This window comes from Cornus florida, unplaced genomic scaffold (genome assembly GCF_030987335.1).
Source record: "Cornus florida cultivar Cherokee Brave unplaced genomic scaffold, ASM3098733v1 CherokeeBrave_3.0.0_Hap2_Chr02, whole genome shotgun sequence".
In the NCBI taxonomy this organism is placed as follows: domain Eukaryota; kingdom Viridiplantae; phylum Streptophyta; class Magnoliopsida; order Cornales; family Cornaceae; genus Cornus; species Cornus florida.
Window position 1 is genome coordinate 90,497,889 of NW_026775572.1, and position 72,089 is coordinate 90,569,977.

Here is a 72,089-nt window from a genome sequence, read left to right on the forward strand (position 1 = left end):
ACTATAATGATGCATGTCCAGGTCCAATAGATTTGCTAGAATTATGTATATCAACCAAATCCTATAACCAGATACTCACAATCCAAGCGTAAGTAGCGTTATTACTCCATGTTATTAAAAATAATAGTTGGCTGATCATATACTTGTGTCCCCAACTAAACCATATTCCCAAACCTGAAAAAAATGAAAATAAAACACGTATAATACACACAATTAAACAAAATATAATCCTACTTAAGACATCGTTCTTTTTAGAAAAGAAAGTCTCCTTTAGAATCAACCTTACCAGATTGATGCACAATTTCCCTTTTTTGTAGTTTCGTAGGTGACCATCCAACCTCAAAACATAATCTTTAAAAATAGCTTAATAGCAACATCCGTTTGCCTAAGCAAGTACCAAAGGCTTAACCCTTATCCTCCTTATACGTAAACTGTCTAACGTGACTTTATAAAGCAACTTAAAATGTCACAACCTAATCCCCATACTTTCCGGAACGTGATATAAAATTATTGCTTTGTTCTGATAAGAACTCCATCTGATTCCTAAACTCCTGAAGAGTACTTTTTATCTACCTCTTTTAAAGATAATATGAAAGTTTAACTATATGTAGATTGATCCACACAAACTCTACTAGTATCATTCACTATACTACTAGCGAATAAGATCACCCACGTGCAATCATCCATCTCAAAGATTTAGTACCCTCTTTCTTGGATACGTGGAAACCTCCTTCATGAGAATCCTCTTCGGACTCCTACTCCTCGCTTGTCTCCTTTTTGAGAACAATTGAAGTCATGTTGGCCCCTATATGCGGTGTCCTAACACATAAGCCTAAATCCTTCCTTAGCTTATACTTTTAAAAGTAGTACCAACCGGAACTAAACCTTCGATTCCTAATTCTGCCTTCTGACAAAGAAATCGATAACGTACTCCTTTACTCCTTTGGATCTTTATCGTTTTTACCTTAGACCCCCATCCTCCTCCTAGTGTTAACCATTATGTGACTATAGAATATAATTGACATTAGCTCCTCCTAACAAACCGTAAATAGAGTACAACGAATCCTAATATGACTCTAAGTTTTAAGAGACGCAACGCGGAAGTCATATGACGAAAGACACTCCTAAGGACACTAGAACCTGGAGTGCTCTAATACTAACTTTGATATCCCCGGATTTCCAGATGCGGGTTGGCCAAGCCCACACCCGAATACCCGAGGATATCAAAACAAATGGCAATAAACGAACACAGAATACAAATATGATAAAAAAATAAATAAATAAACTTGCTGAAAGAAAACTAAAACGATAATCCAATAATGAAATCCTCAGAATAAATTTTTATAAGTAAGAAAATATTCTGGTACATCTAATCCTCCATTACTAATACAACTCAGGAATCCATACTATGTGGACCCCTAGACAATCCCAACTGCGCAAGTGTCTACATCAGAATACCTAGAACATAAAGAAAACTTCTATGCAACCAATCCGGAAGAGTGAAGTAGACGATCCCTGCTCAGCCGGAACAATCCCTACTCCTGACGGAAACCTGAAAAATGAGGGTGGGTCAGGCCCACATGCAAGTTCTACTCTACTACAGTCCAAGCAGAGACCCGATACGCAGATACATCCTAGATAACTCAACAATAGCTAAATAGTCCACATATGTATAAATACACACTATAGGAAGCTCGCTAGTCCATAGGTCTATCTCAACTTGAATAGAAGGTAACATGTAAAGCGCACTTTACAGTGCCCATGTATACCTAGACCTACCAGGGAACATAAACTATGTCTAGTTACTCATCCTAGGCAATATATGTACCCTAACCATAGACTCTGAGACTCAAGCTCATATCGCGGTACCATAATCATATATATATAAAATCCTTCCTAATACAGAATATAAGACAAACATCCAATATGTCGTTCAACTGTTTTAATTGACAAGACATGAATCCATGTAGGATTTAATTGTTTTAGTTAATCCATTCCGTATGTATGAATAGGTAGGAATTAGTGATTTGATCTAATCCATCCTTAATATGCCACCGTCCCATACTAGTGCATATAATGCACATGATCCATAAATGATGCAACACTTAATATAGTATATCAAATTAAATCCACAAAATCCATATAATTGATAGAAATAGAATTTAATGGTTAATCAATTTAAAATCCGGAATACCATCCCTATAATTGGTATAACAGAATTTAATGGTTCATCAATTAAAATCTAGAATCACATCCATGTAATTGAAAGAACAAAACTTAATGGTTCATCAATTAAAAATTCAGAATAACCATAATAAAATCTAATAAGTATATGACCCTATTATGCATCCACATCAAGGTTTAAAATCATGTCACAGTCCGTTAAATTGCTAAAATAAAATTAAGCAATTAAATCCCTTATATTCGTTAACAGCATGCAAAATTATTTAAACTTTCATACTGTTAGATCGATTAGCATATAGACATTAATTATGTAATATTGGTTTTAATATAACATAAAATAATGTTTAGAATCCTCCACAATAATCCAGAATAGTCCAAGAACCTCAAAAATACCAAAACAGTGCTTTAAAAACATTCCAGTAAGTCACTATGCGCGAGAGCTTGCTCTCAACCAATAGGAGCCGGCTCCCCTACCTTAGGAGCCGGCTCTGTGACTTAAGGAGCCAACTCCCTCAATCCATGAAGCCAACTCTCTCTCTCACAAAGGGCCGTGGTCTAAAATTTTATGCAGCCGGCTCCATTCCCTTGGGAGCCGGCTCTGTCCCTGCTTCCTGTCATCGTCCCCGCCTCCGACAGAGCTATAAACACTCTGTAATGTCTTATTTAGGTTCCCAAAAATCCGTCTATGTACCAAAGTTACCCAAAAAACATATACATCATTAACAGAAATTTAAAACAAAATTCAAACAAGTTATTCAGTGAATCAATTTCAATCATTCATCACGTATATTACAGTTTAAATCTGAATTAACATGTATACTTGACCAATTTTAATATCCGTTTAGTTCCTGGAGAGTACCTATGTAATACCCCAAATTTTAAAAGGATAGTCTCGGCATTGTAATTCATTATTTTATTGCATTTTTAATTGGTTAATTGCCTAAATGTTTAATTGTTTTATTTTATTGAATTAGTTAGTTAATTGTTTTTATTTTAGTTAATTCTTTGCTTAATTGTTTTATTGAATTGAATTATTTGTGTAATTGATGTTATGCTTACGTGGTAATTTAAATTTGTTGTTTTCCTTAATTGTTAAATATAGATCAGTTGTTGGAAATTGTTTTAATTGTTTAATTAAAGTTTTGTTTTCTTTTAGGTAGTCACGTTTTATATAGTCGACTTAGATATAGAATGAATTGTTCTTTTCCCTTCTCTAAATTAAATTAGAATTAGGGTTGGTATTTTTCTTAAGCCTATAAATATAACAGTAGGACTGCTAAGGGTTTTTAGAACCCTATTCACGTACTGGAGGCAGAGTGAAACAGAGAGAGACTTGAGAGAAACAGAGAGAAAGCCTAGGGTTTAGCTAGGACTAAGGCTGAACCAAGGAAGGATTAAAGGGGTGTTGTTCATGTGTTGAACCAAGGAGGAAACAGAGGAGTTAGAACAGTGAAGGATCACCGGAAAATCTAGGAAGGCGGCGTAGAGATTTTAATTCAAAATCTCACAGGCAAGTTATATTCTAACTCTTTCCATTAAATCTGTGTTTTATGCATGCCTAGGTAGACTCCAGGGTTTAAATTAAGGTTAAAATATAACTTATAAGCATGTTTGAATTGTATTTAACTGCATGGAATAAATTTGTATTATGGCTGATTGATGTTCTTAATTAAATTTTATGTTTGTTGATTTTAAACTTGTTTCAATTCATGTCGATAACGTATGACACCAGTTTATAATTAATTCTAGGACATAAATTGAATCTTAGAAGTCTTAATAAAATAGTACAGAGGATTCTGCATGTCGCCGGAAGCGAAGAAGACAACCGGAATTGAAAGACGGCTCTCAGAAGGAAGGAGACGACTCTTCAAATGAGAGAACCGGCTCTAAGGATGAGAGAGCCAGCTCTTACAAGTGTGGAGCCGGATCCATAAGGGGTAGAGCTGGCTCCTATAAGGGTGGAGCCGGCTCCACCAAGGGGAGAGCCTGCTCCCTTGTTTAGGGAGGCGGCTCCCTCTTCTATTTTTGGTTTTTTCGTGGTTCTGAGTTTGGTTTGGCCAGTAGGGGGCTTTCTAAATTGTTTCAGTTGCTGTAGTTGATGTATATAACTGTTATAGATATATAAAAATCACTGAGAAGCATGTTTACATTAAGATGTTGAAGAATGAGATAACATAAGGTCAAACAGTAATCTTGCATGTGGAAGGTTGGAAAATTAATTTAAATTGCTTACTGATATTTAACAATGTTGTTTCCCTGCATGATGTAAAACTGTTAATCATGTTTTAGCTGTGTATAAGCATATAGTTGTTTATTTGAAAAATAAGTATGCTTAGATTGGATTAATCAATGTCTAAATATACTATATATTGCATCAATTATGGTCCTGTTTGGAGGATTTAAATGCCTAGTCTCACTTTATCAATGTAAAGGACTGGAATAGGATTCTTAAATCTTATATTGGATGCATACTTTGGTCATACACATGTTAGACTTTATTTATTCTTATTTTGGAGTATAATTGATGAGTCAGTTATTCCTGTTTTGTTAATTATACGAACTTGTGTTTTGGGATGCACCGGTATGGAACGGTGGCATACTAGGGGTGGATTAGTTCAAACACCAAGTCCTACTTATTCTGGATTGAGGTATGGATTAACTATAAAGGTTAAGTCCTACTTATATTGATGTCAGGTCAATAATTAATTGAATGATATATTTTGGTTTCTAGATGAATTGTCATACATATGTCAGGCTACTACATCAGATGGATGATATTTTGTATTAGGCTTATACGGACTTTATATATTTATGATTATGGTGCCATGATATGAGCTTGAGTCTCAGGATCATGGTTAGGGTGCGTATATCGCCTAGGATGGATAACTGGACATAGTTGCTGTTCCCTGGTAGGTCTAGGTACACATGACCACGTTATGTGCGATTTGCATGGTATCTTTACTCAAGTTGAGACACACCTATTGGGCTAGTGAGCGTCCTATAGTGTGTAATTATACATATATGGACTATTCTAGTTTTTGTTGAGCTATCTAACATGTATTTGCGTATCGGGTTTCTGTATGGATTGTAGTAGGATAGAACTTGCATGTGGGCCTGACCCACTCTTATTTTTCAGGTGTTCGTCAGTTCCAGAGTTAGAGCTTGATCGTGTAGAGCAGATACAGTCACTCACTCCTCCGACTAAGTAGGATTACTTTCCATGTTTAGCTTTAGATTTTGTTTCAGTTGTTTCCCTTTTCAGTTTGGGATTTTATTAGGGGTCTATTAGATGGATTCCCGAGTTGTTTAATTAATGGAGATTTTGGATTATTGGATTTTAATAACTTTGTTTTGAGGATTTTTAATTTAGAATTCTTTCAGCTTATTATTTTATTCTTATTTCATTTTTGTATTCCGTGTTTATTTATATATTAATTATTTGGTGTCCCTCGGATCTGTGCTCAGACTTGATCACCTGTGACTCTAGAATCGAGGGGTATCACAACCTAGGCATGCACAAAACATAGGTCAACGAAAGAGAGCAAGAAATAGAACTTGCCTCTAGGATTCGAATTGAAACATTTAACCGTCATCTGTCTAGACTTTCCGGCGACCTCTGATTGTCGTCAACTCCTTTATTGCCCTAGGTTCAACCCACGAGCAAGCGTCCAATATCCCTCCTCAGTTCAGCCCTTGTTCTTAGCCAAACCCTAACTCGTTCTCTCTGTTTTCTCTCAAACCTCACTGTTCGTGAATAGGGTTTGTGTTTTAAACCCTACGCAGACATAATACGATATATATATAGGAAAAATAGTTTTTAACCTAATTCTATTCATGTGAGGAGTCGGCAAGGCCAACACAGAAATAAAACTATAAAATACATACATGTATATAAGTCGGCAATTTTAATGAATATATCTAAAACCCTAAAACCTGATATTTCAAATATATATATAAAATATATAATGAAGCTAATTTAATTATTAACAATTACTAATAATTAAACTAACCCAAAATACATATATACTCATATATACATGTATATCCATCCATGGGTAAAAACTGTACCCATTTACACCATCCAAATAGTCCATTGATCCTATCCAAGTCCAACTCCATTTAAAAATATATATATATATATAAATATGTACTTTCAATTAAACAAATAAAGCAATTTAAACAATTACAATATAATTTCAATTTAAAACAAGTAAACCAAACTAAACAATTATACAAAGAAACAATGAAACAATTAATATTAATTAAACATATACTATCAAACCACATAACCACATAGCCAAATAAACAACTAAAAATGCACAAGAAATAAAATTTAAATTTCAATTATATCCTTTTGAAAACTAGGGGTATTACAATAATGAAATCCCTCCAGCTAATACAGAGACTGAGATTCCTCATGACACTTTACAGGCCGGTTCATCTGAAGAACCATCTATTCGTGAGTTAATCCTTCAACAACTAGCTGTCTCTCATCAGACTCAAGAGGAGGTGATGATGCTAAGGGAAGAGCTAAGAAGCTTGAAGGATAACCTCCAAGAATTGCGCACCAATTTCGATCTTCCACCTCACTAGTTGATTGACCTTCCCCTCTTTTTGATGTGAAAAAGGGGGAGAAGATGTGATCCAAGGGAAGATCTACGGGCTTAGCTTAGATATTTTTTTTAAGCAGTCATTTGAACTTAGTTATTCTATGGTTATTTTGGTAGGGCATTGATCTTTTGCTGATTTTTGGTTTAATTAAAACATAGTTGATTTATGTAGTTGAACTTAGTTGATCCATGGATATTCTGTAGTGCATTTGAAATAATATATGCTAGTCATTTATATACTTCATGAAAATTGTGATATAAAATGACTATCTTTTGCTTCACTAAGTTTTAATGTTACATATATTTTCTTGAAGCATGTAAACAGGGGGAGATAACTTCTCCAAATTTATGCATGGATTACTCTAGCAAACATTCACTGTCATGCTCTTAAAAATTTGTTTGTATCCCTTCAAAGCATGATCATTATATTTAACAAATGTTCAAATTGTTAGGGGGAATATTTTTCAAATACAAACCTATATTATTCTAAGATCACATAATAGATTTGTCATCATCAAAAAGGGGGAGATTGTTGATCAAATGACCCTAATCCATTTATTTTGATGATAACAACTCATTTAAAGAGGTTTTATATACTAATGTTTCAACTGAGTTTAAATGCAAGGAAAATGAATACTTCTTTATAGAAGGGAAGAAAGGAACTTCGTGTCATCATATAGACTCAGAAGTACATACTTAAAGCATCTAAAGGGATCAAGAAGAAAGGCAGATATGATGGAGAGCTATAGGAAATGATGGAATTAATTGAAGCTCAATCTCACTAAAATCATGCATGAAAGGTGTACTCAATAATATTCAAAGTATCAAAATATGATATTGACAAAGTACAACAGAAAAGGGCTCAAAACAGTAGGATCAAGCAATTCATGTCAGCTGGTTTGATGCATGTGTCAACTGGTATCTAGGCAGTAGCAAAATTCAAGGAGGAACTTATACACATCGATTGGTTTGATGCATATGTCAACCGGTATCTAGGCAATAACAAATTTCAAGAAGAGACATTTTCACGTCGACTGGCTCAAGCATACATCAACCAGTTCATGAAAGAATACGTCGACCGGTTTATAGCTAACGTCGACCAGTTCATGCCAAAATGTCGACCGATTTATGCCACATGTCGACCAGTTTGGTCGCAACTCTGCAGATTCAAATCTCAAATGGCTAAAATTTCATTTAATGCTCCCAACCATCTGCAACAACTATATTGAGCTCGAAATCTCTACAAATACAAGGGGTTGGTCTGAAGATAAATATACTACTTGAGAGAGCATTCAATAAGATCATCCAAGTGCATTCAAGAGCATCCAAAAAATAGCCCAATATTCTGATTTGAGCATTTACTTCTCATTTCTTCTTTCATATCAGTTTAGAGACTTGAGCTTCATTTATTTCATCCACTCTAGTGTGAGATTGATTCATGTAACATTTTCTAGAGAGAGAGAGAGAGAAACAATCTTGTAACTTTCATTTTTATCTTTAAAATCTTGTAAGGGTTGGTGTGACCCAAAAGGAAAGCCTAGGAGAAAGGTGTTCTCCTAACAAGGAAGAGAAGCAACGTCTTACTTCAATTGAAGATTTTCTCTCCACCATTAAGGAGAAGCTCTAATGACTTTGGAAAGTCTCAAGGGGGACCTTGAGCGGAGGAGTAGGAGTTTCCGAACCTCGCTAAATCGCAGTCATTGTTTGCAATTCGCTATCTTTATCTCTTTTTACTTGTGCTTATATTACTTGAATATTTCAATTGATTATTGCATAATAGTTAATTGGAAATAAATTTTATAAATTGCAAAAAGTGGCCATTGACTCTATTCACCCCCCTCTAGAGTCAATTAGTGGTTAACAGATTCTATAATGGAAGAATTTGAAATCCCTGAGGGGGTGGAGATTGTTGTATACCCTAAGAAAGCTAATTTCACTTCGGGTAAGGGTGTGGGAGAGAATGAATTACTTTAATCCGTTGGACACCTTCATGCCATTCGCTTTCGCCTTCACCCCTTCAAGTAAACCCTAACTTCCTTCGAATAGTCTCTGTTCTTCTTGTTCGCCGAAGGCTGGAGAGTCTTGACTTGACTCTTTCTGATTTGTTGATTACCTATACTATATCCAGACATGGGACTGAGCTTGGTCGTTACTATTTTACTTCCTCTCTTCAGCAGAGGATATGTATAGACCTCCCCACTTCTGAGAAAAGATGGAAAGAGAGGATGATTATTGTTAAGGGGAATTGGTCTGTGTCCCAATCAAACAAACTCCCTATTCCCTGCAAATTCGGGACCTTAGGTATAGAATATTTACCCTCTCTTCATAAAAAAATGCTCTAAATGCTTCCCGTGCTAAGTTTTACTTTTTCGTTATTCTTACGAATATCTTGGTATTTTTTCAGGAACGTTCCCCTCTTTTGCAGCTAAGAAAAGACTCGCTTTCCTCGAGAAACAAGTCTGGAATGACCCCTCTTCTATAGAGGACCTTTTATCTTTAACCAACCTTAAAGAACTTGCTTCTTGCGCTGCAGCAGCTGACCTTATGGATTTGACACTCCCTTTCTTTGACAGTTTTCCATTAACTGATGAGGAGAAGAAAAGGGTTAAGGCCCTTAAGAAGAAAGTTGCAGAGAAGGAGCCTCTTGTTGTTGTGCACTCTACTGAGTAAGAGAAGGAGGTTGACGAAGCTCCTTTGCATAAAAAGGTGAAATTGAACCCATTCTCAACGGTTAAACCTAAGAGTGCTACTCACTCAAAGAGTAAGGGGAAGAAAACTGGAGAGATTGAACCTGTGGTCAGGGCATTTGTCTTGGTTGAAATAGGTGAGTCTTGGAGGCCAACCTTCTCTAGGGCTGACAAATCAGTCATTCAATCTGGGGATTTAATTGTTATTGATCCCTCCGCAGCATTAGCAGTCGCCCGAGGGGTATAGCTGCCTAAAGACGAGGAGATGATGGAAAGAATAGGGTTGGAGCAGCTTTTTCCTTTAGCCCCTATTCGTATTGTTGAGGTTTGTTTCCTTTCTTTTCCTACTCTTTCCCTTACTTGTCGCTACATTTTCCTTATGTCCGGACTGGTTTTACAGTCTCTATACCACACCATGGCTCTATGCTCTACTACTGAGGCCCAGTCCCTTTCTATCAAGAAATTAGAAAGGGACCTTCCTACTGCTGAGAGGAAGGCTTCTTATGCAGCCATGGATGTCAAAATAGCATATGAGGAGAGGGACGTTCATAAAAATCGTTTAGCAGCATCTGAAACCAAGGTGGAGGCATTGGAAACTGAGAACCGGCGCTTGAAGGATACAATTTCCACCTGTATCATTGCTGGGAAATAGATACAGGAACACTACTCCTCCTTGGTGCGCTTATCAATGCAAAGGCCTTTCGGTTCAGCTTTAACCAAGGCTCAGGTGATAAACTGAAGGACCCAGAGGCTTTTGATGTAGATATGGAAGTGTCCTTCCCTTATGCTGAGGCCTAAGAAACTGAGGTGTTATTTACTGAGATGGTGAAGTCTCACCAAAAAGATCCTCTAGCTCCAAGTTCCTTAGTTCCTCCAACTTCAAGCCCATCAATTCCTCCAGCTTCAAGCCCATCAATTCCTCCAGCTTCAAGCCCAAATGTGGTGGATGCTTTTGATTCGCTCCTTTTGACCCCAAAAGGAAGTAAACTTGTATAATATTTGCTTTAAAACAATATATTTCTTGCTTGCGGACAGTAGCTATTATAATTTTTATATTTATTTTGGGAAAATTGCGTATCTTTGAATATTTCTGAGTTGCATATAGTTATGGAGCAGTTTTTCATGTCTTTGAGAAAAATTCGTTTCCTCTGGGGACTTTACACTCCTTATGGTCCGAAGCAAAAATAGGGAGGAAAGTAAGAAGGGAGTTCCTATGATAGTTCGGTCACTAACTGAAGATTGTTCTACCACTTAGTGATCTAACCACCAAGGGAACCCTTCTTACCATTGACTAATGTGGAATGGGTATATCAATACTCATTTTTTCTTGTATTATTTCGATGTGAGACAGACTTGATTGACTTAATAATCATCTTGATCAAATACATTGAGTTTGAGAGTAGAATGCCAAGAATATCAACCTTCACTTAGGTTTTGTCATCTGGGTTTTGACCCATTTATGTTTATTCAGACTCTTAGTGTCTGAAGCTCGTGGTTCCTGCCTTAAAGGAATTTTTGATGTCTCCGGACTCTTTAGATTCGAGGCATGTATTTGATTGATACCCTCGGACTCTTGGGGTCTAAGTTATGTATTTTATTGATATCTTTGAAGTTTTGTGGTCTGAATTATGTAATTCTTCGGCAATGATATATGTCTTTTATTGATGTCTTTGGACTCTTGAGGTCTGAAGCATGTAATTCCTCGGCCTCTGCATGTGCTTTAGAGGAATTTACTAATGTGGGACCCTTGGGATCCGAAGTATGTAGTTCCTCGGCTTCTGCATTTGCCTTAGAGAAATTTCATTGATATCCTCAGACTCTTAGGTCCGAGGCTTGTGATTCGTCGGCTGTGCGTCTTAAAGGAATTTAGTAGTACTTTCGGATTTTTGGGGTCTGCAGCAAGTAATATCCTCGGCTTCATGCCTTAAAGGAATTTATTAAATATGAACCTTCTTAGCAATGGTACCCTCAGACTCTTAGGGTCTGAGGCGTGTAGTTCTTCGGCTATGTGTCTTAAAGGAGTTTAGTAGTACTTTCGGATTCTTGAGGTCCGAAGCAAGTAATATCCTTGGCTTCATGCCTTAGAGGAATTTTGTTGATATCATCGGATTCGTGGGTCTGAGGATTCAAAAGTGATAGAAGGCCAAAGAAAAAAGTGACAGTGACCTAGTTAGATTCCCAAACATTTGGTTAGGGTCTTTCATTTCACGGACACCCCTTCCTTGGCGTTTACTTGTAGTAAAATTTAGTTATATTAATCGTCCCCATTTCTTATTTCTATTCAATGTGGGAGAAAGATGAAAATAAGTTTTAGGCCAAATACATGGGGCTTGATAAGGGCTCGTGGGCCCAATTTCCAATGGGCCCTTTTTCCAATATGCTTATTTGCTTAGATATTTCCCTATTTAAAAGGACTACTTAAGTATCTTTTTATCGATGTGGGACAAAAACAAAGTAGCTTTGTAAACCCATAGTGGAAGTTATTTCCAAAAATAAATATGCGTTGAAAAATAACCAATTTTGTGTTTGAAAAATAACCAATTTTGTGTCTCTTTCTTTTCGTAATATCTACACATATTAGGGTACTAGTCTTGCCCCCTCTTACGAAAAGAAAGAAAAAGACAAAAACATGCAAGTGAAACAGTATCCTTCACCGACTAAAAAGTAACCACGAATATTACTATGTGTGTAAAAAGTTATCATAAATATCAATGCACTCATGGGGATTGATTACTTGTAAATGCAATGAAGATCGTTGGATTCACAAGACCATTCGTGTATCTAAGGCCCTCCATCACTTGGAGCATCACGTACTTATAAAAGAGGATGCAATAGTCAAATAAGAAATTTTATTATATGGGCTATAGGCAGCCTTATTTGCATAAAATAGAAAATTATATAGAGTTTCCTAACCCCATCAGCTTTAGCGAGTCGATAAGCTCCTTTCCCTACTACTTCTGTGACTCTGTAGGGTCCGGTCTAGTTGGGTTGCAATTTCTTCATATGTGCCGTTTCTTGCTTCAGCACCCAATCTCCCACTACAAAACTCCTTATTCTCTTCCAAGAGGTCGAGGCTATGTTTAAGTTGTTGATCACTATTCCCATAGGCCATTGCAAAAGGGTTTTCCCCTATTAGCCGTGGTGGGGTGGTTTGGTACGCCAAGAGTACCTTAGGCAGATTCTCGTACCACTTCGACTTGAGTTGCTCCAATTTAATTTTCAGACAATTGAAGATGGTTCGGTTGGTTATTTCAGCCTGCCCATTCCCCTGTGGATGACTAGTCGCGGCCAACTTCTGCCTAATTACATATTCGGCAAAGAACTTTCTTGTGCTTCTGTTGTCCAAGTTCTTGCCATTGTCGATTATAATGACCTTCGGCACTCCAAATCGGCAAATTATATTATTCCATAAAAAAAATTCACTTGCTCATGAGTTACACTTGAATAAGCCTCTGCTTCTACCCACTTTGTGAAGTAATCCGTGGCTAGTAACACATATTCCTTTTGCTCCACAACTTTGGGTAATGGTCCGACCATATCAATCCCCCATTGTGCAAATGGCCATGGGTTTGCCGTTGCATGTAGATATTCAGCTGGATGATGCTTCATTGGACCATATCGCTGACATTTATCGCATCTTCTGGCATATTCCTCGGCATTTCGAGCCAGGTATGGCCAGAAGTAGCCTTGACTTAAAACCTTATGTAAGAGGGATTGTCCGCTAGAATGGTTGCCACAATCTTCATTATGGACTTGCTTTAATATTTCGAGGGCCTCAGTAGGGCTTAAGCACTTCAAGTAAGGATCTGAGAAGGATTTTCTATACAACTGGTTATTAATAATTGAATATTTGGCTACGATGAACCTTATTTTCCTTGCCTCTGCTTTCTGGTTCGGAAGGGTCCCGTGTTTGAGATCTCTCTCCAACGGGTCCATCTAACATAGTTCTCGTGGAATATCTAGGATTGCCATTATCTGCAGTTGAAGATTCATGTTAGGTTCGTCCAAAGTGTCGATAGGTACTATCCGGACCAAATCCTCATCTGAGGAGGATGCCACTATAGCTAGTTTATCCGCTTCGAAGTTCTCTTCTCTTGGTACTTAGAGGAATTTGATTTGATCAAATCCACTCGTAGCACTCTCTATAGTCTCCTTGTATGCTTTTATTCTTTCTTCTTTGGGCTGGTACTTTCCTGTCACCTGATTCATAATGAGTTGTGAGTCACTAAAAACTTTTAGACATTTTACCTAGAGCTGGTTCGCCAACCGAAGTCCGGCGAGCAAGGCCTCATACTCGGCTTCATTGTTGGTAGCAGGAAAGTTCAAGCGAATTGATTGCTACAGCTTGGTTCCTTCAGGGGTTACAATAATGACTCCGGCTCCTGCACTGGTTTGGTTCGAGGAACCATCTAACCGAAGCTCCCACTGTGGTTCAGGAAACTCGGGTTCTTTGGGCTTATCTTCATTCTCTAGAAGAAAATCAGCCAGTGCCTGTCTTTTATGTGACACCTTTGGTTCATAAGCTATATCGAAAAAACTAAGTTCGATTGCCCATTTGGTGATTCATTTAGACAGGTTTGTCTTGGAAAGAATAGCTCGCATGGGGTAATTTGTGAGGACCACAATGCGATGAGGCTCGAAATAGTGCCGAAGCTTTCTCTTCGCATATACTAAGGCTAGTATGATCTTTTCTACTTTGTTATACCATATTTCAGCATCTGTCATCATCTTACTTATGTAAAACACTGGGTATTGATTCTTTCCTTCCTCTTGGATGAGTAAGGCACTTGTGGCTATGCCGGAGATTGCTAAATACATGATGAGGGTTTCACTAAGTTTCAGAGCAGACAAAATTGGGTGTTTAGTCATGTAGTATTTTAATTGAGTAAGAGCTTTTTGCTACTGAAGTCCCCATACATCTTTGTTTTTTGACTTTAAAGCATCAAAGAATGGTTTACACTTATCGGATAATCGGGATATGAAGCAGCTGAGAGCTGCGATTCGGCTGGTTAGAACTTGTACTTCTCTGTGAGTGTTTGGCTCCTGATTCTGTATTAGGGCCTGAGCCTGAGTCGGGCTTACTTCTATTCCTCTCTTGTTATATGGCTGAGGAACTATCCTAAAGAGATTGCAAAGGAACACTTAGAAGAGTTTAACCTCATATTGTACTTTCAACGTGTCAAAGACTTTTTAGAGATGCCTGGGATGATCTTCCTCCTTCACACTTTTGACTACCATGTCATCGATATAAGCTTCGACTATTTTTTCTAATATATCATTGAAAATCTAATTAACGAGACGCTGGTAGGTAGCCCCAGCGTTTTTAAGTCCGAAGGGCATAACTTTGTAACAGTAAGTTCCCTTCTCTGTGATGAAGGATGTTTTTTCTTCTCTGTAATGTACTTCGCAGATGAAGCCAGCTTCAAGCATCTTATCTACTTCTTCAGCAATGATTCGATTTCTTTCAAGAGCAAACCTTCTGTATCTTTGCTTGACTTGCCTGAATGAAAGATCCACCCTTAGACTATGACATGAGACCGAAGGGTTGATTCCTGACATATCCGAATGAATCCAGGCGAATGTGTCTACATTCCTTTGGATGACATCAACTAACACTTCCTTCTCTTCAGTTATTGGGAGGAGCTATATAAGTGATTTTTTGGGGATCGTCGAGGATAACTTCGACGGCTTCGAGAGATTCCTTGGTGGGTTTAGTAACTTCAGCTTCTTCCTCTGCTTCCAAGTACTTGGGCAGAGGACTCTGTAATTGTTATTTAGAAGTATCTTCGAGGATTGCATCTGGTTTGGATAACTTAATCCCCTTCTTTGCCTCATTCAATGTCAACATATAGCATTCTTTTGCAATGACTTGATCTCCCCAAAGATTAATGACTTCTTTTCCGTCTAGAGAAAAGCATCGCATCACCTGATGAAGGGTAGATGGGACTCCATTCATTCGGTGGATCCAACCTCTTCCCATAGGAAGGATGAATTTCTGTTAGAACAAAGTTTTCCTTCAATATCCTCTTCGCCGTAATGACTGATAAATCGATTACCCCAATGGGGTTCAACTTCGTCCCATCGAACCCCATCAAAAGGACTGGAGGTGGGCCGAATTAATGATGATAGGATCTCCAACTATTCAAAGACTGCCTTTGTTATAATATTGGCGCTACTACTTGGGTCTACTAAGACTCTTTTGATCATATAATTTATTACCAAAAGACTGATAACAAGTGGATCTTCATGGGGAAGCTAAACTCTGGATAAATCTCTATCTCCAAACCTAATATTAATACTGCCCGAAGCAACAGTATTTACTGAGGATAACTTCTTTAGCTTGTGAACTGCCCTTAGCCTAGAACAGTACACCTCTTCTGACTATTGGTCTTCCTCTGACCTCCCATGAATTGCATGAATGACCTTCACTTGATTCCCTTCTACTTTTCGAGGATTGATCCCTCTTGGCCTTGCCTGCTCTTTTGGTGCGAGGTAATCTGCCAGATCTCCTCTGGTTATCATATTTTGTAATACCCCAAATTTAAAAAAGATAGTCCTGGTATTTATTATATTGTTTACATTGCATTTATTTTTGTTTATTTGGTTATTTATTTAATTGTTGTTGTTTGTTTTTTTTATTTAACTGGCGGTTTGCTTATATTTGCATTATTTGAAATTGTTTATATTTGCATAAATTGTTTTGAATTAATTATTAGATAATTGTTAACTGATGTAATTTAGTTGTTTTAATTGAATTAAGTTAATTATATTTAAATTGTTTTAACGTAATTGTATGGAGGCACATATATATTTATATTATGGTTTTATTTACACGGATGTAGCCAACTTAGGGTTGGTTTTGTATTAGAATTAGGGTTGTGCTAGAGCCTATAAATACAGTATTATACGTTGGTTTAGGGTTACACAGAAAAACCCTATTCACTGATACGTATACCGTGAGACAGAGAGATACAGGGAGTGAAAACTGGTAAGGTTGATAGAGAGGTTCAAGGATACACTGGATGGAGTACTTCTGGATTGAACCAAAAGCACTTAAGATTTAGAACAGGAGTTTCGAACGTGGACAGAAGCTTCAGAGACAGTGGTTTAGAGTTTCAAAACTGAAACTCAAGGCAAGTCTTGTTCTTCTCCATCTCTTTAATCTGTGTTCTGTGCATGTTTAGGAAGACTCCAGGGATTAAACTAAGGCTTAATTATAACCTTTATGCATGTTTAATCAATGTTTCAATTCATGGTATTAAACCTGTTCTTGGTTGTTTCAAAAAGATAGTAATAAAACTGTAACTTTGTAACCTTGCTCCGTTGTGTAGAAATTTGTTTTCAATTCAAGTTTTGATGGTATATCATTGTTTTATAATCAATCTGGAACTGGATTAGACCTTAAAACATGTATTAAAATTTACTACAGAGAATCGGTACTCACAGGAATCGGAGAAGACGACGAAACGGACGGAGGCTGCTAAGGGAAAAGAAAGCAGGCTCTTAAAGTCCCTTAGAGCCGGCTCCTAGAAGGTGGAGTCGGCTCCTAGAAGGTGGAGCCGGCTCTTGGATGTTGTGGAGCCAGCTCTAAGGAGCCTAGAGCCGGCTCTGAAGAAAAAAGGAGCAGGCTCTTTAATTTCTAGAGCCGGCTCTTTCTTAAAATGTCCAGAAACTGATTTTTATGGTTCGTTTGGTTGAAATTGAATTTTCTGGAACTGTTTAAAGCTACTGAATGTTGTAATTAAGTGTTTGAGACTTATAATAATATTAAGAAGCAAGCTCACATTTAGTTATTGAGGATGGGAATTAATCCAAGATCAAATAGAGGACTCGTAGGTGGATAATTGAATATTTAACTTGAACTGCTTACTGTTTTGGCAATTGGTTTTTCTGTATGATCTTAAATTATGAATCATGTTTTCAGCTGTGTTAAGAGCATATAATTGTTTAAATATATATGTTCTTAGATGGAATTAACTGATGTTAAAAATCTGCCATATAATACATCAGTTATGGTACTATATGGAGAAGTAAATTGTATAGTCTTAACTTATCAATTTAAAGGACTGGAGCTGGGATTCTAAAATTGTTATTGGATGCATAATTTAGTTATACACATGTTAAATTGTAATTATGCAAATTTTGGAGTATGGTTGATTAGTATCCGATACTGTTTTCATCAATTATGTTAACTGGAGGAGCTAAATGTACAGTCTTTTCATTTATATAAAGAATTGTAATGAGATATCTAAATGTTGTATTGGATGCATAAATTGGTTGTGTACATGCTAAACTATATTTATGCTTATTCTAGGATGTGATTAATAAGTAATTATACTGTGTTATTAACTACGTAAACTGGAGGATGGTATGCGCCGGTATGTGATGGTGTCATACTAGGTACGGATTAGTTTAGACACTAAGCCCTACCTAAATTTGGATTAAGGTATGGATTAATCATAAAGATTAAGTCCATCACCTATATGTGTCATATCAATTGTGAATTGAATGACCTACTATGGTTTCAGGATGGATTCATTATACATATATCAGACCACTACACAGATGGATGATATTCTGTATTAGGAGGAGTACGGACTGTATATATTTATTATATGTGCCATGGTATGAGCTTGAGTCTCAGGACCATGGTTAGGGCGCGTATATCGCCTAGGATGGATAACTGGACATAGGTGTTGTTCCCTGGTAGGTCTAGGTACTCATGTCCACCTTCGGGTGTGTATTCGCTGTTGCCTTCTATTTAGGCTGAGACAGACTTACTAGACTAGCGAGCGTCCTATAGTGTGTACTATATACATATATGGACTACTCTAGATATTTTTGAATTTTCCTAGGATGTATCTGCATATCGGATTACTGTTTGGATTGTAGTAGATCAGGACTTGCATGTGGGCCTGACCCACTTCTTTATTTTTCAGGTGTTCGTCAGTTCCAGGGTTAGAGCAGGGACGTGCAGAGCAGATACAGATATTCATTCCTCCGATTATGTAGGAATCTTCTCTATGTTAGCTTTGGATTTTATTTATATTATTTCAGTTTTGGTTTGGGAATTTTAATAAAGGGTCCAATGGATGGATTCCCGAGTTATTAATTAATTGGAGGTTTTGGATTAATGGATTTTAATGATTATACTTTGAGGATTTTCCAATTAGAGTTCTTTCCAGCCATTTATTATTTATTTCTTATTATTTCAGTTTTGGTTTGAGAATTTTAATAAGGGGTCCAATGGATGGATTCTCGAGTTGTAAACTTATGAAGTTTTGGATTATCGGATTTGGTTAATTATGATACAAGGATTTCCTTTTAGTTTCTTTCAGCTTATTATATTATTTCATATTTCACTTTGTATTCCGTGTTCAATTAATTATTGATTGTTTGATATTTCCTCGGGTTTGGGCCTGGGCTTAATCAACCCGTGTCTCGGATCCGAGGGGTATCACATCTTTCCACCTTCCGCCTAAGGGATCTGCAACCGTTAGTTGTTTACCCATAATCCCTATGGTAGGCACAATGTTTACTTTAATCCCTTTGCTCCAGGGGCTGCCTTATTTGTTCTTTTAGACTAGCCGAGCCAGTGTGGTATGAAGAGGTGTGAACCTCTCCTCGGTCTTTGTCTCTTCTCAGGTATCTGGGCGACTGGTGCTGAGGCATATTGGCTTCTTTGACTTTTTAAACTTGAAGCTTTTTTTCGAGGCTTATTTTCTACAGTGACGAGGGTGGCATGTTGTGCTCGGTGGGCTACATTCTCCTCAAGTTAAATGTAAATTTGTGCCCTAGCATTGAGAGTTTGCATGTCCGGAGGGGAATATTTGACTAGGGAGTTATGGAACTTGGTTCCCTAGATTATACCAATCTTGAATGTTTCTATAGCAGTCTCAGGATGACAATCTGCTATCTCCGAGGCTTCCATGTTAAACTTGGATAGGAAATCCTGTAACGTTTCTCCTCTCTTTTGCCTTATAGTGAAAAGACTAGCGATGGTTTTCTTCTGCTTCTTGTTTTCGCAATATTGTGCTAGGAGCATGGCGCACAAAGTTTCGTAGTTCGGAATAGACTTGTGTGGCCTATTCTTGAACTATTCCAATGCGGCTCCCGTTAGACTAGTTGGGAAGACTTTACACATGAATGCATCATTGTGATTGTCTAGAGCCATCTTCTGCGAATAATGATCGAGGTGACGGGAAGGATCTCCTGTGCCATCAAACTGAGTGAAGGAAGGCATGGTGAATTTCTTTGGTCTATCAACATAATATATATGATCAGTGAATGGTGTCATCACCAGAAAGGCCTTATGCTCTTTGGCTATCTCGGCGGGCGTCTGAATCCTCAAGAGCTTCTTCTCATCAAAGGCCTCCAGGACACCAACGTCATCTGGAACGCCATTAGTCCACACTGTGAGCTTACGGCTGGATTTGGCCTGTTCGTCTTGCGTGCGATGAGGATGATTGCCCAAAGCGACCACCTCGGTTCTCGTCCTCTGCTCTTGCTGAACCTCGTTAGGCCAAACCTAATTGGCTTGAGGTTCGTTAACAGGAGGAATATTGTGGTTGGGGGGAGGTCCCGCTGTGTAACTTGGTGGTGGCTGCGGTGCTATCTGCGCCATAGCTGCTTGGAGAGTATCGTTCCTTTGCTGAAGTAATGTAATCTAAGCCATGCTAGCCTCGTTCGCTTGGCGAAGCGTCTCGAATTGGTGCAAGAACTCTTCTCGCATCTTTTACATTAACTCCATCTGTTGATTAGCTGCTGCTGCGGATCCTCCGATTGACATTCCAGATCATAGTAGCATAAAAGATTTGAATCTCTCGTGGGAGTATATTTCTATACCTTTCCCACAGACGGCGCCAAAGTGTAGGTTCAAAAATTCACTTAACTAAAAAAGTTAAAAGAATAAATACAACTCACTCAAGATAAAATAACAATTAACAAGAATTATTAAGAGAAAAGCGTATATTGCTCGATGATCTTTATTGAAAGTCTCTGCCTCTATTTATATACAAAAAGATAGTGAAATTATGATAGGACTCGTCTTGCTTGTTCTCCAATTCATTCCATATACAATTTCTTTACTTACAAACTTGTTTCCTTCTATAATTCTTTCCTTGCAAGACGACTCTTACGCGGGATTTTCTTATATGAAGAATCCTTGATGAAGGAGGACTCAATTAACCTGATCGGGCTGGATCTTTATATTAATTGGGCCGGATGAACCCTTGGCGGGCTAAGGGGTTAATATTAGCTATCTTAGACTATTACTAACCTTGCCTGAATGCCTGGGCTTGGTCATAGTTCGGCTTCGATGGGCTATGAGATTATGCCTTTTCTTTTTAAGTGACGTGGATGATTTTCATTCGAGGGGGATTTTTCCCTCCACACCTATATACCAACTATATATGTTTTTAGGCAAATAGTTATTGTTTTATCACATAAATTATCTCAACTGTTTGAAAATAATGTCTTCAAGAATTAAACAGGCATGTAATTTGAGCACATTCAACGTTTCATTATTAGGGAATGTCAATGTAATTTCAAAAATCATAAAAGAGTCTCTTTAATTATGAAAAATTATATGAAAAGTCTGTGTAATTTAATAATTCAATTCTTCTTTGTAGTTAATTTTGATATTCTACAATTTCGAATTTGGAATGTCAAATCTCTTTTAGTATTTGTTCCTTTTCTTGGGAATCTATATGCTGTTTGAGGATCTTTCTTCGAGGAGCTTAAAAAAAGTTGAATTGTGTGCCATTGTTAGACTTAAATAAGCTATCATTCACACTTCAAGGTCTCATTTTGTAATTTATAATTAATGATTTTCAGATGCCTATCAAATTTATGTCGAATTTCATTGTGGATAAGGAAGAACAGAGACAACGTAGTCCATACCACAAGTGGCAGAATCAATATTATGACAAATATACTGTTGATTTAAAACATTTTTGGGGCATTACTAAAATTGAATGTGCTCAAATTACATGCCTGTTTAATTCTTGAGGACATTATTTTCAAAACAGTTGAGATAATTTATTTGTGATGGTTACCTAAGAAAAGTGGGGTCGTCTGTAATTTTTAAAGTGTTAACTTCATTTTCCCATTAGTAATTTTTGTATCATTCTACAATTTATCTTAGCCTAACCTAGGCCAACAGTAATTAATCTTAGTACCTTTTTTTGCTTGTTACCAACATTCTTTTGTTTCTTCTTCATTAATATTTTAATTAACCTATTTTCATAAATATTTTTGTAGATTTAAACTGGACAATACAAATTCAAACGAATGCCACGAAAACAAAATGCAATTACTAACCATATAACTAGCAGTATGATCTGGTTACATAATGAAAAAAAAAGAAAAAAAAAAAAAGAAAAAGAAATTCATTTCCTGATTAATTCTGAATCAAAATGTAAAACATTGAGTATGTTCCGCATACTAAATGGCTATGTTTAGCAGAATGAGATCTTTAAACTCTTGGGAAGACTTGAACAGAGAAATTCTTATATGACTTTCAAAACTATTAAACCATTGACTTGACTTCTCTAGTATTATTTCACATACAATTCATTAAAATACTTTCCATATATTTTTGATTCAGAAAACAGGTGCAATATTATTGGAATCAGTATAAAGAAGTCAAAAAAAAATATAAAAAAATCATCATTCAAAAAAATAGAATAAAATAAAAACAAATAAAGATCTTTCCTTTAATTTAAAACTGCATTTACTGAAACAATGTCCTCATGATAGACATGCTGTAATAATCTTTATTAAGATTTATGCTTAGAAAAAAAAAAAAAAAAACTAACATATCATAATATTTTTATGTATTTTTTATAATTCTAATCATATACTGCTACTGTGGCCCCTCACGTGAGTGTTTACCATACAAGCACCTCTCCCTTAGGTGATTTTCAGTTCGAAAATTGAGTGTCCCCTGTTTAGTCCATGTGGTGCGGATTCTTAGTAATCCAGAAAATCATTGACAGATAAAATGAATCATAAATACAGTAGAAAAAAAAAAGAAACTCTCTTTCTTTCTTTTTAAGTGTTAAAGTAATTAATAATCTAAAAGTGGTACGTTCTCCTCGGTTCATCTCAAGATGTTTTAGTGAATCCATGTAATAGATCCCATTAATTTGAAAAAAAAAAAAGAAAAAGAAAAAGAGTATGATTTTAAGAAAAGTTTTTCTTATCTCATTTATAATGATAAATCAGTAAGGAGCCTTTGCTGGGGCAACCATGAACTTCACAGCAACAATCCATCCACATTCAGGTCCAGGCGCCACATATCCAGAGATCTTGATCTCAGCCATTCCACGCCATGCATTTTCACCTTGTGTTTCACATAATTTTGAAAGAAATCGTCAAATTTGCATTCATCATCATCAAATCTTAATTATGCCAGCAATCAATATTCATACACAAAAAGTCTTATCCTCAAAATCATCAAATATTGAAGAAAAACAAGCAGTCAATCACATATTTATCTAGTTATAAAATAGTAATTAAGAACTAAGAGCAATGCAGTAAGATCATCTAATCTAAATTAAGGATTTAAAGGAGTTGTTTTCTGTCGTTGAGTGAAAGAATAAGACTTCCTATAATATGTACAGCAGCAGTACAAACCTTTCAGATAGTCTAAGCTATCAAAAAATGTGGTGCTTGTTACGCACTGAATGTTATACATTTTAGCCCCTTTACTTGCATGTTTTATTCTCTTAATAATAGTTAATTTGTAATTTTACATTGTTTTATTGTTTTTATTTATTTCAAGGTTTTAATTGTAAAATCAGTCAAGACCACTGATTCTGAGCTTTAAAAGATGACATTCCGTGGGACCGAGCAATATTGAAGATCTAAGTTTAATTATACTTAGAAAATAGTCCAAAAGAAGACACAAGTTGATGAGAATGAAAAGAAAAAGAAAAAGAAAAGGAAAATCCTTCTCCAAAAAGGAAACTTTAACCAAAGTTGGTAACTTGAATCCGTTTTGGTAATCTGGCTGTATCTCTCTTATCGAGTGTCAAAACAGCTAAATTCTCGCATAAGTTGAAAGGAAATTCGAAGAGTTACAATTTTGTATTTCATGAGGATTCCTTAATATAGCTGTTTACCTTATCAAAATTGGCCTGGGAGTCTGCACGAATTTTGGAGTCCTTATTTGACAGAATTTCTATGTATGTCTTCTATATGAAAAAGAGAACTTTATGGCTGATATTTATTATTTAAAGGGAGTTCTCTACAACATTGAAGGATATACAGAGGAGCTTGAGGCTGAGATCAGAGGAGAGCATTCAGAAGAGATCGATCCATGGCGGTGAAGATGTCTTCCTCAACCATGAAGAATTCCACTCCAGTCATACTTGGCTAAACGCTTTGCTAGGGTTGTGATATAGCCCTAACTTAGCACACTGGTTTGATTATATTTAATTATTGGAGAAACAATTTTTATCATGCATGATTGTGTAATCTATAGGATTTTTAATTGACTTTTTAATAAGAATCGGTTTTAGAGTTTTAATTCAATTACAAATATTTTTCTATCTTGTCTTAGATATTTTAATCTTGTGATTGAATACAACTCATTCACTTCTTGTAGTTGTGAATGAGATGATTACACTCTGAATATAATGTTAGAGATTTGATGAATTATGCCTAGAAAAGATAGACCATGTTACACCCTAGAGTAAAGTAGATAGGTAGATGGTTTATACTACTCGAATATAGTCAATGCTTAGCTTTAAATTATATTATTTTCTAACTGAATTAATATGTGTTTGTAGCCATGATTAATTCCTGTGCATGTTATATGATATATCTCCAATAAATTAATGCAATTAACTGGTGGTGCAATGTTAGTGGTGAAGTCATACCCCTAATTTTCTCTTCTCTATTTTTTACATCTTATCTAATCATTGTTCTTTAGTTTATTTTATTTTCTATTTAGTTAATTTAGAATAAATCGTCACAATTCGATTATCCTACTTTTAAGTTAATTTGGAATTTAAAATATCTGTTGACAAACTTATTTTACACAAGTCCCTTGGGTACGACACCCTTACAAGTAAACCCTATCTGCATAGATTCGTGCACTCGCGAGTAGTACATGTGAATCTCACAACAGTGCTTCAACATGTTAAAAGAGCATGTAATTAAAGGTTTAAAGTGTTGGAACATGTTTGGGAAGGGTGAAAGGTTACATCCTTTCTACGGGAAAAATTCACTTGAAATCAAATCATCTTTAACAACTTTTGAAAACTTATTTGTTTAATAAAATAGTTTTTTTACTTTCAATTAAAGGAGATACTATTTTTCTGTGGCACAAGTAAAATTTGAAATGATCCTAACAGCAAATTTAAGGTAAAATTTGAAATGATCCTAACAGCAAATTGAAGGTAACAACACAAATGCAGTATAGTTTTCTTAAAACAAAAGCCCATGTACGTTGCAGATTTATGAAATTTCTACATAGTAATGAAATTCACTTCCATCCTAAGCTTTTATGATACAAGTAATTACAGAACTGAAAAGAAAGCGTACCATTTGTGAATTGCTACCATTTGCAAATTACTCTTCTGTTTCTCACGCATGGTAATCGGTATGCGATTTTGTCCACGAAACTAAAGTATGCATGGCTCCAAGATTTTCTTGTTGCTATGATCAAGTAAGGAGCCAGAAGTCCAACAGCAAATCCCAAGCCAACACTCAAGTAAAACCATTTGTCAATGAAACTATTGCCATCGTCATTCTCAAGAGTCTTTGAATGATCTGAATCCTCACCTCGGCATTTAGCAACAAGGGGAGGTCCACAGAGACTAGGATTTGCAGCATAAGCAGACTCACTAAAAGTCGTCATCTGCCCCGTATATGGTATCCTACCTGAGAAGTTATTATCCGATAGATTCAGATAACCCAAAAATGTTAATGACGGCATGGTTGGAAGAATTGCACCCGAGAGCTTATTACTTGACAGATCAAGAGATGATAATTGACGCAAACTTGAAATGTTTTCAGGAATTCGGCCACTGATTTGGTTACTTGACAAGTTCAAGGCCACAAGACCCGTCAATTTTGTTATATCCACAGGAAACTCCCCACTTAAATTATTTCCAGACAGGTCTATGGAGGTCACCAGGGACAGAGTCTTGGTGTATGTTAGAGTTCCCCCTCTTATATTCACAACCAAGCTTTCTTCGTAGTACCGGTCACTGTACAGCCCATATAACAGACGTAAATCTTCTTTGCGCTCTTGTGCCATAGCTTTCAGGTCACCAAGGCTGATTGGAATGCTACCAGTAAAATTGTTTTGAGCAAGGTCAAGGACTTGCAGAGAACTTAAATGTGAAAGATTAGCGGGAATTCCACCGGAAAATGCATTTGACCTCAACTTAAGAATTCTAAGGTTAGCAAAACCAACTCCTAACCATGTTGGGATATTACCAGATAACCTGTTGTTTCCAAGATCCAGAGTCTCTAAACTTGATAAGTTCATGAAAGAAGAGGGGATTTCTCCTGAAAACATGTTGTCGTTTAGATGCAATGATTGAAGTAGTTCCAACTGACCCAAAGTACTTGGAATCATCCCAGACAAACTGTTGTTTCTGAGGTCTAAAGCCTTTAGGCTAATACAGTTCCCAATGCTTGAAGGAATACTCTCTGTTAAGTTATTCCCAGAAAGATCAATGACGTAAAGGAGGGGCACTACTCCTTCGATGGAAGGTATTTTCCCTGTTAGTTGGTTATTGGAAATAGAGAGAAGGGCCAAGTTTGTCGCGCCTTCAAAAACATTCTGAGGGATTGGACCAGAAAATTGATTGTCTGGTGAATAGGAAGAGGAATTGGTCCTTCAAAGAAGTTGGAGCTTAAACCGAGATCCCAAATGCGAGATACATTTAAAGGATTTGGAAGCTGGCCGCTTAACTGATTGTGGGAAACATTTAACCGGTGTAGATTAGAAGAGATATCCCAAAACCAGGTTGGTATAGAACCTGAAATGCTAGCATTTGACAAATCAAGGTTCATGAGATTCTTTTGAGATTTAATCCAAGCTGGAAATGAAGGACCCAAGTGACATGAACCCATTTCAAGACTGTAAAGTTGGAATGGGGGAACCCAATTGGAACTGACATCCAAAATGAAGGAATTTGAGGATAAGAACAAGGTATCCAGCTTGCTTAGCTTTGCAAAATGCTCCTCGGAGATGGTGCCAGTCAAATGATTGGAAGAAACATCCAAGACAGACAAATTAGAAAGCTGCCCAAAACTGTAAAGTCTACCAATGGAGCTGGGGATTCCACCCTCTACATAATTAGAAGACAGAACAAAGTCAGTGAGAAATGTCAAGTTCCCAATGGAGGAAGGAAGTTTCCCATGTAATATAGTAGAGGCAAAATTGATAACACCTCTATTTTTCTCCAGCTTCCCCTGACCAGTTTAAAGCAGCTGGCACTAAGGAAGTTGCTTCCAAGGTTCAAGTAACGTAAGCTTGGAAGCTCACTGAGACCAAGCGGAATTCTTCCATGCAAGGCGCTACTACTCATGTCGACATGTACAAGACTGGTGAGATTTGCAAGCAAATCAGGGAACTTGGAGTTGAAGCTGTTACCACTAAGATCTACAACTTCAAGTGCAGTGAAATTAAGAGATGAAATAGAACCAGAAAGCCTGCATTCTGAAAGATGTAACTCAGTTAAAAACGGGAGTACATTTAGCACCTCTACCCAGCTTGAACCCACCAAAGATAGATCAACTCCGTTCATCTCAAGATGCTTTAGTGAAACTAGGCCAGTCATCCAATGAAGATTATCAATACTTACAAGGTAGGGTTCAGAAGAAACATCAAGATATTTCAACCTAGAAAGGTTTCCCAAATTGGGAGGAATTATGCCACTAAACCCTGCATTTGACAGGTTTAGATATCGCAAATTTTTCAAAGAACCAAAGAATTCAGGAATTGGAATGTCCTGAAATGTATTGTAACTCCAGTCTAAGTATGTCAAGGACTCGAGTTTAAGCAATGAAGGTCTAATCTCTCCAGTAAAGTTCCAAAATCCATACCTGGTTGGAGAATCAAAACACGATAGATAAAACCAGTAGTAATCACATGATGGAAATGGGTTGTGAAGATCGATTACAGTGACAGCTCCACTTCTGTTATCACACCTGATCCCCGGCCACTGACAACAATTGCTTCCACGCCGTGATGAAAGTCTGTTCTCGGCACCATTTTTGAATCCAATGAGAGCTTCACGGTTTGATTCCAAACAATTTGTGAAATTGACATCACCATTACAAGAAAATTCTGGTGTTATGATACTGATAGCGAAAATTAGGTAAGGAACTAAAATTCTCCCCATCAGTTCAACTCTCAAGCAATGAGCAACTCTATAGACCATGAACTGCAAAAAAAATTCTATATCAGCATGGAAATTTCATAAAATGACTATTTTGAACACTTCCATTTGACTTAAAAGGGAGAGAGAGAGTCTTAAGTCAAGTATTTCTAGTGCTGGTCCACTTTATTGGAGTGTGTTTGGCTCTCCTGCAAGCTTCCATAACATTTTCCAAGTCAACTGCAAGTCTTGGATAATCCATATATATGTGTGTGTGTCTAGCTATATATATATATATACCACCAGCAGCGCCGCCCCACAACCAGTCTGTGGCACCACCGCTACCATCATCGCCCTCACAACCACCCGCCACCATTCCCACCCCACAACCTTCACCACCACCAAATTGACACCAAATCAACTGGGTCTTCTGGATCGGATTGGAATTCACTATTGAACGATGTGGGATTTATTCCCCAATTCACTGACTTGACTCTCAAATTCCGGTTTTCACTGAATTTCAATACTCTGTCTTGGTCGGAACTAGTTCCTCAATATCACTCGCATCAATTCAAATATTCGCGATGATTACCATCAAATTGAGGGGAAGTCTGTAATTATCCTGTTTTTTTTTTTTCCGGAATTTTTCAGATTTTTTAAGGTTATTTTCGTTCTGTCCAGTGTTGCGTGTTGAACATCGTGGGGTGTAGCGGGTGAGTTGCAGAAGTTGGTTGGAACATTTCTTTAAGTTCAAACTCTTTAAAATGCATTACAATAGTTGGTTGGAACATTTCCCTAAGTTCAGAACTCTTGTAAATGCATTGGTTGTCATTTCGACATTTTTTAATTTTTCAGACCAAAATGACCCAGGTAGGACCCACTGCCGGTATTGTTGTACACGGGGATTGTGTTTTGCGTCCATGGTGTTTTGCACATCGTTATTTTGTGCATATTTATTCTATTGTATAATTATTGTGTACATCATTAATTTGTGCATATTTATTTCATTATAGAATTATTGTGTGGTTGCAAAGTGATTTATATATATATATATATATATATATAAGTTATTAAATGAGATTTTTTTTATTAATTGTGGGACCCACCATGATACTTATTTCAAATGGCCGTTGATCAGACTTCTCATCCTCTCTCATACTGTAATCTCTCTCTCCCTTTTATTTTATTTTTTCTTTTTCTTTTATGCCTCATTTTTCTCCTCCATTTTTTGGCCAATTGGTCGGTTTTCGGTCTTTGTTCCTTGACGGAAAACGTTCCTCTCGTCGTTCTCTATCACGTAGTTAAAGAATTTAATTTTTGGAGGAGTGGTGATTATTTTACGAAATTTTGAAATTTTTGGATTTAAGGCTTCAGATGGGGTTTTGGGCCACTTGAAGTCGGATTCCGGAGCTAAGCCTTTGGAATAGTAGAATCCCCTCGTCGTCGGCTACGTTCTCATCGAACAATTTTTCGTTCCGTCGCCGTTGACCGGCGTTTACTTTTGTTGACCGGCATTGACTGCGTTAACCGGTGTTGACTTTTCCAACCAGGAATGCGTTTTGGCTACTTTTGAGGTAGAGGTGTCTAAACCATTAAGTTTTGACTTTAGTTGTGTTCATTTACTTGATTTCTTATTAAGCATAATTAAAATGATAAATTTGAAATTTTAAAAGTTAATTATGTGTTTATGTGGCAAATCATGCTCTAGATGATGTTGATTGTGTATGTATATATATATGTGCTTGGTTGCAAAGGTGTTTAAATAGCTTGTCTTACATAGAAATATTTTCTTGAGGTTATATGTATATACATGATGACGATGATGAGTATGTATGGCTAAATTGATAAAATGCAAGCATGTGTATGTCAATTTCATTCATGTATAATTCCATTCATGGCATGGGCATAGTTTGGGAAAACTGAGGTTGAAATGATTTTTTTTTTCTTTTTTTAAAAAGAAATGTGTTTGGAAAGGATTGTGAGGAAATGATTTAGAAATGAACAGGATTTCACGAGTTCGGGGCTAGCTTGACCTAGAGGGAGCGCAGCTCGATGTAGGGCGTGAAAAAGTTGATATTAGGCTTTTTAACGGTTGCCATGCTTTGCCAGAATTGGAACCGGGGATAGCTATCAATCTCACCTCGGTAAAGTCAGTTAGCGGGTTTTAGAAAAGTGAATGTTGGGTCGGTATAGACTAGGTTTGGGATGGAATGCATCACACTTCATATCCTGTGCATGATTTTGAAGAATTGTGATATGTGACAGCGTGTATTGATTGTTATGCTATAAATGTTGTACGAACTCCAATTGCATGACCCCAACTTCTTTGGTTGTTGGCTCAAGGGAGTCCAAAACTGGTGTTTTAGGCATTACCTACTAAACTGTTGAGCTCACCCCTTATTTTAATAATTTTGTGACCTAGAGGGAACTAGGGAGACTGTCCTAGCGTGGTTGAGTTAATTGGGCCCCAAATGACGCCCTGGAGTTGCCTTGTGGTCAGGGACAGTTAGCCAATCCTTCTCTCATGCCGCCATGGAGCTACCATAGGATGGAGTATGGACGTTTGACTTGTATCCACGAACTTAGACACCACTGCCATTCTACCTGCATTTGTGAATTTTCTGTAATGTTAGGGATATGAAGTATTATGAGTCTTGAGATAACGTATATATATATATATATCTTATGCATTGACATAAGAAATGACGGTAATCCCATAGATGACCTCGGGTTCGGGTAAGAACTCGGTAAATGATTCAAACCTCCGGGTTCGGGTCGTTACAAATTTGGTATCAGAGCGTTACGTTCGAATACCTTTCGGACGACGGGTAGTGGCTTGCCTAAAGGGGTAAAATGCTGACCTGCGTTGATTACGTGTTTGTGTTTATGTGCTTACTATTTTATGACGCATGTTTACTTGCTATTTGCTTATATGTTTACTGTTTTGAAGGCATGCCTATTTGCTAAGTGCTTACGTGTTTAAATGTCAGTATATGTAAATGAAGTGAATACGTGACTTGAAACATGTTAATTGTGAAAAGATGATAATGATGAACGGGAAGTTTATTTTCATATAATGATTTAATGAACTCGTTGTTTAAATTGATGGGATAGGACACAGTTGTGCCAAGTATATGTTAAGGTTATTATATACATATGTATGCATGTATAAGAGTATGTGGTCGAGCACAGGATGGTTGCTAGTATAGTAGAGTACTTGTCACGGCATAACTAGTTGTGTGAGTTTTGACCTGAGTAGGCGAGGAGCTCGGTTGCCCCAGGGTTATTTGGGTGCCAGTTCTTATCGAACGAATGGCGTAGGTCTTTAGCTCATGGATCGAGCTATTCGGTGCATTGTTGCTTCAGTTTTCCCCTTTTTTTAGGGCATAGTGCTTGGGGCACGACTTTCGAATGATTGTGTATAGCATAGTGCAGTATCCAGGGTGAGACGTGTAATATTTCTGAACTTCGTCATTTTTTATTTTTCTAGAATTTTTTGTTTTACGTAAGGGCATTTTCGTCTTTTCTCGTTTTACGTGTTGGACACTGTCGAGTGTGCTGGTTGTGTCTGAGAGTGGATTGGGGCATTTCAATGAGTTCAGGACTATTTAAAATGCAAGGTTCGTCATTTTTTCATTTTTTTCGGACCGAACGGTTCCGTGTGGGACCCGCTATCGAAACTGTCGTGTGCGGAGCTTATGGTAGGGTTCATTTGCATCACATTTGATTATATAATGCGTTATGTATGGTTGTAATTTATTATATGTGTGTGTATATATATATATATGGTGGTGTGGTGTGAAAAAAATAAATAAATAAATAAAAGAATAAAAAGAAAATTTTATTTAAAAAGGTATGGCCCATATTTTTTTTTTAGAAAAGGGGTAAGAGGCCAATATTTGGCCTCACTTTTCATTTCTCTTTCTCTCTCTCCCGTCCACAAACTCTCTCTCTCTCTCTCTTTTTCTTTTTCTTTTTACTTAAAGCTTTGAATCATGGTTTCTCTCTCATTATTGAGAGATTTTTTATGCTGTTTGCGGCAAATTGAAGAGCACGCCGAGATCTAAGTTTTGATCGGAGCCAATCTCCATTTGGCCACCAATTTGGGGATCTCAAAATCCTAGGGTTTGAGGTGAATCTGGGACTTTTCTTCAATTTTGAAGTAGAGGTCTCTAATACATGTTTTCTTATACTTTTGTGAGTTAAATTTCTACAAATTGTTGATTTGCATGCTTAATTAGCTTGAATTCTTGCTAGTTGCTTATGTGGTATATAGAAAATATGAGATTACGTGCTAGTTGTTAAATTGTGTAATAGCATGCCTATGTGAAATGGGTTTTACTTTTTATAAGCTTATATGCTCGATCAATGTTAAATAAAGGCACGAAGTACTTGTTTTAGAAATTTAACTTGCAAGCATATGTGATATTCAATAGTGGAATTAATAATTAGAAGCATGAGACATTTATGCATCCATTGGGAAAGGAAAAAGGGAAAAATGATTTTAAAAGCAAATGAAAAGATTTTGGAAAAAGATTTTGAAAAGTGTTGCGAAAACCGGATGCCTAGGAGGTGCCTTGTAGTCGTGGATAGTTAGTCAACCCTCTATTGGTGACGCCTTAGAAGTGCCTTGGGTCGGATTACACTAATGTTTTGGAAGTTGAAACGAAAATGTTTCGGGTATGGGGAGCGACGTATGCATGACATTACACTTCATTAGACTATATGGTGTGTATGTGTTTGGATGACAATTATCATATACTGGTTATTGTAAGTGTTGCCATGTAACCCCTATATCATGATCCCGTTTTCTCTCTTACCTATTTCTTATGTGGATTCACGAGATCATAAAAAGTATGTCTTAGGCACCACCTACTGAGCTTAGGCTCACCTCGTTGTTATTTAACATTTTTCAGGGCTTGGGAAGGAAGTGGCGGATGACGGTCCACCACAAACTTAGTTCAAGGACTCGGCAACTTTTTACTATCTTTTGTGTTCTTATACCCACTCTTTTGTAGAGTCCTATTTTGTGAATGTATACATTTTGTATAGCATGGCCATGTAATGGGAACATAATATTTGATGATGGTTTGATGTAAATTTTGGAACCATATTGATATATTATAATAAATGGGAAATGGTAATACATATTGTGCAAGATATTGACATCTTTAGTTGTATATAATCATGCATTGTTGCCGTGAATTAGGGATTGAATGAATACTAGGTATGGCTCGAAAAAGGGTTAAGATTTTTGGACTATCAAGTTGCATTTAGCAGGTTCCCAGGGCCTGTCGGCCGGCTGACAAGAGCTACCAGTTGACCAACATTCCTACATCAGCCGGCCGAACCCCCATTTCCAGTCGACCGATTAACCACTATAGCAAAGTCCCAAGAGCTTGCATTTTGAGAATTGTTTCTGCCGACCAACCATGTAGTTTTAACCGGCCGACCAAGGGCCATCAGCCGGTTGACCCTTCCCCTTTAACCAGTATGTTGACCCTCTCCTCTTGAGTTGTGAATTTTAGAGTGTCCTAAGCCATGTAATAAATTGAATAGTACCCATGAACATGGAAAAGACCATTGTACCCTTATTGGTTATGGGTTCAGGTAAGAACCCGGTCAATGATCCGGATCCACAGGTTCGGGTAGTTACAAAATTAGTATTAGAGCGATGGTTCAAATACCGTTAGGACAATGGGTAGAGGCCTACCTAGGGTTGCATGGGGAAATTGAATTGCATATCTATTTGCTTATGTGAAAGGTGTTAAATTGTTTGAGAAGCATACCTACTTGTTTATTTGCTTACCTGCTTATGTGATTACGTGTTAATTGTTAAAGTTGATATCAAATGTTAGCATGATCATACTCATTATCAGTTGGGTGTTATAGGAGTATGGAAAGTGTTTAAGTCTCGTCATTTCCTGTAGAGTTTTTTATGTGAGGACTCCGTTCTCATGTGTATTGTAGTGTCATCGTTTTTTATCCGTTCTCTCATTTTATAGTGTTATGCCACCACGAAGAGATTCTGGGGAAAGTTCTAGCTCCAATCCCATGGAAAGGGATCAGGAGCAAGTTGAAGAAGATATCTTATTCCGTGATTTGGTCCCACCAAGAGGGGGACAAGCGAGGGGAACCGTTGATCCACCTTTTCAGATAAATGAGGAGCAGTTGAGGGTGGTCGCTTAGGCAGCTCTTTTTAATGCATTCCGACCAGCAGGTGCGTCATCATCGCAGGTTATGTCACCACCGACACCACCACCACCACCTCCAAAGACAAATGAGTTAGATGATACTCTTTACCACATTGCTAAGTTTGTGAAATTGATGCCAACTTTGTTTGAAGGCAGTCCAGATCCGCTTGTTATGGACAGTTTCATGGATAGGGTGGAGAAGCATCTCAGCGTCATGAATTTAGCGACGGATAAGTTGAAGATTATATTGGCGACCTATAATTTTGTTAGGGATGCTGAGATTTGGTGGAAGACCATTTTTCACCCCCATAATTTAGACACCATGACATATGGCACTTTCAAGAAGTTGTACTATGAAAAGTATATTCTGGCGTCCAAGTGAAGAGAGCTAAAGAAGGAGTTTGATGGGTTGAAGCAAGGAAGTATGACAGTCACTGAATATGAGAACAAGTTCACATCGCTTTTGAGGTTTGCACCGAGGATTGCCAATGATGAGGAAGGGAAAATAAAGAAATTTGTCGATGGCCTCAATCTTACCATCAGGCCAATTGTAGCTGCCTCAAAACCGACAGAGTATGCAAAGGCAATGAGAAAAGCCTTAATGGTTGAGGCTGAAAGCAAGGACAGCAAGGTTATCAGGGAATTATACAAGCATAACAGAGGTATGAGTGCTTTCTCCGAGGGTCAATCAAGTAAGAAGCAGAAGCATGAGCAGTCAGGTTTTAGAGGACAGCAGTCAGTCAGATCCGCACTCATAGCTTCAGTGTCCATGGGGTTTTCTAGACCGAATGTTACTTGTTTTAGATGTAGACAGCTGGGACACTATAAGTCCCAGTGCACTTAGGCTTAGGTAATTCAAGTGATTTGTTTCAAGTGTGGACAATCAGGGCATCACAAATCCCAGTGTACTTAGATTTAAGTGGCGTCTGGTGGGTGTTTTGGGTGTGGCCAGCAGGGTCATAGGGTGAAGTGTGATACCCCTCGGATCCGAGACACGGGTTGATCAGGCCCAGGCCCAGGCCCAAACCCGAGGGAGTATCAAACAATTAATATTTTATAGCGAACACAGAATACAAAATGAATTAAGAAATGAAAGTTTAAAGCTGAAAAGAACTAAAAGATAATCCTTAAATAATTAAATACTTAAATTTGATAAACCAAATATCCATAATTTGAACAACTCGGGAATCCATCTCTAGTGGACCCCTAATAAAAGTCTCACACTAATTGAAAGTAAAATAAAAGATAAAACCCAAATCCAAGATCTGGAAAGAAACCCTACATCTTCGGTAGAATGGAAGATCGTCTCTGCTCTGCACGAACAAGCTCAAGCCTGGAACTGACATACACCTGAAAAATAGGAGTGGGTCAGGCCCACGAACAAGTTCTAACCTACTACAATCCAAGCAGAGACTCGATACGCATGTACATACTAAATAGCTCAACAATAACTAATAATCCGTACATAAATATATCCACACTACTGGACTCTCGCTAGGCCATGAAGGGGGTCTCAACCTGGATAGAAGGCATCACACAATACGCACCTGAGTGGGTATGAGTACCTAAACCTAAACAGGGTATACCTCAACCTTCACAGTCAGCTACACATCCAACTGCATATACGCACCCTAACCGTCGACACTGAGACTCAAGCTCATGACACGGTAACATAAAAATATATCTAAACTCCGTTTCTATCCATCCACAAGAAATCCAGTAAGTCACTCGGCGTAGCCAACCGTACCGACTTATATATATAAGGAGGATTGTAGTTTATAACCCGTGCCCTTACTCCAAAATAGGTAGGACTTAGTAATTTGAGCTAATCCAAACCCAGTATGTCACCGTCCCATACCGGTACATACAATCCAATCCGTCCAATAGTTGATATAGCATCGATAATTATAATAGCAATATCAACAATTCCATACTAAACACAAGAGAATGCATTAGCAATCATTCTTAAAAATACCAATAATTGATTCACATTGAAAATATAAATATCAATGTTAACTACTCCTTACTATGCATATTGACATAGATAACCAACCTGCTTATTTACATTCACAGTTGACAAAATAATGACCATATAAATGTCAATACCAACAGTTCCAAACTAAACATTTTAGAACAGATTAACAAACATGCTTAAGCAAACCAATTCAAAATCCATAATTTGATCATACAGGGCTTTATTTATAATGATGACCTATTCCCAGTTTCCATAGAATTAACAGAGCCTAAATAGATATTTTTCCACTCACATCTATAGCATGCAGAATAAATATAAATAATCTATTACGCTTATAGTTTCCTGTCCAACAACTTGCCGCACTAACCGTTAAATTTAATCACCAACTAATTCTCAGTGAAATATAAATTTTTAGCATAGTTTCTATTGTCATGAACATATAATTCAAGTGGACAAGCTCTCACAGAAAATTTCTAATATAATTAAGAAATTAGAAACTCCAAATCTACACAGTCTACAAGACCTTCGTAATTAACTCCATGTAATCATAATGGTTAACGCTTTGTGTCCAATTTTATATAATCTGGTCTTTGCATATTTATGTTTACCCTAGACCACTCCTAAATCACCCATTACAGTATTCATTCACCAATAAACACATTAAAACAATCACTAGGAAGCCTAATCACTGAAAAAATTTGGAAAAACAACCCACAGAATCAAAACTCACGCATAAACAACCAGGAGCCAGCTCCAGAATATTGGAGCCGCCTCCAATGGCCCTGGAGCCGGCTCCTAGACCATGGGAGCCGCCTCCAGTCCAAGGGGAGCCGGCTCCAATCCAATAGGAGCCGGCTCTCCCCCTCCTCTTCTTCGTGTTCTCCTCTCCGGTCGCCGTTTACGCCTCCGACACTTCAGAGTAGAAGGTTTCAGAGAGTTTCAATTAATCCTAGAAGATTCCAGTCCTTAACTCAGTCCTTATTATGCTACTAATATGGATTAAACCAAGAATTAAATAAGACAGTTCAAAGTTAAACAGTTTACAAGTTTTAAACCAAATTCAGTTTCAGCTACACTCTAAGCATGACACAGACAACGTCTTTTATTTTTAAACCTGTAATTCATCCTGGAACCATTGAGTATGCAAAGAACACGAGTATAAGGGAGAGAGTACGGTTAGAACTTGCCTTGTGAGATTTTTGTTAAAATCTCTACGTTGTCGTCTACACTCGCCGGCGACTCCTACTGCAACTTCCTCTGTTCCTCGTTTCTAATTCCACAGATGTGTTTTGGTTGTATTATTTTGTTCCCTAAGCAGACTTATCTTATATATATATAGGCAACCAAAACCCTAAATCCAATTATACCTACAGTCTGAAACGAGGCCCATAACTCAACCTAGGTTATAAACCTTGTCGGCTCCTTAAATAAACCTAAACCTAAACAGAACTAAAACCCTAACCACACTTTTATACCTAGTCACAAATTAAAACATGTAATTACTAAGTCAACAATAAAAATTCCAAGTTAACTACTAATTCAATTAACGAAACAAATAAAAATTCCAAGTTAACCGTAAAACAGAAAATAACATACAATTTACAGAGAATTAAAGCCAAATAAATAATTAAAACAATTAACTTAAATAATCACAATTACTGTAAATAATTCAAATAATTAATTAACCCAAAGAAAACAAATAAACTAACTCATTAACTCAAATAACACAAATAAGTCAACTAAATCAAATCATTAAAAAGTCAATTAAAATATAATTCAAAACCATTAATGAACCAAAAATAATTAATGAACAGAAAACAATTAAAATATAATTCAAAACCATTAATGAACCAAAAATAATTAATGAACAGAAAACAATTAAACAAATTACCTACCATTAATGAACCAAAAATAATTAATGAACAGAAAACAATTAAACAAATTACCGAGACTATCCTTTTAAAATTAGGGGTATTACATTCTTCCCCCCTAACAAAAGGAATTCCGTCCTCGGAATTCGCTCTTACCTTCTTCCAAAATTTCAGGAAACTGCGAGCGAATGACATCTTCCCGTTCCCAAGTAGACTCAGCCTCATTGTGATGACTCCACTGAACACGAACCAAAGGAATAACCTTATTACGAAGAATCTGATCTCGTCGGTCGACAATACGACACGGTGGCTCTAAATAAGTTGCATCTGGTTGCAACTCAATTTCCCCAACATCGATATGCTGATATCGATCCTCATCTCGCAGAAATTTCCGCAACATGGAAACATGAAACACGTTGTGAACGCGATCCAAAGTATCTGGAAGTGCCAACCGATAAGCGACAGCTCCAACGCGATCCGTAATCATGAATGGACCGACAAACCGCGGAGACAACTTCCCTTTCTTCCCAAAACGCATAACACCCTTCATAGGAGATACTTTAAGAAGAACCTGATCCCCAACCTAAAACTCCAAAGCACGAGTGCGACGATCAGCATAGCTCTTCTGCCTACTTTGGGCAGTACGCATGCGATCTCGAATAAGAGCAATCTTTTCAGAGGTATCCTTGATGAACTCAGGACCTAAGAATCGGTTCTCTCCAACCTCCATCCAACAAACAGGTGATCGACACGGTCGACCGTATAACGCCTCAAAAGGTGCCATCCCAATAGTCTTCTGGAAACTATTGTTATAAGCAAACTCCACAAGTGGCAAATATTCCTCCCAGTGGCCCTTGAAATCCAGAACACACGACCGAAGCATATCTTCCATAATCTGATTCACCCTCTCAGTCTGTCCATCAGTCTGAGGATGATAAGTAGTACTAAGGTGTAACTCCGTACCTAAAGCCTGCTGAAAACTCTTCCAAAATCCCGATACAAAGCTCGAATCCCTGTCCGATATAATAGACAATGGAATGCCATGTAGCTTCACAATCTCTGAAATGTAAAGCCTCGCCAACTGCTCCGAAGTGTAGTCAGTGCAAATAGGCAAGAAATGAGCTGACTTGGTCAACCTATCCACAATGACCCATATGGAATTATGCCCCTTGAAAGAATTTGGCAACCCTTCCACAAAATCCATAGATATGCTCTCCCATTTCCACTCCGGAATTGGTAGTGACTGTAAAGCTCCTGGCGGCCTCTGATGATCAATCTTAACCATCTGACAAGTACTACACTGAGAAACAAAAAGAGCAATGTCCCTCTTCATACCTGCCCACCAAAATTGCCGTTTCATATCTTGATACATCTTATCGCCTCCTGGATGAACAGAGAACTCAGAGTGATGAGTCTCAGTCATCACATCCTTCCTCAAATTATCAGCAGAAGGTACCACTAACCGTCCCTTGTACCTTAAACCTCCATCAGCCCCAACATAGTAGAATGGAACCTCTCCGGAAGCTATCTCTGTGACCTGGTCGACACATTGCTGATCAGTGAGTTGTGCTCGTAAAACCTTGCGAATGATGGAAGGTGTAACCACCATGCAAGCCATAAAAGCATCTGACAACTCATCTACATTCTTCAAAGCATTCCACTCAGTAGTGAATAGAGCAGAAAGACTACCAACAGGTCGGCGACTAAGGGCATCCGCCACCACATTCGCTTTCCCTGGATGGTACTGTATGGAAAAATGATAGTCTTTTACAAACTCCAACCATCTGCGCTGTCTCATATTCAGCTCCCGCTGAGTGAACAAGTACTGCAGACTCTTGTGATCACTGAATAATCTGAAAGACTCCCCCAACAGATAATGCCTCCAAATACGCAAGGCAAAAACCACTGCTGCCAATTCCAAATCATGTGTCGGATAATTAAGCTCATGAGGCTTAAGTTTCCGAGATCCATAAGAAATTGGTCGCTCCTCCTGCATCAATACACATCTAAGACCCTGCAATGATGCATCCGTGTAAACAAGATACTCTATCCCGCTTTGCGGAGTAGCCAGAACCGGTGCAGAAGTCAACTTCCTTTTCAGCTCATCAAAAGCCCGCTGACAGTGCTCATCCCACACGAACTGTACACCCTTCTTGGTTAGATGAGTGAGTGGTCCTGTTATCTTGGAGAACCCCTGGATGAATCTCCTGTAATATCCTGCCAGACCGAGAAAACTCCGAATCTCTGTAGGTGATGTAGGCTGTCCCCACTCAACCACCGCCGAAACCTTGGCCGGATCCACTGCGATCCCCTTTTCTGACACCACGTGACCCAGAAATTTCACTTCCCGCTGCCAAAATTCACACTTCTCGAACTTGGCATACAACTGGTGTTCACGAAGCGTCTGCAAGACTATGTGAAGATGTCTAGCATGATCGTCCTCCGACCGAGAATAGATCAAGATGTCATCAATAAAGACAATAACAAATTGATCCAAATAAGCCCGGAAGACTCTATTCATTAAGTCCATGAACACTGCAGGTGCATTAGTCGTCCCAAACGGCATAACACGAAACTCATAAGAACCATATCTCGTGAGAAACGCTGTCTTAGGAACATCCTGCTCCCTAACTCTCAGCTGATGATACCCAGAACGCAGATCAATCTTGGAGAAATATGTGGCTCCCCTTAACTGATCAAACAAGTCATCAATCCTGGGCAAAGGATACTTGTTACGAATCGTAACCTTGTTCAACTCCCTGTAATCTATACATAGACGAAGCGAACCATCCTTCTTCTTCACAAACAGAACTGGTGCTCCCCAAGGTGATGTACTCCTACGAATAAAACCCTGGCTAAGTAACTGCTGAATCTGATCCCTCAGCTCTCTCATCTCTACCGGTGCCATCCTATAGGGTGCCCTAGCAATAGGCACAGTGCCTGGAGCTAAGTCTATCACAAAATCGATCTCGCGACTAGGTGGCAACCCTGGAATCTCCTGAAATACATCCGGGAAATCCTGTACAATTGGTATGTTATCCAATGACACAGTAATCCCCTCATCCTTTTCCTCCTCCACATGGAACAAATAGGTGCTACCGCCTCCTTTAGAACGTGGCATAACTACTACGTACATATCCTGACCAGGTATGGTAAAAATAATAGATCTATCAAAACAATCAACTTGGGCATGGTGGTGAGACAACCAATCCATCCCAAGTATCACGTCATAAGTGTGCATGTCCAGGACCAATAGATTGGCTAGAAAGCTGAGTCTGCCAATATCTAGTGTCACAGGCCCATCACTCTCATGTATAATAGCTGTATCACCCAATGGTGTAGAAATACCCTGTGGTCTAGTGCATACCCTCGTCCTCATCCCAGATAAAGCAACAAAAGTCCTAGCTACAAATGAGTGTGTAGCACCCGTATCAAATAAAACACGTCCATGTAAACCATGAATAGGAAACTTACCCTCAATAGTCTGAGGTGCCTGAACATCCTGTGGCTTGGGGTTATACACCCTGCCATAATGCAACTGCTGTGGCGCCTGTCCCTGAGTTTGCGGCGGTGCCGGTAAAGCCAGATGTGTCTGTCCCTGAATCCGTGGAACCTGTGGAGCTGGTAGAGGCACTGGCGCCCTCTGTCCCTGCTGCACATATTGTCCCTGTCTCTGTCCCTGTCCTGCTTTAGGACACTGCCTGGTGGTATGACCATACTCTCCACAAGTGTAACAACTACCCTGGAAAGTACCAAATGGCCTCGTCGGTCGGTTAGCCTGTGGCTGACCCTGCCCTGCCTGTGGTCCCCCATTCTGTTGCCTCTGAATAGGTGCCCCATTCCGATGAGCATCTGAACCACCCTTGTGCTTCTTCCAAGGCTGTTGCCCTTGGAACTTGCCTTTGTCATTCTGCCGGTGACCATTGCCATTCCCCTTTTCAGCTGACTGATTAGTAGAGTCTTTATCTCCCCGCTTCTCACCACGAGCCTGTCTGATGTCCACAGTCAACTGATACTGTTGTAGAGCGGCGTCTACCACCTGAGCATAGGTCGTATAGGCTGGACTACCTGTAATAGCTCTCTTGATAGACCACATCAGTCCTTTGACAAAACTGTTGCGCTTCTTTTCCTCTGTATCCACCTCCTCCGGTGCAAAGAGAGACAAGCGTGTGAACTGCTGCTCATACTCCGCCACTGTCATGTTTCCCTGCTGCAGACTTAGAAACTCGGTCTTCATAGCTGCCCTGACTGCATAGGGAAAATATTTCTCATCAAAGCGAGCACTGAACTCATCATAAGACAATGTCATCCTCTCATCTGAGGTGGTAACTGACTCCCACCACTGTAGTGCATCCCCAACTAACTTGAAAGTAGCAAGCATCTGCTTCTGAACCTCCGTGCACTGAACCAAACGAAGATGACGCTCAATGTCCTGTTTCCACTGGTGAGCTGCTCTCGCATCGGTTGAGCCTGAGAACACAGGTGGACTCCCCTTTGTGAAAGCGCTCCTAGCCTTTCCCCAAGAATCCGTCTGAACCACTGGTGCTGGTACAGGTGCCTGCTGAACCTGTGGTTGGTTTCGGAGTGCAGCTGTTACCCCAGCCTCTATAGCCCGAGCAACGAGGTCATTGAGGTGAGGAGGATTCTCTGGATCTCTGTCCCGACCCTGAGTCTGTTGAACTTCCTCCTGCTCCTCCTGAAACCCTGGCATTTGCTGCTCTTCTTCCATTTGCTGACGCTGTAGGAGATATTGTCGCCTACGTGCCGCTCTCCTTTCCTTCCTAGTTCCTTGCATGTTCTGTCCATTTCTAGCGTTAACCATCTGTTAACACGAAAAGACAGACATCAGTACTATTTCTATACGAACCATAAGGAATACAATGAATCCTAACTTAAGCTCTATTCAAGAGAACGCTACGCGGAAGACTTAATATGAAAACATCCTAGAGACACTTGAACCTGGAGTGCTCTGATACCAACTGTGATACCCCTCGGATCCGAGACACGGGTTGATCAGGCCCAGGCCCAAACCCGAGGGAGTATCAAACAATTAATATTTTATAGCGAACACAGAATACAAAATGAATTAAGAAATGAAAGTTTAAAGCTGAAAAGAACTAAAAGATAATCCTTAAATAATTAAATACTTAAATTTGATAAACCAAATATCCATAATTTGAACAACTCGGGAATCCATCTCTAGTGGACCCCCAATAAAAGTCTCACACTAATTGAAAGTAAAATAAAAGATAAAACCCAAATCCAAGATCTGGAAAGAAACCCTACATCTTCGGTAGAATGGAAGATCGTCTCTGCTCTGCACGAACAAGCTCAAGCCTGGAACTGACGTACACCTGAAAAATAGGAGTGGGTCAGGCCCACGAACAAGTTCTAACCTACTACAATCCAAGCAGAGACTTGATACGCATGTACATACTAAATAGTTCAACAATAACTAATAATCCGTACATAAATATATCCACACTACTGGACTCTCGCTAGGCCATGAAGGGGGTCTCAACCTGGATAGAAGGCATTACACAATACGCACCTGAGTGGGTATGAGTACCTAAACCTAAACAGGGTATACCTCAACCTTCACAGTCAGCTACACATCCAACTGCATATACGCACCCTAACCGTCGACACTGAGACTCAAGCTCATGACACGGTAACATAAAAATATATCTAAACTCCGTTTCTATCCATCCACAAGAAATCCAGTAAGTCACTCGGCGTAGCCAACCGTACCGACTTATATATATAAGGAGGATTGTAGTTTATAACCCGTGCCCTTACTCCAAAATAGGTAGGACTTAGTAATTTGAGCTAATCCAAACCCAGTATGTCACCGTCCCATACCGGTACATACAATCCAATCCGTCCAATAGTTGATATAGCATCGATAATTATAATAGCAATATCAACAATTCCATACTAAACACAAGAGAATGCATTAGCAATCATTCTTAAAAATACCAATAATTGATTCACATTGAAAATATAAATATCAATGTTAACTACTCCTTACTATGCATATTGACATAGATAACCAACCTGCTTATTTACATTCACAGTTGACAAAATAATGACCATATAAATGTCAATACCAACAGTTCCAAACTAAACATGTTAGAACAGATTAACAAACATGCTTAAGCAAACCAATTCAGAATCCATAATTTGATCATACAGGGCTTTATTTATAACGATGACCTATTCCTAGTTTCCATAGAATTAACAGAGCCTAAATAGATATTTTTCCACTCACATCTATAGCATGCAGAATAAATATAAATAATCTATTACGCTTATAGTTTCCTGTCCAACAACTTGCCGCACTAACCGTTAAATTTAATCACCAACTAATTCTCAGTGAAATATAAATTTTTAGCATAGTTTTTATTGTCATGAACATATAATTCGAGTGGACAAGCTCTCACAGAAAATTTCTAATATAATTAAGAAATTAGAAACTCCAAATCTACACAGTCTACAAGACCTTCGTAATTAACTCCATGTAATCATAATGGTTAACGCTTTGTGTCCAATTTTATATAATCTGGTCTTTGCATATTTATGTTTACCCTAGACCACTCCTAAATCACCCATTACAGTATTCATTCACCAATAAACACATTAAAACAATCACTAGGAAGCCTAATCACTGAAAAAATTTGGAAAAATAACCCACAGAATCAAAACTCACGCATAAACAACCGGGAGCCGGCTCCAGAATATTGGAGCCGCCTCCAATGGCCCTGGAGCCGGCTCCTAGACCATGGGAGCTGCCTCCAGTCCAAGGGGAGCCGGCTCCAATCCAATAGGAGCCGGCTCTCCCCCTCCTCTTCTTCGTGTTCTCCTCTCCGGTCGCCGTTTACGCCTCCGACACTTCACAGTAGAAGGTTTCAGAGAGTTTCAATTAATCCTAGAAGATTCCAGTCCTTAACTCAGTCCTTATTATGCTACTAATATGGATTAAACCAAGAATTAAATAAGACAGTTCAAAGTTAAACAGTTTACAAGTTTTAAACCAAATTCAGTTTCAGCTACACTCTAAGCATGACACAGACAACGTCTTTTATTTTTAAACCTGTAATTCATCCTGGAACCATTGAGTATGCAAAGAACACGAGTATAAGGGAGAGAGTACGGTTAGAACTTGCCTTGTGAGATTTTTGTTAAAATCTCTACGTTGTCGTCTACACTCGCCGGCGACTCCTACTGCAACTTCCTCTGTTCCTCGTTTCTAATTCCACAGACGTGTTTTGGTTGTATTATTTTGTTCCCTAAGCAGACTTATCTTATATATATATAGGCAACCAAAACCCTAAATCCAATTATACCTACAGTCTGAAACGAGGCCCATAACTCAACCTAGGTTATAAACCTTGTCGGCTCCTTAAATAAACCTAAACCTAAACAGAACTAAAACCCTAACCACACTTTTATACCTAGTCACAAATTAAAACATGTAATTACTAAGTCAACAATAAAAATTCCAAGTTAACTACTAATTCAATTAACGAAACAAATAAAAATTCCAAGTTAACCGTAAAACAGAAAATAACATACAATTTACAGAGAATTAAAGCCAAATAAATAATTAAAACAATTAACTTAAATAATCACAATTACTGTAAATAATTCAAATAATTAATTAACCCAAAGAAAACAAATAAACTAACTCATTAACTCAAATAACATAAATAAGTCAACTAAATCAAATCATTAAAAAGTCAATTAAAATATAATTCAAAACCATTAATGAACCAAAAATAATTAATGAACAGAAAACAATTAAAATATAATTCAAAACCATTAATGAACCAAAAATAATTAATGAACAGAAAACAATTAAACAAATTACCGACCATTAATGAACCAAAAATAATTAATGAACAGAAAACAATTAAACAAATTACCGAGACTATCCTTTTAAAATTAGGGGTATTACATGAAGGATTGTCCATAACGGGGCAGTAGTTCAGACAAAGGTGGAGGTTCACAGCAGAGGCAGACACAGTCTGCCATAGTTCAGTCAGGGTTTTGACCGCCACCTCCACCTCAGCCATCTCAGCCAGCTATGATAGTCCAGAGTTCTCGGCCAGGCAGAGGGTCTTCTTCGAGTGTTCCTACTCAACAGTCTGGTTATCAGACAGATGGTTCTCAGGGGCAGAGGACCCAGGGTCGTGTTTTTGCACTCACTCCAGCCGAGCCATCATCCAGTCCTTCAGTTGTCAGGGGTATGTTTCTTGTGTCCCATTCTTGGGCTAGAGTGTTGCTTGATTCTGGTGCCTCTTATTCATTTATAGCTTCATCATTTGCACGGGCATTGGGTTTGGAGGTCAGTCAGTTAGACAGATCGCTTTGTGTTGACACGTTTATTGGGGGTTCAGTCACTCTTGGAAGAGTTTATAGGAGTTGTTTTACTACCATTGCCGGCCAGATTCTTGAGTTCGATCTCATCCTTCTCGAGATGACAAGGTTTGACGTCATTCTTGGGATGGACTGGTTGTCTTCCTTCAGGGCTGTTATCAATTGTTTCAGGGGTAGAGTGTCAGTGTGTACCCTGGATGGGGATTGCTTCTGTTTCGTGGGGGATCAGTATGATTCATTTACTCCTTCATTTTACGGCATTAGAGGTTGGGATCGGCAGACTTTTTTCTTGGCTAGCCTTTTTGCCGATGACGATGTTGAGTTTGGTGGGGCTGATTATCCAGTGGTTGTGTGTGATTTTCTGGATGTGTTTTCAAAGGACTTGACTGAGTTGCCTCCACACCGAGAAGTAGAGTTTGCTATCGATTTGATGGCTGGTACAGCGCTAATTTCTATGACACCGTATCGTATAGCACCGATTGAATTGGAAGAATTAAAGAAGTAGCTTGATGATTTGAAAGTGAAAGGCTTCATCCGATTGAGTGTGTCACCGTGAGGTACACCGGTCTTGTTCGCTAAGAAGAAAGATGGTTCTTTGAGGTTGTGCATTGATTACCTGAAGTTGAATCATGTCACTATCAAGAATAAGTATCCTTTGCAAAGGATAGATGATTTGTTTGACCAGTTGAAGGGGGCGAGTTGTTTTTCAAAGATTGACCTGAGGTCAGGCTATTACCAGTTGTGAGTTAAGGATGAGGATATTCCAAAGACAGCGTTCCATACATGGTATGGACATTATGAGTTCCTTGTTATGCCTTTTGGCTTGACTCATGCACCAGCAGCATTCATGGATCTAATGAACCGTGTCTTCCACGATTACTTGGACCAGTTTGTGGTAGTTTTCGTAGATGACATACTTGTGCACTCACTGACTTAAGAGGAACACGGAGTCCATTTGAGTATAGTGTTGTAGATTCTACGGGTGCACTGTTTGTATGCCAAATATAAGAAGTGTGAATAGTGTGAGTTTTAGCTGCAAGAGGTGAAGTTTTTGGGACATATTGTCTCGGAAGGTGGAGTATTGGTCGATCCATCAAAGATTGAAGCAATTCTAAATTGGGAGTAACCCAAAAATGTCTTTGAGATCCGGAGTTTCCTTGGCTTAGCGGGTTATTATTAGAGATTCGTGAAAGATTTTTCCCGTTTGGCGGCTCCTATAACCAGATTGACCCGAAAAGGGATTAAGTTTGCATGAAATGAGGCATGTGAGTCTTCTTTTCAAGAGTTGAAGACAAGGTTGACTACAGCTCCAATGTTGGTGATACCCAAGCGTGGCTTGGGTTATGTGATTTATTGTGATGCTTCACGCGATGGCCTGGGTTGTGTGCTGATACAGGATGGTAGAGTAGTGGCTTATGGGTCTCGACAGTTAAAGACTTACGAGCTTAACTACCCTACTCATAACTTGGAGTTAGCGACAGTTATGTTTGCCTTGAAGTGTTGGAGACACTATTTGTATGGTGAAAGATTCGAGGTGTTCTCGGATTACAAGAGCCTTAAGTACCTTTTCTCCCAAAAGGACTTGAACAACAGATAGAGGCGATGGGTTGAGTTTTTGGAAGACTATAACTTTGATTTGTAGTATCATCCGGGTAAGGCAAACGTGGTAGCTGATGCTTTAAGTCGAAAATCTCGTGGGACTTTGGCTAGTTTAGCCATTTGGAAGTGGAAGATGCTTGAAGATTTAGCATAAATAGGATTATATTGCTTTGATGTTGATGATAGTGAGTCAACATTCTTGTTTAGTCTCGTGGCCCAACCCCCTCTCGTCAAACGGTGATTGAGTCACAGAGACAGGATTCGGATTTAGATGCCATTCACACTTTAATCTCCAGTGGTGAGACAATGAAGGATTGGACCTTACATGCAGACGAAGGTCTACGGTTCAAGGGTTTTGTTGGTTGTACCCATAGTTTGCCGCGAGGACATCTTACGGGAGTTTCATACTTCCCGTTTTGCAGTTCAACCAAGTGGTACCAAGATGTATCACAATTTGAGACGTCAGTATTGGTGGAATAGGATGAAAAAGGACATTGCACAGTTTGTGGCTAAATGCCTTACCAATCAGCAAGTGAAGGTCGTGCACCAAAGACTAGCTGGTTTAATGCAGCCATTACCGGTAGTGCAGTGGAAATGGGAGGAAATTACTATGAATTTTGTGACATGTCTTCCAAGGTCACGAAAGGGAAACGAGGCCGTATGGATCATCATTGACAGATTAACCAAGACGGCTCACTTTTTGACTATAAAGGCAACGGATGACGCGGAGGCACTTAGTGTGCTATATGTGAAGGAAATTATGCGGTTGCATGGAGTTCCAGTAACCATTGTTTCAGATAGGGATGCCAAATTCACTTCGAAGTTCTGGGAAGGACTTCAAGTAACGTTTAGTTCATCATTGCACCTTAGTACGGCATTCCATCCACAGACGGACTGCCAATCGGAGCATACCATCCAGATCTTAGAGGATATGCTTCGGGCATGTGTTCTTGATTTGGGAGGTAGTTGGGAGGATCACCTTCCACTTATTGAGTTTGCCTACAACAATAGTTATTAGGCAAGCATTGAGATGGCTCCATTTGAGGCGTTATACGGTAGACCTTGTAGATCTCCTGTTTGTTGGACTGAGGTGGGCGAGACAGCCGGCTTAGGACCTGACATTGTACTCGAGACTACTGAAAAGATTAAGTTGATCAGACAGAGATTACTTACAGCTCAGAGCTGATAGAAAAGTTATGCGGATAGGCGAAGACGACCGCTATCCTTTGAGGTGGGTGACTATGTCTTCCTTCGGGTTTCTCCAAGAAAAGGATTGATGAGGTTCGGGAAAAGTGGCAAGTTATCGCCACAGTTCATTGGACCTTTTGAGACTTTGGATCGTGTAGGGGAGGTGGCTTATAGGCTTACCTTACCACCACAGCTGGATAGAGTCCATAATGTTTTCCATGTATCGATGTTGCGAAAGTATGAGCCAGATCCGTCTCACATTATCGATTGGGTTGATGTGGACATTAATGAGAATGTTTCCTATGAGGAAGGACCAGTTCAAGTCCTCGACACTCGGCAGAAGGAGTTAAGGGACAAGACAATATCATTAGTGAAGGTCCTTTGGAGGCATCACAGAGTCGAGGAGGCTACTTGGGAACTCGAATAGGAGGTTTGCTCCAAGTATCCAACGTTGTTTTCTTCTCCAGATACGATTCAATTTCGGGGATAAAATCCTTTTAAGTCGGGGAGATTGTAATATTTTTGAATTTCGTCATTTTTTATTTTTCTAGAATTTTTCGTTATATGTAAGGGCATTTTTGTCTTTTCTCATTTAACGTACCGGATACTGTCGAGTGTGCTGGTTGTGTCTGAGAGTGGATTGGGGCATTTCAATGAGTTCAGGACTCTTTGAAATGCAAGGTTCGTCATTTTTGCATTTTTTTCAAATCGGACAGTTCCGTGTGGGACCCGCTACCAAAATTGTCGTGTGCAGGGCTTATGGTAGGGTTCATTTGCATCTCATTTGATTATATAATGTGCTATGTGTGGTTGTAATTTATTATGTGTGTGTGTGTGTATATATGTGGTGGTGTGGTGTAAAAAAAAAAATTATTTAAAAAGGTAGGGCCCACATATTTTTTTAGAAAAAGGGTGAGAGGCCAATTTTTGGCCTCACTTTTCATTTCTATTTCTCTCTCTCCCGTCCACAATCTCTCTCTCTCTCTTATTCTTTTTCTTTTTCTTTTTACTTAAAGCTTTGAATCATGGTTTCTCTCTTATTTTCGAGAGATGTTTTATGCCATTTGTGGAAAATTGAAGAGCACACCGATATCTACGTTTTAATCGGAGCCAATCTTCATTTAGCCACCAATTTGGGGATCTCAAAATCCTAGGGTGATAGGATTGTGCGCCAATTAAGGCGATTGTGGATCATTTAATTTTTAAACCCAGTGAGGGCAATATTGCCATATAGGCACCTTTTTTCTTTTGACGAGTAATGGATTGTTGTGACTGAGGTCACGAGCCTTGTGTGCACGGTGTTCAAGGCAGTATCACCCGGGAAGGTAGAGATTGAATTGGTGGTAAAGTGTCATTTTATAGCATATAAGTTATCATTTGGGAGTGACAGGTTCCAGATGGAACGGGACACGGTGTCCGAAGGGCTGTGCTTATCTCTAGTGTTAGTATACGGTGAGTGTTGATGCTCTTATTTAATGGTTGTATTATGGGATATACCCTAGTGCTTGATGAATGGGTGGTATGGGTTTGATTGGTTTTGGCTAGTATAAGTATTGCGGAGTAATGTATGCGAGATTCCGGTATCGATAGTGTATGACGGTCCGTTAGTGGTGCGATCGCCTAGATTTGAGTTCATAGTTCTGTACGAGTACCCAGTTGGTTCTTCTCCTTGTATATAAGGAGTTCAGTTCATCTCAGGTGAGATTGGGTGTCCATAGTTGGATGATTGGTGAGTAGCGTGTGACAGGGTGTCAGGTGCATTCAGGTACGAGTTGTTAGTCTTTTGTGAGAGCGGGGTTCGTTACCCTTTCCATTTGTTTTGGTCCTGACAAGGACGTCATCTGTCATAAGTCTTGTTCTCCATTTAGGAGTTGTACGCATCCGAAGACGGGCGGACCCATGTGTGGTTTGCTATGCGGTCAAAGTTCACCGGTAAAGGTTTAGTTGTATTGGTCGACTCACTCCCACAGAGGGAGGTGGAGTCCTAGGTTTTAATAATGCTTGTTCTGAGAGTGATCTTGACCGGTGGAGTGTGAGGCACGAGTTGCCGAATAGGGATTGTGTGTTCCTAGTGTATGGTACTAGCAGTGTTGGCTATGGGATATGTTGTGAACTGTAAATTCAAGGATGGTTAGGCGATGTGATGTGAGTCATATACTCGGATATTTTTATAGATGTTTGATTTGAGCAGTGTCTTTAGGACAAGTGTCAATGTCGCCTTAGAACTTCGTGATTAGAGAAAGTGAATGTGGGATTCCGTTGAGGAATAATGGGAAAGATTGACTTTGGTTTTGAGATCTCAGGTATGAGATAGTCGCATTATGTGTTTTGATAAGGTAATAATTAAATCGAGTAATGTTATGGAGTTGTTTACTTAGTTTGGGTATTATGAAGAGATTAGGGAGCGTGTAGGCTGGTCGATGATTATGGTATTTAATGTCGTGTTGCTTTTAACTTGTTATGGGTTGTGTGATTAAGGCATGATTGGGATTTTTAGAGCAAGTATGTGACTATATAGTTGTTGAGGTTACGTAGAATAGTGGATGGATAGTGAGTGGATCTCATAGTTATTTTGTGGACTGTGTGAGAGTGTGTTTGGGATTTAAACTTGAGAACGGGAATGACGTCTGCGTTGAGACTGGATCGATGATGAGAATGGCCTGGCCAATCATTTCTCCTGAATTAGTCCCTCTTTAGCACGATGTCTAGTCAAAAGTCAATGATTGTTTCGATTTGTCAGGGACAGTGAGAGCATGGTATTGTGCGTTGTGTCGGTGTGACAGCATGGATTTAGATGGTTTGTCTAAGGTGACAAGGTGTGTTAGGTAAGACCAAGTGTCTTGTTTTGAGGATTTGTGTCTTGGATAAAACGTTTTATTGTTCTGGTTACTCATGATTATATAATAAGTGATGAGTACCCTCATAGGGTGGTGAGCATTATGTTTTAGTGGCAATGATATATGATTGCCTATTGACGTTCGGGGTCAAAGGCAATAAGGTTGGTGAGCTCATAGTCCTATGGTCTGGTGAGGTGTTTCTCGGGAAGGTGTGTAACTGTTGGCCTTTTTCTTTATGGATGGTAGATTTTGAGAACGAAATCTCTTTAAGGAAGGTCGATTGTAATGACCCTGATTTTTTTTTTTTTTTCCATTTTCTGGGATTATTTTAATTTTTTCGAGATTATTTTCGTTTCATCTCGTTTTACCTGCTGAACACCGTGGGGTGTACAAGGTGAGTTGCAGGAGTTGGTTGGGGCATTTCATTGAGTTCAAGACTCTTGGAAATGCATTGGTTGCCATTTTGGCATTTTTCAGTTTTTCAAGCCGGGATGTCCGAGGTGGGACCCGCTACCAGTATTGTTATACACGGGGATTGTGTTTTGGGTCCATTATGTTTTACACATCATTATTTTATGTATATTTATTTCATTGTATAATTATTGTGTGGTGGCAAAGTGATTGGTATATATATATATATATTAAAGTTATTAAACGAGATTTTTTTAAATTAATTGTGATACCCGCCATGATATTTATTTCAAATAGCCATTGATAAGACTTCTCATTCTCTTTCACACTGTAATCTCTCTCTCTCCCTTTTATTTTATTTTTTTCTTTTTCTTTTATGCCTCATTTTTCTCTTCCATTTTTTAGCCAATTGGTTGGGTTTCCAATCATGGTTCCTTAACGGAAAATGTTATTCTCGTCGTTCTCTATCACATAGTCAAAGAATTTAATTTTTGGAGGAGCGGTGATTATTTTATGAATTTTTGAAGTTTTTGGATCTAAGGCTTCAGAAGGGGTTTTGGCCACTTGGAGTTGGATTCCGGAGCCGAGCCTTTGGAAGAGTAGAATCTCCTCCTCGTCGGCTACGTTCCCACCGAACAATTTTCCGTTCCACCGCCATTGACCGACGTTGGCTTTTCCAGCCGGGGATGCATTTTGGCTACTTTTGAGGTAGGGATGTCTAAATAATTAAGTTTTGACTTTAGTTGAGTTCGTTTACTTGATTTCTTGTTAAGCATGATTAAAATAATAAATTTTAAGTTTTAAATGTTAATTATGTATTTGTGTGGCAAAGCATGCTCTAGATGATGTTGATTGTGTATATATATGTAATAACCCAGTCATTTTCCCTCCTTTCTTTTTTCTCAAATTTTACGGATAAATTTTTTCCGTTTAATTTTCTTTTCCGAGTTCTGTTTCTCGTCATTGGGTGTCATCTCGAGTGCTTGGAAATGGTTTCCGAGACTCTTTCGTTTGGATTGACAACTTCCTTTAAGGACCGAGTCATTTCCACATTTTCACTTTTTGGCATAACCTCACTTTTCATGCTTAAAGTTAATTTCCGACTTCACGTACCTTCATCCTAAGTGGTTTCCACGAAATACGTATATTTACTTTTGTAGAAAAGTACTCTGGTTGCTTCCGGTGTCCATAGGGGCATGGATGCAAAGTTCTTCAGAAATATTTTCTTTTCTTGGGGTGTTTTTCATAAATATCTTTTCTTAGGGGTTTTTAAGAAAATATCTTTTGAAAGATATTTTCATTCTGGGCCAATTTTGCAGTTAACCCTTTTTGTAGGGCCATTGTGCAATTAACAAAGTTATTACAAAATACCTCATTTTGAGCCTAAATCCTCGTACGGGATTCATTTTCACTTTTTGTCGACTCGTGAACTCTTAGAATTTCCTCCCAGTTGTTTTCCCCAGTTTTAGGGATTTCTAACCCCGGTTGCCGCCGAACTTGTTCTAGGCACATCTCTCTGCTCGGGACTCAGTTTTCGATACCGTTTCTTCTGTTGCTAATATTTTCTCATCTCAGTTCTTTTTCGTTCATAGAGTTTCGCCGTTTGAGTGCTTTTGCTCAAATTTTACTTTTCCGGACCCTGTGGCCCTTTCGGGGCATTTTTAGGGTTTTACTATAAATAAAATGTCTTAAAGTGAAAAATGACTTTTTCATCATCTTCTTCCTCTCTTTGGCCGGCAGCCATAGGAGCCCAAGGGGCTTCCACCACTTTTTCTTCTTCTCCACTTGATTTCCTTTATATTTTGTGTAATGACCCGGTCATTTCCTTCCTTTTCTTTTTCCTCAAAATTTCACAGATGAATTTTTTTCGTTGAAATTTCTTTTCTGAGTTCAGTTTCTCGTCGCTTAGTGTCGTCTTGAGTGCTCGGAAATGGTTTATGAGATTCTTTCATTTGGATTGACAACTTCTTTTGAGGACCGAGTTATTTCCACATTTTTCGTTTTTCGACACTATTCATTTTTCGTCATTTTCCCTGTTTTGTCCTTTTCCCTATTTTGTCTTTTCCCTGCTTGTCACTTTGTTGGCGTAACCTCACTCTTTGTGTTCGAAGTTGGTTTTTGGCTTCACGTATCTTCATTCTAAGTGGTTTCCATGAAATACGTATCTTTACTTTTGCAAGAAAGTACTCTAGTTGCTCCCGGTGTCCATAGGGGCATGGATGTACAGTTCTTTGGAATTATTTTCTTTTCTTGGGGTGTTTTTCGTAAATATATTTTGAAGATATTTTATTTCAGGGGTTTTTAAGAAAATATTTTTTGGAGATATTTTTATTATGGGTCATTAGTGCAGTTTTCACTTTTTAGAGGGGCCAATGTGCAATTAATGAAAGTTATTACAAAATTGCCTCATTTTTATCCTGGATCCTCGTACGGGATTCATTTTCACTTTTCGTCGAGTCATGTACTCATGGAATTTCCCTCTACTCGTTTTTCTCCAGTTTCAAAGTTTCTGGCCTTAGTTGTCGCCGAACTTGTTCGGGGCATATCTTTCTGGTCAAGACTCTGTTTTCGACTCCATTCCTTTTGTTATTCATATTTTCTCATTTTGAACCGTTTTCATTCACGGAGTTTTTCCGTTTGAGCGCGTTTGCTCAAAATCCACTTTTCCAGACCCGGCGGGACCCTTTCGGGGCACTTTTTGAGATTTTCTATAAATAGGGGGACTTAAAATTAAAAAGTCATTTTCTTCCAGTTTTCAATTGGAGTAGCTTTTTGGCCTTCATAACCAGATTTCATGGAGGGGTATTTTGGGTATTTTACAGTGAGTTTTTTTTTTTAATTCTTCGCGATTCACGTAGAAAACTCAATTTTGAGTGGGGTTTCTTCTTTGTGTTTTTCCAGAAAAATTCATCTACTAGCCCGTTTCTGCTCTCAGTTGCGGACAGATTCTGTAGCAGCTTTTAGCCCTCTTGTCCAGTTCTGATCAAGGGGCATTTTAGGAATTTTACAGTGAGTTTTTTTTCGTTTCCTTCCACGCGGTCGGGTAGAAAACTCGATTTTAGGGGTGACCTTCGTTTCAAGCCTCAGTTCTGGAACTCAAATTTTTTTTCTTGCTATCAACATGTGCATGCCATTGGGCGCTGGCATGGGCGCCGGGCGCTCCATGGCCTTCGTCGGGCTGCCCTCGACGTCACAATTTCAAACACTCGGTTCTCCCTCGTCCGGACTCCAAATTAAGTGAAATTTTTTTTGATCTTCACTAATTTTTCGCTGTCTTTCCAATAGTGTGCTTGGTTGCACCTAGATCTTCCTGGATAGTTACCAATTTACCATTTTTGCTTTAAGTGCTCGTTTTTCTTCGTCATACCATTTCTCCTTTGTCCGGACTTCGAATCATGTGATTCTTGAGTCCATTTTGATTAGTTTTTTGTTGCCCTTCCAGTGGTGTGCTCGGTGGCACCCGAGTCCACAGTTTTCAGAAATGACTATTTTGCCCTTGGGGGCTTATTTGTCATATTTTTGATCTTTTGCTTCCACATCAGTTCTTATTAAGTTTCACGACCTCATGGAAGGTCACTTTGACTTCTCAGAGTCTTGTTTACTATTTTCGATTCCGCATTCGGATCCATTATCGGCTCAATCTTCGGTTCATCACAGGACGTACTGGTTTGAAAAACCAGGGTCGTCACAGGTAGTATCAGAGCTCCTAGGTTCGAAAACCTTAGGACAACGGGTTTTGGGTGCATATCATGCTTGTGTTGCCATGTTCTATGTGTTTAGTTGCTTCTTGATAACATGTTTACGTGCTTATGTGGATGTATGTTTAGAAGTTTACTTGACTATCTCAGTATGATATATGTGCTTGTTTACTTTAGTACATTGTATATGCTTGGCTGTTGTAGCTTATTATTTTACACTTGCATGTTAGATAAGTTTGTCTGCTTTTGCGTGTTATATGAGCTTATTATTCTTAGCAAGACTGTATGATACATACATTGACATACCTTATATGAATCTTTACTACTTGTGTAAGTATGTAGCCGTTACTATATTACTTTGTAGTTGTTTATTTCTATGTCTTGTTTAGGCATTGTAAATTGTCCCAGCTTGGTTGGTTGAGATTAATGATGGGGCATTGTCTCTTGGAGTTTGGTGTATCCTTTAGATACATTCTTATTTTACGGAGTTTCTTCCTTGGGTAGGAGAAATTCATTCTGTAAAGACCCCATGTTGGGGACCCATGTCTGTTCTGATGGTTTAGGTGTTTCGAGACTTTGGTCTGGCGGTTGAAGCGAGTAAGGCTCATGTGAGCGTAGAGTCACAGTCCTTGTCTGGTGGAACGAGACGTGGGCCAGGGAGGCACCATTTCATTTTCCTTTTTCCTTCGTAGCTCCACGACATGGTCGAGGAGTGTCTGGGGTGTTGGTATCATCTCTTGCGGTTTCATGGTGACCTTGATGTGGTAACGTCATTTGTAATGACTCGGTCATTTTTCTTTCTTTCCTTTTTTCAGAAATTTTCTTTTTTCGTCTTTTCCTTATTTCGTCCTCTTCTCGTTTTTCACTTTTACTTGCATAACCTCATTTTTGTGCTCAGATTTGATTCCGGTTTTTTGTATACGTCCATGATATTTAAATTCCATGACATCTAACATTTTTACTTTTGTAGAAATGCATATTAAATGCTTACTTTCTTTGTAAAAGCTAAGAAAACAAGACTTTTTGTAATTATTCATAACTTGAGGGGTTTTTGGATAATTAAGTAAAGTAATTATTTTTCGTCTTAGGGACTATTTTCCAAATTAATTTGGAAGATATTTTCAAAAAAGACCTTTTTGCATTTTTCAAAAAATGTGACAAGTGTCACATTCCTATGGTGCCACTTGTTGATTTTGTGGTGAAACCACTTGGAGGCTTAATCTTATGACACATGGAGGGTGGAGATTCACCCACTTGTTGTCCTAGGATTGGTGCACTTGTTGGCATGGATGGTTGACAAGTGTAGGGTTAATATTTAATCTTGGAAGCTTACTTGGATTCATGACAAGTGTAGGACTCACCTTTAGTCTTGCATTAGTCTGTGTGTGAGAAGTAGTGCAAGAGCACCTAGTGAGTGGAGAAGCCCACCAATTTAGCTTAGGGTTTACACATTTTAATTCATTCATCAGTTTCCTCTCAGGAAGCCTCCATTAGAGAAAAGCTTGACTAGTAGCTTTGACTTCATTTTTGGTACCCTTTCACTCACCTTAGAACTTTGAACTTGGAATACTTTAGGTTCCTCCCACTCCCCTCTACAAAACCCTTGTTTAGTTTTTCATTTTTAAGCTCGGTTGCCTTGGATTCAAGAAGAACAATCCTCTTATGAGGTAGGGGGTGTTATCATTTATCTTCCAAGTGATTTTATTTGTTCCTATAGTGATATCTAAGTTATATGTTTGTCTTGTATTAAAATGAGAAATAAATGATTAATTGTAACTTGTATGTAATTCACTTTAAACTTGATAAATAACATGACCATGGCTTGATTCATAACTTATGTTAATTTGAGGTCATTTAGAGTTGTTTTAAAATCTAGAGGGATTAATGAATTAATTTAATTAATTTTTATTTATATGCTCCCATGACTTAATTCAAGTTTTGAAGTGATTTATATAATAATCATGACATGTACTACAACATATATTAAATTGAGCATGTTTGGATGAGAAGTGAAATCTAGGAAATTTAGTTGTTTTATTTAATTGTTTAAATTATGATTTTAAACTTATATCATACTTGTGAGGCTATGTTCTTGTTGTTGAATGATATTGTTGTAATTAGTGGCAAATTGCATAATGATTATTCAATATTATTCATGCCATTTTAGTTAAGAACTTAGGGCATGTATTGTGTTTCCAAAATTGATTTGTGCATGTTGATGGCTTTACATTGTATATATATATGTCATGTTGATACATATATGTAATGTGCACAAAATGATGATTTTGGAAACTTAGGAATGTCGTTGTTATGACTATGGCTAGGGCATGGTTCTAGTACAGGGGAAAGTCCCTCTACAAGTTTAGTGCGCACATAGGGAAGTTACTCATGGGCTAGTAGCCCTAAAGTAATCACATTGTCGGTTTGATCCAGCGTGACGTCCAAGTATCCACTTTGGTTTGATTTCGCATTTAAATTCCAAGTTGTTAACTTTATGAAATTACATCACATTGTGTTATGTTGAAAGTTCTATTGTCACTTGATAGCATGAATTAAATGGTATTGGATTATAACTTGGTACAAAGATAAACCCATGCATTCCCTACGAGTAAACTTGTTTACTCACCCATAAGTTAATGGGTGTTTTGCAGGTAAAGAAGCCATAATGTGGGATGCACAACAATCTTAGACTTGCTAGACTACTTGGAGTATTTTTTGCTATGTTAGAATATGCACATGTTAGCATATCTTGTTCCATTTTGCTTACTATGTCAAACACTTGTGTTTATTGTTCAAGTCATGTAATGTGCACTTAAGTGCACCTTTTGATACTTATTTTGAATGTGTAATATGTAGCCAAGAGCCAATTTATATTTAGATTCACCTTTATGCATTATTCATGGAAAATTGCTTTTAAAGGGGACAGTAGAGAAACCTAAGGTTTCTAGGTATCATTTTTTTTTGCATTGGGAGGTATTTTTAGGTTATGAGTTTTCATTTGAGGTCTATTTACTTTATTCGAGGTGTGGCCAAAGGCCAAACACCTTTCCAAATTTTGCATATGCTCTTAGTCTCCATATTTTATGTTTTTAGACAAATATTTATGAAATGGAGGTTTGGAGGGTCACTTTTTGCATTGAGTGTTTACGGAGGCCGTGAACCATTGGCGCATGTCTAAATAGATATAATACGTTTGTGTGCATGCTCACTTAGGCACAATTCACACCATTTCATGAAATACGCTTCCTTTGGACACTTTTCAACATTTTAATTACAAATCTGATGTAAGGGCATTTTGGGAATTTTACCTTGACAAAAACATTTCGTTCTTAACTTCATCACATAGAAATTTTGATTTTAGGGGGAGTTTCTTCTTCGTGTTTTTCCCAAAAATATCATCTTGACCTCAAAAACCACGCCCCAACATCAATTTTTTGCTAAAAACACTGTTTCTGCATTTTTGAGGTTCCAGACCACCCCACTGCCTCATTTGGCTGGCCCCCACAGTGTTCTGGTGGGTGCTCGCGAGAATCTGCCGTGTTTGGCTGGCCCCCGCTGACACTATTCCTACACTAGACACTCTTCTTCAACGGGCCATATCTCACTCGTTTTCACTCCGAATTGGTCCGTTTTTGAGTCTAAACTGACCGCGTCGAAATGAGCTTTCCAATGGTACCAATTAGAGCTTCAGATTCCATTTGTAGCTCAAGTTATTCATATTTTAGTGAAATAGTGTCAGAATTTGGTTCGAACCGGGATAGGGTTTCCCTTCTTTCGACTTCGGGACTTGATATCTTTGCCATCCGGACTCCGAATTAGGTGATTCTTAAGTCTAAATTCATTAATTTTTCGTTGTCTTTCCAATGGTATTCTTGGTAGCATCCATTTATCTATAAAATAACCATTTTATCCCTAGGTTTGTTCTTGTCCTTTTTTGAAACGGCGCTTCCGCACTTGTTACCTATGCGTTCCGTGACCTCATTGAGGGTCACCTTGGTGTCTTATAGACATGTAGTATCCCTAGAAATGATTGTTTTACCTTTTGCATCCGCATTCCGATTCATTGTTGGATTTACGTTCGGATCACCGCAAATGCACCGGGTTGAATATAACTCGGGTCGTTACAGGTGGTATCAGAGCTCCTAGGTTCGAAAACCTTAGGACGACGGGTTTTGGGTGCATAACATGCTTTTGTTAGTGTACTTTGATTTATTAGCATACCTTTGATAGCATATTTTTGGCATTATAACATGATTACATGTTTCTTGGTGACATACTTGTTATTATGATATGTCTCTATGTTTTTATGCTTATATGTTTAAGAAGCATCCTTGTTTGACATATTGCTTAAGTGTTTAACTATTTAAACAGCCTTCCTTGACTGCTTTATCATGACCGTATGTTATATACCTCATCGTGCTTCGTATTTCTTACTTTTATAATACGAGTTGCATTTGGTCATAATAACTTGTGTTATTGTTGACCTCTTTTATTGCATTTGTTTAGCATCATGGTTGTCACACGTGGGGAGTCTTCGCGTCAGGGCATTGAGGAGCAGGTGGATGACACCGAGTTTACGAGGGATCCAGGGAGGCCTAGGATTCTAGTTCGTGGCACGACTCCAAATCCACCATGAGCTCCGACTTACGAGGAGCAGATTACACAGGGAGTGGCTCTGGGGATGTCAGAGTCCATTCAGGCGATGTTTCGCCAGCAAATGGCGAGGATACAGATTCCGGTACCGACACCAGCACCGGCACCAATTGCTAATGAGGCATTGGACTACTTCATGAAGTTACAGAGGGTTAAGATCGACCAGTTTGTAGGGAGTATAGATCCACTTGCTTCAGAGGCATGGTTTGATCTCATGGTACGCAAGCTCGATAGCATGGCAGTACCTACAGACCGATTGAGGATCTCCTTGACAGCCTCTATGTTCATGAGAGATGCCGATATCTGGTGAAGGTCTATGACCAATATCCACGATGTGGAGGTGATGACTTGGGAGGAGTTCAGGACATTGTTCTCTGACCACTTCTTTCCAAGGGCTATGAGGCATGATATGAGAGTGCAGTTTATAGGTCTCTATTAGGGCAGGATGAGTGTCATTGAGTATGAGACATGCTTTACTTCTCCTTCCCGCTATGCACCGGAGATGGTAGCCACCAATGAGCTCAGGGCGAAAAAGTTTCAGGATGGGTTACATCTTGATATTAGGCCACAGATTTCAGTGTTGGATCTAAGGACTTATGGGGAGGTAGTACAGAAGGCTATGCTAGTTGAGGCAGAGGACCGAGATCAGCTTAGGATTAAGGGTTCATATAAGCAGCCACGTGGAGAGGCTTCATCAGTATCCGTTGGGGATCAGTGGAAAAAGGCTAAGGCGGGGGACAGTTCACGCACTCAGGGACAATCACAGCAGGCTCGGTCTGTATCTACAAGTCCAATATCTTCAGGGTCAGCCCGGGGAATCATTTGTCACCACTGTCAGTAGCGGGGGCACATCAAGCCTTGTTGCCCACAGTTGTAGTCTCAGGGCAGTCGTTCTCAGACTAGTAAGTCTTCAGCTTCGACGCAGGGACTTCAGGGGGTTTGCAATTACTGCAAGTAGCCTGGACATTTCAAGAGGGAGTGTCCGCGCCTACAGAATAGGGCACAGTGTAGCACAGGCCCACAGGCCACATCGGCACAGTCAACAGTTACACAGTCAGGTTTCAGGGTGCCTCAAGCACTACAGCCAGTTGCACCAGTCAGTTTGTATCCGGGTAGGAACCCTACACCTACTGCTTTCGGACATCAGTCAGCTCAACAAGGCAGTTCACAGCAGTCGAGGGCTCAGGGACGAGCTTACGCACTGCCACAAGCCGATACCTCCGCAGGGACTTCTACAGTTCGAGGTATCTTTCCAGTTTTCAGTTCTTGGGCTAGAGTTCTTGTTGACACAGGTGCATCACATTCATTCATATCTGCATCATTTGCACATTCTTTGGGTCTGGAGGTCACGCAACAGGATGGTTTCCTTTGTGTTGACACACCAGTTGGTGGTCCAGTGTTTTTGGACCATGTTTGTCGGGGTTGTGCTATCGAGATAGCTGGACGGACATTGGAGTTTGATTTTGTTGTTTTCGACATGATGGGTTTTGACGTCATTCTTGGGATGGACTGGTTATCTTTTTTTCGTGCCACGATTGATTGCTTCCGTGGGCAAGTGTCTGTTTGCACTCCCGCGGGGGATTGTTTTCACTTCGTGGGAGATCGGAGCGATTCCCACCCGACGATGATTTTCAATATCGGTGACTGGAGTCGCCACAGGTCCTACTTGGCTAGCCTGTTAGTTGACGAGGGTAGCAGTCTGGGCCGCATTTTTTCGACAGTTGTAGACGAGTTTCTAGATGTCTTCCCGGAGGAGTTGACAGAACTGCCTCCTCTTCGGGAGGTTGTCTTTGCCATAGATGTCATTCCCGGGCACCGTACCGTATGGCACCGGTAGAGCTTGATGAGCTGAAAGCTCAATTGGATGATTTGAAAGCTAAGGGCTTTATTCGTCCTAGTGCTTCACCCTGGGGAGCACCGGTTCTTTTTGAGAAGAAGAAGGATGGGTCTTTGAGACTTTGCATCGATTATTGCAAGCTGAACCATGTCACAGTCAAGAACAAGTATCATTTGCCTATGATTGATGACTTGTTTGATCAGTTGAAGGGAGCGACATGCTTTTCGAAGATTGATCTGAGATCGGGTTACTATCAGTTAAGGGTTAAGGATGAGGATGTATCCAAGACCGCTTTCCGCACACGGTATGGCCATTATGAGTTTCTAGTGATGCCATTTGGTTTGACCAATGCTCTAGCAGCTTTTATGGACTTGATGAACCGTGTATTTAGTGACCATCTTAATCAGTTCATTGTAGTCTTTGTTGATGACATTCTTGTATACTCAGCTTCGGTGGAGGAGCATGAGTATCATTTGAGGACAGTGTTGCAGATCCTTAAGGATAATCGGTTGTACGCCAAGTTCGAGAAATGCGAATTTTGGCTACCAGAAGTGAAGTTCCTTGGACATGTTGTGTCAAGGGGCGGTGTTGTAGTGGATCCAACGAAGATTGAGTCAGTGATGGATTGGGAGTCTCCGAAGACAATGTTTAAGATTCGGAGTTTTCTTGGCCTAGCCGGCTATTACCGGAGATTTGTTCGGGATTTCTCTCGTTTAGCGGCACCTATGACTCGACTTACCCGCAAAGGGGTCAGGTTCGTATGGAACGAGGCATGTGAGTTTGCTTTTCAGGAGTTGAAGGTCAGTTTGACATCGGCTCCAGTTTTGATCATTCCTGAACGTGGTTTAGGTTATTTGATCTTTTGTGATGCTTCACGAGAAGGTTTGGGTTGTGTCTTGATGCAGACAAAGCGAGTGGTTGCTTATGGGTCTCGACGGTTGAAGACTCACGAGTTGAACTATCCAACACATGATTTACAGTTAGCAGCAGTTATCTTTGCCCTGAAGGGGTGGAGACACTATTTGTACGGGAAGAAGTTTGAAGTTTTCTCCGACCACAAGAGTCTCAAGTATCTCTTCTCTCAGAAGGATTTGAACTTAAGACAGCGCAGATGGGTTGATTTCATGGAGGATTATGATTTTGAATTACAGTATCACCCGGGTAAGGCCAATGTGGTGGCCGATGCATTGAGTAGGAAGTCACGGGGAACTCTTGCTAGCATTTCCATTCACAAATGGAAGATGCTAGAAGAGCTTGCAAATCTTGATTTACAGTGTTATGAGGATGTTTCACCGGCTATTTTGTTTAGCCTTGTGGCTCAACCGGCACTTGTTAGCAGAGTTATTGAGGCATAGTTGGAGGATGGGGAGATAAAAGCCATCCATGTTTGGATATCAGGCGGCGAGAATGTAGAGGGTTGGACCTTACATTCAGACGGTGGTCTCAGGTACAAGGGGATGATGTTTGTTCCATTGTCTTGTCGTGAGGACGTTCTTCGGGATTTCCACCACTCTAGGCTCGCAGTTCATCCTGGTGGTATAAAGATGTATCACAATCTGCGACAACAATTTTGCTGAAAGGGCATGAAACGGGATGTTTCACAATTCATGGCTCGATGCCTTATTTGTCAACAAGTGAAGGCAAAGCATCAGCGACCGACAGGATTATTGCAACCATTACCAGAGCTGAGTGGAAATGGGAGCATATCACTATGGATTTCATGACGGGACTTCTGAGGTCCCAGGCAGGGAATGATGCCGTTTGGGTCATAGTTGACAGGTTGACTAAGACGGCTCACTTCTTACCCATGGCAATGACAGATAGTGCTGAGAAACTGAATGGACTGTATGTGAGACAGATTGTCAAGCTTCACGGGGTTCCTGTATCCATTGTTTCGGATAGGGATCCGCGGTTCACCTCTCACTTTTGGCAGAGTTTTTAGGAGGCTCTTGACACGGGGCTTCATTTTAGCACGACATTCCATCCTCAAACTGACGGACAGTCGGAACGCACCATTCAGGTATTAGAGGATATGTTGCGGGCTTGTATCTTGGATTTTGGGGGTAGTTGGGAGGATTACTTGCCTTTGGTTGAGTTTTCCTACAACAACAGTTACCAGGCCAGTATTGGCATGGAACCTTTTGAGGCGTTGTATGGCAAACCTTGCAGATCTCCAGTTTATTGGACCGAGGTCGGTGATACTGTTGCCTTGGGTCCCGACATTGTTATAGAGACTACAGAGAAGATCAAGTTGATTCGGCAGCGGTTGGCTACCGCACAAAGTAGACAGAAGAGTTACGCTAACAGAAGGAGGCGATCATTGTTTTTTGAGGTAGGGGATAATGTCTTTCTTAAGATTTCTCCGCGTAAGGAGCTCCTGAGATTTCGACAGACTGGCAAGTTGTCGCCTAGGTTCATCAGACCATTTGAGATTTTGGAGCGCGTTGGTGAAGTTGATTATCGTTTGGCATTGCCGCCAGACCTAGATAGGGTTCACGACGTCTTTCATGTCTCTATTTGATGAAGTACGAGCCTGACCCATCGCATGTTCTGCGGTGGACTGATGTGGTTGTTGATGAGGACGTGACCTATGAGGAAGGTCCGGTCCAGATTCTTGATTCACGGTAGCAGGTCTTGCGGACCAAGACCATTCCCTTGGTTAAGGTCTTGTGGAGATATCATGGCGTTGAGGAGGCTACTTGGGAGCTCGAACAGGAGGTTCGCTCTCGATATCCCCATTTATTCTCTCTTTCAAGTACGGTTCGATTTCAGGGACGATATCCCTTTAAGGAGGGTAGGTTGTAATGACCCGGTCATTTTTCTTTCTCTCCTTTTTTCGGAAATTTTCTTTTTTCGTCTTTTCCTTATTTCGGCCTCTTCTCGTTTTTCACTTTTACCTGCATAACCTCATTTTTGTGCACAGATTTGATTCCGATTTTTGCATATGTCCATGATATTTAAATTTCATGACATCTACATTTTTACTTTTGTAGAAATGCATATTAAATGCTTACTTTCTTTGTAAAAGTCATGAAAATAAGACTTTTTGTAATTATCCATAACTTGAGGGGTTTTTGGGTAATAAAGTAAAGTAATTATTTTTCGTCTTAGGGACCATTTTGCAATTAATTTGGAAGATATTTTCAAAAGGACCTTTTTGCAATTTTTAAAAAATGTGACAAGTGTCACATTCCTATGGTGCCACTTGTTGATTTTGTGGTGAAACCACTTGAAGGCTTAATCTCATGACACATGGAGGGTGGAGATTCACCCACTTGTTGTCCTAAGATTGGTGCACTTGTTGGCATGGATGGTTAACAAGTGTAGGGTTAATATTTAATCTTGGAAGCTTACTTGGATTCATGACAAGTGTAGGACTCACCTTTAGTCTTGCATTAGTGTGTGTGTGAGAGGTAGTGCAAGAGCACCAAGTGAGTGGAAAAGCCCACCAATTTAGCTTAGGGTTTACACATTTTAATTCATTCATCAATTTCCTCTCAAGAACCTTAAGGAAGCCATCATTGGAGAAAAGCTTGACCAGTAGCTTTGACTTCATTTTTGGTGCCCTTTCACTCACCTTAGAACTTTGAACTTGGAATACTTAAGGTTCCTCCCACTCCCCTCTACAAAACCCTTGTTTGGTTTTTCATTTTTTAGCTTGGTTGCCTTGGATTCAAGAAGAACAATCCTCTTGTGAGGTAGGGGGTGTTATCATTTATCTTTCAAGTGATTTTATTTGTTCCTATAGTGATATCTAAGTTATATGTTTGTCTTGAATTAAAATAAGAAATAAATGATTAATTGTAACTTGTATGTAATTCACTTTAAACTTGATAAATAACATGACCATGGCATGATTCATAACTTATGTTAATTTGAGGTCATTTAGAGTTGTTTTAAAATCTAGAGGGATTAATGAATTAATTTAATTAATTTTTATTTATATGCTCCCATGACTTAAATCAAGTTTTGAAGTGATTTATATAATAATCATGACATGTACTACAACATATATTAAATTGAGCATGTTTGGATGAGAAGTGAAATCTAGGGAATTTAGTTGTTTTATTTTATTGTTTAAATTATGATTTTAAACTTATATCATCCTTGTGAGGCTATGTTCTTGTTGTTGAATAATATTGTTGTAATTAGTGGCAAATTGCATTATGATTATTCAATATTCTTTTAGTTGAGAACTTAGGGCATGTATTGTGTTTCCAAAATTGATTTGTGCATGTTGATGGCTTTACATTGTATATATATATGTTATATTGATACATATATGTAATGTGCACAAAATGATGATTTTTGAAACTTGGGGATGTCATTGTTATGACTATGGCTAGGGCATGGTTCTAGTACGAGGGAAAGTCCCTCTACAAGTCTAGTGCACACATAGGGAGGTTACTAATGGGTTAGTAACCCTAAAGTAATCACATTGTCGGTTTGATCCGGCGTGACGTCCAAGTATCCACTTTGGTTTGATTTCGCATTTAAATTCCAAGTTGTTAACTTTGTGAAATTACATCACATTGTGTTATGTTGAAAGTTCTATTGTCGCTTGATAGCATGAATTAAATGGTATTGGATTGTAACTTGGTACAAAGATAAACCCATGCATTCCCTATGAGTAAACTTGTTTACTCACCCCTAAGTTAATGGGTGTTTTGCCAGTAAAGAAGCCATAATGTGGGATGCACAACAATCTTAGACTTGCTAGACTACTTGGTGTATTTTTGGCTATGTTAGAATATGCACATGTTAGCATATCTTGTTCCATTTTGCTTACTAAGTTAAACACTTGTGTTTATTGTTCAAGTCATGTAATGTGCACTTAAGTGCACCTTTTAATACTTATTTTGAATGTGTAATATGTGGCCAAGAGCCAATTTATATTTAGATTCACCTTTATACATTATTCATGGAAAATTGCTTTTAAAGGGGACAATAGAGAAACCTAAGGTTTCTAGGTATCATTTTTTTTTGCATTGAGAGGTATTTTTAGGTTATAAGTTTTCATTTGATGTCTATTTACTTTATTCAAGGTGTGGCCAAGGGCCAAACACCTTTCCAAATTTTGCATATGCTCTTAGTCTCCATATTTTATGTTTTTAGACAAATTTTTGTGAAATGGAGGTTTGGAGGGTCACTTTTTGCATTGAGTGTTTACGGAGGCCGTGAACCATTGGCGCATGTCTAAATAGATATAATACATTTGTGTGCTTGCTCACTTAGGCACAATTCACACCATTTCATGAAATGCACTTCCTTTGGACACTTTTCAACATTTTAATTACAAATCTGATGCAAGGGCATTTTGGGGATTTTACCTTGACAAATTCATTTCGTTCTCAACTCCTTCACATAGAAAATGTGATTTTAGGGGGAGTTTCTTCTTCGTGCTTTTCCCAAAAATGTCATCTTGACCTCAAAAACCACGCCCCAACCTCAATTTTCTGCTAAAAACACTATTTCTGCATTTTTGAGGTTCCAGACCACCCCACTGCCTCATTTGGCGGGCCCCCGATATGTTCTGGTGGGCGCCCGCGAGAATTTTCGGTGTTTGGTGGGCCCCCGCAGCTGGTTGGCGGGCCCCGCGGACACTGTTCCTGCACTAGACATTCTTCTTCAACGAGCCATATCTTACTCGTTTTAAATCCGAATTGGTCCGTTCTTGAGTCTAAACTGACCGCATCGAAATAAGCTTTCCAATGGTACCAATTAGAGATTCAGATTCTATTTTTAGCTCATGTTATTCATATTTTAGTGAAGTAGTGTCAGAATTTGGTTCGAATCGGGATAGGGTTTCCCTTCCTTCGACTTCGGGGCTTGATATCTTTGCCATCCGGACTCCGAATTAGGTGATTATTGAGTCTAAATTCATTAATTTTTTGTTGTCTTTCCAATGGTATGCTTGGTAGCATCCATTTCTCTATGAAATGACCATTTTATCCCTAGGTTTATTCTTGTCTGTTTTTGAAACGGCGCTTCCGTACTTGTTTCCTATGGGTTCCGTGACCTCATTGAGGGTCACCTTGATGTCTTATAGACATGTAGTATCCCTAGAAACCATTGTTTTACCTTTTGCATCCGCATTCCGATTCATTGTTGGATTTACGTTCAGATTACCGCTAATGCACCGGGTTGAATATAACTCGGGTCGTTACATCATTGGGGTCTTATTTCTAGCGTCATGGGACGATGAGTCGGATTGACCTAAGTCCTTCCTTGGGGATTGGAAGTTTTATCCTCGTGGGCCTCAACAGCGAGGTTCTTATGCCTTTTCTTCTTAGAGTGGTGGTTTAGTTTTGTAGGATGTTAAAATTCCACTTTGGGTTTAACTCAGTCTTGGGAAAGACTTGAAGGCTCTTTGTTTCAGGGACCTTAGTGTTCATTCTAAGAGATGATTCACTTCCTTGCGGTGAGGGATTAGACTCATCCGGGTTTTGGGGATTCACTTACAGTGAGTTTGTCCTTCTGAGAGGCATTCCATACCTTCTTGCTTTTGATTTTGTAGGATTGTTATTTACATTGTCATTTTTACATGTTTATATGCCTTGTTGTTTTGAGCATGCCTTTGAAACATGTCAGCGGATATGACTATTTGATAGTTATGTGCTGGTATAGATGATATGTTTTTCATTGTTATACCTGTTTGTCATGCTAGCGTCATAGGCGATGCGTAGCTTATCTCTGATGCTTGACCCCTATGTGATAGGTAGCATATTTGATTGCCCTAGTACGCTATGTGTTTAGTTGTGTGGTGCATAAATTTTCAATTACGTTTAGTATACCTGTACCTAGTATGCTTGCACGTTGCTTATTTCATTTCGTTTTGGTTTAGTATACTCGAGCTCGTATACTTGTCTACCATGGATTTAGTACTGCTTAATATACTAATGAGTGTATACTTGTACATATACATATATTGCGTGTCCGTTTTGACATTTCTTAGTATGCTTGTAAATGTATACTTGCATATGTATATATATGTTTCATAACTAATTGCTTTATTAGTTTATTCTTTTTTATCATTCCGCACTGTGCTTGGGGTTGTATGACCTTGGTTGTCGGGATTGTGTGTGTGCCTAGGTGTCTTGATTCCTAGGTGTACCTTTATAGTAGGTCAGGTTTAGGATGATGTGGAAGATTTTGGGTGCATTGTTTTGTTGGGAGTCGTTGTGACTAGGGCGATGATGATGTTGTTTGATTTGTAAAGTCCGATACATTGGCTTAAAGGCATAGACTTGTCAGGCTTTGGGTTCGTGACTGGTGTGGTTGACAATAGTGTTTTGAGACTTGTGGTTGTCAGTCTTTCCAGTATTGAGGATTTAAGGCCTTAAGCGTAGCGGTGCCTATGACATTGTTGTCAAAGTTTTGGATTAGCCAAAATGGTCTGGCCGAACATTTTGGACCATATCGCAACTCTGCCTGGTTTCCGTGGTGCTTTTAGTAATGATCATTTTGACATTGATGTCATTTGTATCGATAGGTTTCACGGGTAAGCTTGTTGGGGGCAGGTGATGAATTAGGGCTTTATACTGTCATGCTACCGTATAGGTTGTGTGTGGGCGAGTGCTAGTTACCGTCGATACTACCTTGTATTACCTAGCTAGTAATGTGAGTGTAGGCGGGCACTTAACACTGTGGATGCTACCACACCTTGGGTACGTTGTGGGTGGGTTCTAATCAGTATTCATGCTGCCATGTTGCTTCTGGTTATGTTCCTTGTTTCGATGTGTAGTTGCCTTGATCTCCTTGGGGTGGTTGACATTGGGTTGGTATGTTAATTTGTTGGTGAAGTGTCTCACAGTTCATGGTTTCATGTCTCTTCGTTGATCTTGAGACCTTTGGAGTTATCCTTAGGTACTTTATGATTTGTTCTTTTGTGTGACCTTGTGTACGGTCCTTCTTTGGTTCTTCTAGGAATGTTCCTAATTTCGGGGACAAAATCTCTTTAAGGAGGGTAGGTTGTAATGACCCGATCATTTCCTTCCTTTTCTTTTTCCTCAGAATTTCACGGATGAATTTTTTTCTTTGAAATTTCTTTCTGAGTTCAGTTTCTCGTCGCTTAGTGTCGTCTTGAGTGCTCGGAAATGGTTTTTGAGACTCTTTACTTTGGATTGTCAACTTCCTTTAAGGACCGAGTCATTTCCACATTTTTCGTTTTTTGACACTATTCACTTTTCGTACTTTTCCTTGTTTTGTCCTTTTCCCAATTTTGTCTTTTCCCCGTTTGTCACTTTGTTGGCATAACCTCACTCTTTGTGTTTGGAGTTGGTTTTTGACTTCATGTATCTTCATTCTAAGTGGTTTCCACGAAATATGTATCTTTACTTCTGCAAGAAAGTACTCTGGTTGCTCCCGGTATCCATAAGGGCATGGATGCAAAGTTCTTTGGAATTATTTTCTTTTCTTGGGGTATTTTTCATAAATATCTTTTGAAGATATTTTATTTTAGGGGTTTTTAAGAAAATATTTTTGGGAGATATTTTCATTCTGGGCCATTAGTGCAGTTTTCACTTTTTGGAGGGGCCATTGTGCAATTAATGAAAGTTATTGCAAAATTGCCTCATTTTGATCCTAGATCCTCGTACAGGATTCATTTTCACTTTCCATCAAGTCATGTACTCATGGAATTTCCTTCTGGTCGTCTTTCTCCAATTTCAAAGTTTCTGGCCCCGGTTGCCGCCGAACTTGTTCGAGACATAACTTTCTGCTTAGGACTCAGTTTTGAACTTTTTTCGTTCATGGAATTTTTCCGTTTGAGCGCATTTGCTCAAAATCCACTTTTCCGGACCCGGCGGGACCCTTTCGGGGCACTTTTTGAGATTTTCTATAAATAGGGGGACTTAAAATTAAAAAGTCATCTTCTCCCCTCTCCATGCACGACCAGAACCTCTATAGCAGCCCAAGGGGGCTGCCGCCCTTCTTCTTTCATTTGAACCTTCTTCCCTTTGTTAAAAAGTCGAAATGCTTTCGCGTTTTGTGTTTGTCTTGACCACGCGCATCTTTCCCCCTTATTAAAACCCGTTTTTGGCCAAATTTTGAGTTCAGGTTTGAAGTCAAGTTGTGATTTTGATGGGGCTTCTTGTGGGTTCATGTAGATCGTGTTGTCCCCAACAAAACCATTCGGTATCGTCAGATTCAGAGCAGTTTTTTTCGGTGGGCTTTTGAGATTTGCATCTCAAATTGAGGTAGGGGATGTTTTAGGTTTATATTATTGTTAGATTGATTGTTTTATAAGCATATACAACTTGTGAGCATGCCTTGTTCAAGTTTTTAGAATTTAATTTATTTATTTTCTTTGTTTAGGATTTAATTCTAACGATGGTATATAGTTTAGAATTAAATTGTGGCATGCTAGTAAATTAAGCCTTGGTGAGTTATGTAATATATATTAAATTTGGAGCATTTGAGTAAGAATTGCAAAACTTATTTAATATTTATCTTTTGTGAAAGATTAAATTACATAGTTGAAACAAGCATGAAATCAACTTATATTGTGATATTAAAGTAGGCCTTGGTGAGTTCTTTAATATATATTAAATTAAGGATAATTGGATATGTTTGAAAATCTAGAGAAAAATTAATTAATTAGTTTAATTAATTTTACTTTAAG

General features: G+C 38.9%; 1 protein-coding gene and 1 pseudogene across 1 annotated transcript; one reads left to right on the forward strand and one right to left on the reverse strand.

Annotated features, from left to right (window-relative positions):
- Window positions 1-22,628: 22,628 nt before the first annotated feature.
- On the reverse strand, window positions 22,629-28,497 carry LOC132295454 (receptor-like protein EIX1; annotated as a pseudogene).
- A 17,454-nt stretch (window positions 28,498-45,951) lies between these two features.
- On the forward strand, window positions 45,952-46,749 carry LOC132296530 (uncharacterized). The gene has a single exon (XM_059794720.1). The coding sequence runs from the start codon at window positions 45,952-45,954 to the stop codon at window positions 46,747-46,749; it is 798 nt and encodes a 265-aa protein (XP_059650703.1).
- The last annotated feature ends 25,340 nt before the right edge of the window (window positions 46,750-72,089 follow it).

What these genes read in the sequence shown, in the direction of transcription:
- LOC132296530 (XM_059794720.1), top strand. Translation starts at nt 45,952, where the DNA reads ATGATAGTCCAGAGTTCTCGGCCAGGCAGAGGGTCTTCTTCGAGTGTT.